The 72089-nt window shown below is 34.8% G+C and overlaps 1 pseudogene; it reads right to left on the bottom strand.

Annotated features, from left to right (window-relative positions):
- Positions 1-20722: 20722 nt before the first annotated feature.
- On the bottom strand, positions 20723-33476 carry LOC113928461 (annotated as a pseudogene).
- Between the last annotated feature and the right edge of the window lie 38613 nt (positions 33477-72089).

The following is a 72089-nucleotide window of genomic DNA, read 5'->3' as shown; positions in this document are numbered from 1 at the left end:
ACTTTCTCTGGGAAGTAGTCACTGACCTTTCCATTGTCCTTGACTTGGCTGGATCATCCTGTTACATTCTATTTAACCCATCATAGAACTTATTATAAGCCTCTGTAATTTCTTGCTTATTTTTCCCCCAAATGACTTCTGCTGAAGGCAGAGTTTATGTCCATCATATTTATCTTTGTATCTCCAGTGCCTAGAATAGCATACAAAACAAGACATATGAAAAATTATGCCTTACAGTTTAAAGCCTTAAATTAACAAAACAGAAAATATGCATTCAGTTATAAGAGATTTTTATGCTGGGTCATAGAATGAAGGAGAGAGAGAATTGAGAAGGCTAGTGAAAGGGTCAGCCGGATGATTTACCATGCACATAAAGTAATTGTGGCAGGAAGCAAAATTTGCTGTGAGCTGCTCAAAGACTCCAAGTTCTAACCAGCTCAAAAGCTAGTGAGAGTGCAGTGCAATTGAAAGACTCGTGACTATAGATGAAAGTGACATAGTAATAGCAATTCTGGAGTAGGTTCATGAGTTGGCCAGAGAGTTCAGCTACAGTTTACAAGTTTAATGAAATAGATATAAAGAAAACCAAGAACTATGAGACTAAAGAATTATAATTGTTATACACAGAGGCATTAAAATCTTTTTTTAATTTTTTATCTATTTTAAATAGTAAAAAAAATATTTATTTATTTGACAGAGAGAGAGAGTGAGCACAAGCAGGGGAAGGGGCAGAGGGAGAGGGAGAAACAGACTCCCCACTGAGCAGGGAGCCCAATGCGGGGCTGGACCCTGGGATCACTACCTGAGCCGAAGGCACATGCTTAACTGACTAAGCCACCCAGGAGCCCCCAAAGGCATTAAAATCTTCAATAAGACAACAGGAATTTTAAAATACAGCCTCCCAGTTTTCCAGAAATAGATATACAGGTTTAAATAGGTTAGATGGTATGATGAAAATCACTAGAATTGTTACATTTAATATGACACTTATTTTTATGCATCTAATTCATTGTCTAATTTTTCATGGACCAAGGATAGATTAATAGATTAAATTCTATTAATAGATTAAACTTTATTTTTTTGTCAAGGGCCTGAGAAAAAGATTTCAAATATTTTTTTAACGAATGAAATATGTAGTTTTATGAGTTTAAGCCAACTGCAAAGTTAGAGGAAATACATTCCTCAACAAAACAAGGTTATTTTTTCTGACACCAATTGCAACACCAGGGTACTTGATAGAGAGACTCACAGAACTCCCTGTAGTCTGGTTATGGTTATTACAGGATGGATGGGTACAAATTAAAATCAGGCAAGGAAAGAAGCACAGAGAGTGGGACCTGGAGAACGACTAAACATAGTTTCAATCATTCTTCCCTAGTGGAGTCCTGAGATGTTACTCTCCTGGTATCAGTGTGAAGCAATACACTAAAGTTTCAGCACTGCCAACTGGGGTAGCTCACCCCAGTCCTTGATTCTAGTCTCCACTTGTTACTGGGGGTTCCACTTGCTTCCTGGTTGATCTCAGTCTCCACTTCAAATGCTAACTGTAGGGGGGCCTGGGTGGCTCAGCTGGTTGAACATCCAACTCTTGATTTCAGCTCAGGTCATGATCTCAGGGTTGTAGGATGGAGCCTCATGTCAGTCTCTTTGCTGGGTGTGGAGCCTGCTTAAGATTCTCTCTCTTCTTCCTCTCCTTCTAATCCTCCTCCTCCTACACAAAAAAACACTCCTGTCAGGTATGTCATTTCAAAGGAAATTTTCTCCCAGAAGCCAAGGGCAAAGATCAAAACTCTTTTAGGGTAGGGCGCCTGGGTGGCTCAGTTGGTTAAGTGACTGCCTTCGGCTCAGGTCATGATCCTGGAGTCCCGGGATCGAGTCCCACATCAGGCTTCCTGCTCAGCGGGGAGTCTGCTTCTCCCTCTGACCCTCTTCCCTCTCGTGCTTGCTATCTCTCATTCTCTCTCTCTCTCTCTCTCAAATAAATAAAATCTTTAAAAAAAAAAAAGAACTCTTTCAGGGTAAAGTTAAGTGTCTTACAACCCAAGTGCATTTACCAAAGGTCACATTTATATTAACATTTTAAGGATTTGCAATAGCGATTCCTAAGTTTTCAGGCAATATTATTTATAAAGACTCTTGTTCTTTTTCTTCTGCTGAAATATTTGGGTACAATCCCACTTACATGCTAGCTCTAAGATGTGGCTTGCCTGTTCACTATCCTTGGCTTATCATAGAGTTAATTAAATTTTATGTTTTTCTTTATAATCATTTCTGCAACTTCTATGATTAACCTTTTACATTTTTTTCAGCAATAATTTAAAAAATTAGTGTAGTTAGCTCATTTTTATTGTGTGTTCTATGATATTAGAAAATGTCACTTAATTTGTAGAAATTAAATCTAAATATTTTTATTATCCATAAATCTTATATTTATTTAGTAGAGGCCTTGCCATGATGGGATGTTTTTCTATTAGAAACTTTGACAAATGTGTTGTAACCATAGAAATGATTTGTGAGACAGCAGGAGTAGCCACAATAGATTAAATTAATGTGTTTGGTTTAGTGTTCACACAGCATGCTTTATTTTAATTGATTACTCTATGGCCAAACTTAAATTACTAATATCAGTGGTGATAGAAGAAAATGAATATTTAATAAAACACCCTTTGTATCATAGTATCAGATTAATCTAAGTGAAAAAGCTATTATTTGTAATAAGCTTTTAAGGTTACTTTGATATCTTGAATACATGCAAGGTTAAGTCCTTATAAATACAAAAAGCAGGATAAGTTGAAATAATTTAATGAAAAGTCTCTGCAATTAACTTTGAATTATGATGCATTTGGATTTTTAAATTAAGTAATATACTTAAATTGAGAAGAAGTGGCAATAAATTGTTTCTATCCTTGAAATTAGAGAAGACTCATATATCAGTGGGTTATTTAAAATAAAATTACATCAACAAATATAGCAGAATGAGTAAATGGAAACATGATTAATTTATGAACTTTGTAACAAAGACTTAGAATCCACTTATTACATGTAAATAATCTCAATACAAATAATTCATAGGTGATGTAGATTTAGTCTCCAAATCATCAGTCATCATCATTATCATTAATACAACAGTTTTTGGAATAAAAATCGGTAACATTAAGGAGTAGTGCAACATGACTAAAATTAAAAAAAAATAATAATAATTATATAACCAAGGAAAAACCTTGTAATATTGAGAGTAAAAATAGAGTAATGTTACAGATAAGGGAAAAGAGGCAAATTTATGTATTCTTAAATAGTATTTTTGTGCAACTCCCAAAGATAATGTAATAGTGAATTTGTTTAAATTCCTTAACTTGGAGATGTACTACAAGAAGAATCCTGTGTACACTATAAGATTAAAGGTGTGTAATACCCTGATGGCTTACTAGGTTTTTTGAACTTCTACTGTGTCTTCAGCTGCATGGATTTTATTCCATTATATGTTGAATTGAAAGTCAATGATTGGGAAAAGAAACAAATTCCTGCTTTTTACCCCCATAATCCTCCCAAAGTAACTGAATTAGGAAATGGAGACATTACCATGAAACCGGAAGGTTCAAGCAAAGCCAGCTCAATGGGCATGCCCCCAGTGCAGCCATCCCAGGTCCCAGACTTAGAAAGAAAACACACTTGGTTTAATGATCTGTTATTGCTGTCTTGAAATTCTGAAGAATTTTGAACAAAGGGCACTCCACTTTCTTTTTGTCCTGTGCCTCTTGAATACTATAGTGAATCCTGAATACACATAGCAATAGATAGTATCAAACCTGTTACATCAGTGTGAAGAACTGTCATGTTTCTTCGGTCAAGAAGAAACCGGGCAGAGTTGCTGGCCATGGGGCTTAAATGAACCATTTACTTCAGGAATACTTGATAAGAACATGATTATTCTCTGAAACTCAGAATAAGCTCATGACCTTGTGTTTTATTCCTTTATAATATACAATTTCTAATTTAGGCTGGCTCTGCCAAGGATATTCTCACTGGCACAGTAGTGAAGAAAGCCTTCTGAACTTGATAAAAGCAAACAAATAAATAACAGCAATAAACAAAAAGAAAAAGAAAGAGATGTACTATCAATTAAATTGGAAAAACTAAGGGGGAAATTACCCTGAGTATAAGAGAAGCATTTTGTGAGGACAAATGCATTTTCTACAAAGAATATGTAATAGTATGAACAGTAAACACTTTTAGAATAATAAAAACATGATTAATACAGGTATTAAAAAATAAGTGGAAATCTTTAATTCACCTCTGAAAATTATATCAATAAAATCCATAGAAAAATCTGAAATAATATATATTTTTAAGGACACAATTAACTAGTCTAAGTTAATAAGCTTATGTGAATTTTTAAATGAGGCCAAACAGACATGTAAAGGGTTCCCAGATATCTGGGAAATATTCAAAATTTAAGTTTTCAAAGCAATAAATGAACTTTAATCAATTGTTAAGAGTAGAAAAAGATGGGCGCCTGGGTGGCTCAGTCATTAAGCATCTGCCTTCAGCTCAGGTCCTGATCCCAGGGTCCTGGGATCGAGCCCCACATCGGGCTCCCTGCTCCATGGGAAGCCTGCTTCTCCCTCTCCCACTCACCCCTGCTTGTGTTCCATCTCTTTCTGTCTCTCTCTCTCTCTGTCAAATAAATAAATAAAATCTTTAAAAAAAAGAGTAGAAAAAGACCACAGTTTCTGACCTCAGTGCAATAATTTATGAATATAATAAGCTAAATACCACAATAACCAGTAGGAAACTATAATGCATAACTCAGAATCTAAATAGCTCTAATTGCTCTGAAAGGAAATGAAAATTACAATGAATACTTAGAAATTAAGAACTTGCAGAACGCAACATAACAACATATATAAAATACTTAATTAACTTAAAAATTTACTCAAAGAAAACATGAAAAGCCATGCATTCTCTCATTTTAAAAATTTTTATTATTTTTTATTGAGGTATAACTGACATACAACATTGTATTAGTTTCAGGGGTACAATATAATGATGGGATATTTGTATATATTTGGAAATGATTGTCACAGTAAGTCAAGTTAGCTTCCATCATCATATGTAGACGTTTGTTTTCCTTGTAGTAAGAACTTTTAATATCTATTCTCTTAGCAACTTTCAAATATAAAACAGTATCATTAAGTATGCTTGTGAGGCTACACATTACATCTCCATGACTTACTCTATAACTGGAAGTTTGTACCTTTTGACCCATTTCACCCACACTCTACCCACTTCTTTCATTATTAATAAAAGGCAATGAATATCATGTAATTATTACATTTCAATTCATTTATTTGAGAAAAATGGAGATAAAATTATTTGAAGCTAGAAATAGATAAAATTTAATGAGACCTTATTATATGCCAATGCTGACCAACAAATATTACATGAATTATCAATTTCAGTCTTGAGTGATATTATTGTTAGCCTTATTTCACCTAGGAAGGAACTCAAACACAGAGATGTTAAGTAACTTGCCCAAGGTCACGCAGCTATGTACAAGGAAGAGCTGGTTTATGAATAAAGTCAATGTAGGTCCATAACCTGGGCTCTTAATATCTATGCTGTACCCCTGATATATAATAAAATAGGTCATACTGATAATACTCATCAAACTTTGTTCTGAATGCTTTACATATTTTAATGAAAGACTGAAGGGATTAAAAAAAAGTAAAGAAATTAAAGCACATCAGGACTGTTGTGCTATGTACACATGAAAAGAAATTCTATTCTTTTGATCATAATTTCACTCTTTTGGGACATAAACTATTGTTCCATAAATTATATTTTAAGCGTTGATGGTCATTTTAACTGATCTTCTCACCCTAGCTATGTTTTTTGAGGGGTCGGGTGGGGAGAGTGTAGGGCATTGGAAGTCGATGCAAATGAAAGCTCATAGAATCCATGGGACACAGCAATCCAGGAATTATAAAAGGCACATGTCAATGGACACTAGAAAGTGAAAATTATGGGTAAGGACACACAATAGCTTTAATCTTTTCAAGATGTCACCCTCGGCACCTCTGCCAAGAGCACCATCAGAGCTGGTATGACGAGAGCTTACCAGGGTGATTACACCTGCCACCACTGTGATGACCCAGCACCTCCAAACTCTCCCAACTCTTCCATCAAATGCCCCATTTGGAAAGGCCACCCTGAATGGGTGAATGTGCTATTGGTGAAGGTGAGAAATCTAAAATTGGCATAGGAATCCTCCTTTGTTGGTTCCACACACATGGTATTAGAGGAGTATTTAGCAAGCAGGCTGTCCAGGCAACACACATATACAAAAACAAAATTTAATCATACATGATTGCTTGTTTGTTTCTCTTGCTTTCTCATGACATTCATAGGGGCAGAAACCATGACAGAGTTTTCAACATGTTACCTAAATGAGTTTTTCAATTCATTAAGCATTTGATATCAGCATGTTCACAGGATTGGTGAATATTTAAATGAACGATGAATGATGAAAAATGTTCATTTCTAGAAGTTTATAGAACACCTCTACCAAATAAGAAAGGCATATCAATTAGAGACATCACAGAGTAATAGCACCATATACAGATTAATAGAGATCTTCTTTTTATACAATCCATAATAGATCAGAATATTTTATAGTTTGCCTTGACTGTCATCAAAATTGAAAAGAAAAATCAATTCATACTGAAAGATAGAAGAAAAAGTAAATATATAGCTTATGTGTTGTTGACATCATGTACCATTTCTTGCAAAATGAAGAATGACAAATTGAAAATTACATGACCTGTGAAATACACCATCATTTACCACAAGCCTTCCTGCGAGGATTTGATGTAGTAGGATAAATAGGCTGTCAAAAAAAAAGAAAGAAATGACTTATAAAACTGTCATCCAGTTGAGTGGCAGGTTTTTGTAAGAATATTTTTTAATAAGAATGTTGAGTTATATAAATATATAATATAATATATATTTAATGATCATGGGTGCTAACTCTAAATCCTTAAAAAGAAAAAAGCATGCAGAAAAGAATATCCATTTTGAAAATGTGAAGTTAGTTCATATCTTGCATCATGTAGTAAATATATGTGGACTTGAATTTGCATAAGGAGTGGATTTGAAAGGAAAAGTTTAAAATTATTATTCTACTTCTTGGAATCATATGAAGAGAAAAAAATGTTTTTATACAATAGGAAGTGGGAGATGTGTAAGTGGATTCTTTCTAAACTACTTTTAAAATAAGATTTCAATAAAATTTATATAGCATTTATATTTCCACAGTCAGAAAAAAAGGTAAAACTGTGTAGACAGATAAAATAACACAAGGGAAATATAGAAGTTACAATTTCAAATTTCTTTTATTACATTATATGTAAAGTGTATACAAACAAATGAAATATAATGCATCATACTAGCATATAGCTCCAGGAGTGTTTTGTCTCAAAAAACTTCCTTATCTCATAGATATCCATGGCTTTTTTACATTTGAGTTCTGTTTTAAAGACTTTACAGTGAAAATCTTCAAATTGCCTTTAGGATGCATTAAATTAATTTATTACGTCAAAGTCCCTGGGGAAAAGATTTCATAAGTGAAACAGGAGAATTCAGTTTGTTTATTTTACTGACTCAGGACAACATGCACATCAATTTTGAAAATTTGAATTACAAGTAAAATTGTTTGAGAGCTCACTTGCCCTCCTCTTTCTTTTTTATTACTTTGAGACCTAATAAACTCACAGACACATGATTAATTTGTATATTAAAATTTCATGTGTGGAGAGGTGATTTTGGCACCCTATAGGACAGCAGGATTGGTTCTTCAGTAGACTTTGGAATGGGTAGTGGCAAGGAAGGTGGCACTACCTAGTGAGGATGTTTAGGGATGACCTTGGAAGCTGTGGATTGTCAAGAAAATGCACACGTGGTCTCACTGTCAGAACATCAAGCACATTGGTGATCCATGATGTCTGGAACTGGAACTGGCAGGCATTTCAACCATTTTATTCTAATCCTATATTTATTTATTTTTGCTTCTGTTAATTCCATTTTTATAAAGTTGAGTTTTTTTCCACACAGGACTGATCTATCAACTATGGATTATAGCTTTCAAAACTGCCTTCAAGTTTACTGTTGCAATGATTTATATTATTAGTTCAATCACAGAGTTTTTTTTCCTCTTCAAAAGATTAGCCATTAGATCTATAGTCACATTTGTTTTCTTTTTTCTTCTTCAATGAGAAAGGTTTTATTACAAACAGTATTTTTAAGTTGCAGCATGTCTTACATTTGACCTAAATGTTGCCCTTGTATTTTGTCAATTGGATTCTTACAATCTGTTTCCTCTAAATAGTGACAATTTTTCTATCAGAGGCCAGTCAGGAGTTAAACCATGTTGTAATTGGAATGGGGGCAATTTACCAAACGAATAAATACCTAAAACAGGTGAATGGAGTAAAGAATGCTATAATACCAAACATAGAAAACAGCCACTATTCCTGGGGTGGAGACAGTACAGAATTTCCTCCCCTACCCCTACCCTCAAATCCAACCCTGCTCCTGTTTGCCACTGAGCATATGCACTTCCTATGATCTAGTTATCTCATTTCTAAGTTCACATACATCAGATATATGTACATATATGCCTCAAGACACAAGTGTAAGAGTATTCTTTGCAGAAAAATATGAAATCATCCCAAATTCCCATCTAAAGTGGAGTTGGTAAATATTATGATATATTCACACTATATAATAGCATGATATATAGCAATAAAGAAGAATAAATTGTATCTACATAGCAACATGATGAGACTCAAAAAGATAATAAGATACAGAGAACAAAATAAAGTAAAGAGAAATTAACTCATAATGCACAATTCCATTAATATAAGATCAAAAAGTGGGTAAACTTAGAGGGGAGGGGGTGGGGGGATGGGTTAGCCTGGTGATGGGTATTAAAGAGGGCATGTACTGAATGGAGTACTGGGTGTTATGCACAAACAATGAATCATGGAACACTACATAAAAAACTGATGATGTAATGTATGGTGATCAACATAGCAATAAAAAAATTTAAAGAAAAAAGTGGCTAAACTAATATACAGTATGAAAAGCCAAGAGAGTGATTAATTTTAGAGTAAGGAATTGTGGTGCCTAGGTGAAAGACCAGAGAAAATTTCTGGAATGCTGATAATAGTCTATTTATTGACATATGTGTGCTCATTTTTGTATATTTTTGCACATACATGACACTTCAATTTATTTTTTAATTTATAGATATGAGGAAATAAATACAAGTACAGTCTGTAGCACTTGCATTTGGATTTTTTGGACCACATAGGGAAAGCTTTCCATACCCATCTTCTGTCACTCCTGAAGCAGTGATATATACAGAATAACTCCTTCATTTAGGTATCAAGATAAGCCATGTCTCCAGCGATTGCAGAGGGGAAGGTAAATGTTGAGATAATGCAGAGGCAGAGACAGAGGTGAGCAAATGCAAAAAGATCCATTCTAAAAATTCTGAGTGTTGTACTGGTAGGGACTGTGGTGGAAGCATGAGTGTACTACCCTGGCTGTCAGTAGAGCAGCTAAATCATTTCTATGGGTCACTGATTATTTTATAAGTTTATTTCGAACTACAAATGTAACAGAGGCCCAATATTAGAAAAATTCGAATGAGAATAGGGTAAAATAAGGATAATCAAAGCTCTCAAAAACATAGAAAATTAACTTTTATAAGGTGCATATATATGTGTGTGTGTGTGTGTGTGTGTGTGTGTGTGTGTATAAGATACTATATTCTAGAATGTATAGATTGTACAAAAATTATATTTTAGAGGATAATACCACAATATGTTTTTATATCCAGTGATGTTAAATCCTTCTAGTTTTTAGTTTAATACGATAGTCTTGCTTACATTTAGTTCTTTGACTTTTTTTAAAGATTTTATTTATTTATTTGAGAGAGAAAAAGCACACACAAAAGTGGGGTGGGGGTGGGGAGAGATAGAGGGAGAGGGAGAAGCAGATGCCCCGCTGAGCAGGGACCCTGACCAGGACCCAGGAGCCAGGAGCCTGAGATCATGACCTTAGCTGAACACAGTGCTTAACCGACTGAGCCACCCAGGTGCCCCTAGTTCTTTGACTTTTAATGTAAATTTTAGATTCAGCTTGTTAATTTTCACACACACACACACACACACACAGACACACACACATACACTTGGATTTTGAAGCTTCTGACAATTTTTGGTTGTTTAACATTAAAGGAAACATATTTGATGGCCTTTTTTTTACATATTCCATATGTATTATTTTAATATCATTAGAATAATATACTTTATAAGAAACATTATTATTTCCTAGTTTTGAATTTGTTTTTAGTTTTTCATTTTGTGGAGCCATGATACACAGCTCCATGCATAAAGGTGATGCAAATTGTTTGAATTTTTCAGTATAGTGTTAGAAAATATTAAAAATCAAAATCCAACTGCATAAATTTGAAAGATCTTACTAGCTCTATTCAGTGATTCATGAATCAGGGAGCATCCCATCTAGCAAAAAGAAAGCAGCTCTGAGGAGCAGTACAAAATGAAAGACTTTTATAGGCAGAAGGGAGTGGGGACAAGGAAGTCATAAAAGCAAAAAGTGAATCTGTTGTATTAAGGTCACTGTCTTGTGGGCTTTGCAGGGGTCTCTTCTATCTCATTGAACTTCTATCTGTTCACTAGTCTGAACAGATAATTCCTGATTGACTTTTCTAAGATTCCATTTTTGGGATTGACAAAACTGAAATTAAATATTTGTCTCACTTTGGCGAGTTGGGGTCTAGCATAAATGACCCCATTGTGGGCCTATTGTCTTGTTTTTAAGAAAAGTGAACCAAGTCAAAGCTCTTGGAAAACTGTTGTCTTGTGTATCACTTAGAAATATTTTCCATTTTAACCATCAGCATATTTGATTATATTACAGACTATTACTAGGAAAGTATGTCATAGCATGAATTTTTCTTTGTTTTGTTCCAGAATATCATTACGTTTTTGTTTTTTTATTTTATTATGTTCTGTTCATCACCATATATTACATCATTAATTTTTGATGTAGTGTTCCATGATTCATGGTTTGTGTATAACACCCAGTGTTCCATGCAATACGTGCCCTCTTTAATACCCATCACCGGGCTAACCCATCTCCCCACCCCCTCCCCTCTAGAACTCTCAGTTTGTCTCTCATGGTTCGTCTCCCCTCCAATTTCCCCCCCCCCTCATTTTTCCCTTCCTACTATCTTCTTTTTTTTTGACATATAATGTATTATTTGTTTCAGAGGTACAGGTCTGTGATCCATCAGTCTTACACAATTCACAGCACTCACCATAGCACATACCCTCCCCAATGTCTATCGCCCAGCCACACCATCCCTCCCACCCCACCACTCCAGCAACCCTCAGTTTGTTTCCTGAGATTAAGAATTCCTCATATCAGTGAGATCATATGATACGTGTCTTTCTCTGATTAACTTATTTCGCTCAGCATAATACCCTCCAGTTCCATCCATGTCATTGTAAATGGCAAGATTTCATTCCTTTTGATGGCTGCATAGTATTCCATTGTATATATATACACCGCATCTTCTCCATCCGTTCATCTGTTGATGTATATCTAGGCTTTTTCCATAGTTTGACTATCGTGGACACTGCTGCTATAAACATCGAGGTGCACATACCCTTTCGGATCTCTACATTTGTATCTTTGGGGTAAATACCCAGTAGTGCAATTGCTGGGTCGTATGGTAGCTCTATTTTCAACTTTCTGAGGAATCTCCATACTGTTTTCCAGAGTGGCTGCACCAGCTTGCATTCCCACCACCAGTGTAGGGAACCCTTTCTCCGAATCCCTGCCAACATCTGTAACAGGTTTCCTGACTTGTTAATTTTAGCCATTCTGACTGGTGGGAGGTGGTATCTCATTGAGGTTTTGATTTGGATTTCCCTGATGCCAAGCGATGTTGAGCACTTTTTCATGTGTCTGTTGGCCATTTGGATGTCCTCTTTGGAAAAATGTCTGTTCATGTCTTCTGCCCATTTCTTGATTGGATCATTTGTTCTTTGGGTGTTGAGTTTGATAAGTTCTTTATAGATTTTGGATACTAGCCCTTTATCTGATATGTCATTTGCAAATATCTTCTCCCATTCTGTCGGTTGTCTTTTGGTGTTGTTGACTGTTTCCTTTGCTGTGCAAAAGCTTTTTATCTTGATGAAGTCCCAATAGTTCATTTTTGCCCCTGCTTCCCTTGCCTTTGGCGATGTTTCTAGGAAGAAGTTGCTGCGGCTGAGGTCATCATTAAGTTTTATCTTTCAGACGTTGAAAAGATACTGTGTGTGTGTGTGTGTGTGTGTGTGTGTGTGTGTGTGTGTGGTGCTTGTGAGAGCAAAAGAAAGACAAAGACAGAGATACTAAGAATTGTAGAGACAGCATGACTATAATTTTTATTTTTTGGCTATGTAAAGAATCAAAATACTAATTATTTTCTGGAAAATCTAAATATCCTAAATGATACATATTATAATTTCATAAATTTAATATAATTCATTATTTTTGTTATTTTCAATTAATTTAGGTAATGCACACATAATTAAAGGACAAAGATGCAAGCTTCTTTCCAGAACTGCATGGACTGGGTTATTTCATAGCAATTAATTGTAATGCACTAATTCAGGAAGTTTCTCTAAAAGCACAAATTTGAGTATATTAAAATAGTTTCAAATTTCTTTTCCTTGGATGAAAGCTTCTTTTATAGTGCGAATGTATTTTAATTAGAAATCTACATTTAAAAATCATATTAAAGGAAGACTCTTTTTACTGAGATATGCCAGGGGGTAAATAATATTAATGCTAAATACATATCTTTAAAAAAAAAGAATAAAATGAACTGTGATATGTCTTTGTTTAAGCACAAGCTTCCAATACCGTGCAATTGTCCTTTGAATGAAAGTTGAATCACGTTTTCTTTATTCTAGCATCAAATCTCAGCATTACAAGAGCTAAACAGTGATTCTTTGATGCTTTACTTCAAAGCTTCCAGAGGAAATTAATCAAATTAATCCATTCTCCTTTCTACTGGCAACAAAAATTATTCACTGCTTTGGACTTGGGGCATTTCACAAGACCCTAATGAGTATTGGGAAGGGGGAGAAAACGTATTAAACGGTGGCATTAAGGAGGAGAGTGTAAACTACCCCCATTTTTTTTTTTTTTAAGCCCGATTGGAAATGTAAGTAAGTGCTGCAGGCCCCTGGAAGTTTGGAAACCTTGCAAAGTGCATGGCCTGCCTAAAGGTGGCAGCAACTATCCCCGCCCCCCCACAACGATGGGTCGTTGCTGCGTGGGAGTTGGTACCAACTTCGGCAGCTCTTCAATGTCTGTGGAAAAGACAGAAATTCATATTTTGATGTGAACTCTCTCCATTTTTGAATGTTTGTGTTAACAACAACAAAAAGTCCTTGTAAGCAGAACAAAATTTGGGAAGCTCCTCCTAATCAAGTGAACAGAAAAATCATTACTTAACTTTGGACCTGCCCTATCCCCAACTAGTTCAAAGCCCCTGAGAGCACTTAAAAAATATTTAAGTGACAACTGTTTCTGAAGGCAGTTTTTCCTTGGGGCTAATCAAGAGAAAAATGTATTTCTTGCCAGAAGCCATTGGTTAAATACCAAGCAACTTCTAATTGTATAGTTAGTGTGAGATTGTTTACATATTTTCCAGTAATCAAATGATTGTTATTTATAAGAATATTTTCAAAAGTCACTGTAGGACAAGTATTCTCCAAAACAAAGAAAGGTTTCTCTCAAAACTTTTTTTTTTTTTTTTTTTTTTTTGCTGAAACTATATGGTCTTTTCTCTATCTCTTCCAAACCTCTAAAGGAATTCTCATATTTTTTCCCAAATTGTAGCTGTAGGCATAGCTAACTTATATCAGCTCAGTAGGCAGACTCAGATTCTGAGTCTAGTCCTGGTGATTTCACCTCATCCATCCTCCCCAAACTCTCTGAGTCCCAGTCCCTCATCCAGAAAATCATGGTCATTATGGAACCTACCTCATAGGCTTGTTATGAAAATTTTGTAAGGAAACCTTTAAAGCCATCAACATAATAACTGGAAAATAGGTAGTGTTCCATACATCTTAGTTATTATTACGTCCTTTCAAGTTACTCTCTTTTGTGTGGTTTACATGAAAATATTGCTGCTGTAGGTGTCAGAAGACACATTTTTCTCCCAATTGAAACTCCACGCATTTCTAGTAATCATCTTCTTGGGGAAAAATAGTCTTTTTGTTCACTGCTGCTCATATCTAATGCATGTTTCAGATTACCCCCTTTCTGATCTTTTTAAAATTACCATAAAATTATAAGTGACTTTGACAATTATCTAGTTATTAGATACAAATGGATACACAGGAACTCATAGAAATTGAGTGATTTGCCTGGGACAAAAAAAAAAAAGTGGCAGAACTGAGACTAAACCAAGTTTTGTTTGCTTGTTTGTTTTGTTTCTATTATACATTTCTATCTGAACACATTTCAGTTGAAAATACAAATTTAAAAAAACTTCGAATGTCTTAATTCATAGACTTTATCCACTAAATTGGAAATGAAGGGTACATTGACAAGAGAAGACCCCCATTTTTATAAAAAAACACATTTTTCAGGTTAGCTATCATGTGCCAAACATCTGGGCACCTGCCAACCAATTTTACCTGATTGGCATGGTTTGCATTCACATCCAGATGTTTCTGCATTTTGAGATCTAGTTCCACACATTGACAATTAATATAGATGATCAATAGAAAATCGTATTTCACGGGCATTATGAATAAACTTCAACAAATTTATTTCAGTTTCCTCTAAATAAATATTTCTTAAATGTCGCATTTGCACAGCATTAAAAGTTTTCAGCAAATGCTTATGAGGAGCACCCCTGTGACACTGATGGTTGAATATATTATCTTGTGTTTTTCTAATGAAGAAAGTAGTATTGCCAACTTTATTTGAACTAAGGGAAGCTCTCCGACCACTTCAGATGTCCAAAGTGGATTTTATTTTGAAGGATGATATTATGCTAAAATAATGTGAGATTTGGGTGCCTGGGTGGCTCAGTTGGCTAAGCAACTGCCTTCGGCTTAGGTCATGATCCTGGAGTCCTGGAATCGAGTCCTGCATCGGGCTCCCTGTTCAGCAGGAAGTCTGCTTCTCCCTCTGACCCTTTTCCCTCTCGTGCTCTCTATCTCTCATTCCCTCTCTCTCAAATAAATAAATAAAATCTTAAAAAAAATAAAATAAAATAATATGAGATTTATCTTTATTGTCCACTAAAGAAATAAGGAAAATATACCACCAGGGGAAATATTATTTTAATGCTGTATTCAAAAGAATAAAGGTTAAATATAGAACTTTGAATTGCTTTCCTCTTTTCTCCTCAGCTGGTAGAATATGTTAGTATTCTGGAGATTGGGAAATTCAACTTCACACAATACATCCAACTAATGAGATTGCAGAAACACTGTGCTCTCCATCATTTCCTTATCAGTGACAGTCAGTCCATTAAAAGCTCTAACCCCAAGAAGTGAATTTCAGTTTTAAACTTTTGCATTCTGAAAACACTCTTCCCAAGACTGTTAATAGATAAGATGGATGCCACATTTGGTGACAGTTCAAGACACTTACCCTCCTAGAACTGTTTTGAAACCAACAACAGGCCTATTATCTTCTTTTACAAAGACATTTTATAGGCCATTTAGTGAATTGTGAAATTCTGAAGGAAGTTTCACTTTTATTTACGTGTGTTTTTGTTTCCTCACACAGTGCAGTATTGTATTTTACAATACATGTTTGTGATCTGTATTTTAATTGTGTCTTTTCAGGAAAATTGAATTGATCTACTAAAACCAATCTTCCTCTGGATAGTGGCACTATTTGTCCTTCTGAGGACAGAAAGATGATGATTCATTTCCGGATCCTTAATAGTTTTGGTCTCAATAAGTTAGGCATGCTCAAGACTGAAAGTCAGAATTGTAGAATAATCTCCACAACATTTCCAAACTTAGTGTGGTTCAATTAAAGAGGAGAAATTTAACAAACTCAAGCATAAAGATATGACTTCACTTCCTGACAAGGAATTCCCAGTCACCCTAAGGCTCCAAGGAAATAACCATGATTATAGGGCTTGGCATACAGGAAGAGTTAAAGTCTTACTGTTTGAAGCAATTTTGTAAATCTGAACATTTGTAAGTTCCTTTCTATGGATGTGGTCAGAATAAGCCAAAAGAAGAACTGAATTCAACTCCAAGATTCAGTCCCAGAGGTTTCAGAAAAGAGTAGGGAAAATTATCTGAAGCAATTAGGCTTTTGAAAAGACTGGCATATAGGCCACTGCTCTACCTGCTCCTTTCTGGGGGTGGGAAGTAAGGTTACAAATCTATGTCTCTGGAGCTGTTCAATCGAAAACTGGTGGTTTTGAGATATTAAATAACCAAGGAACTAATCAATCTATACTGAGGATCATTTGGTGACACAAAAAGTGCATAAATAGATATCCCTAGAAATGTTGATGCAGGAGCTGATTTATAATACACATAAAACACGATGCACTGAGCAATGTTGTGAGTACAGTGACAAACACACGGTGTACTGAAGAGATGAGTGTTGTCCTGTCGGTATGGAGATTAAAATCTGTTTACAAAATGCAGCCAAAGACAGTTGGCTCCCTTTGGAAAATTCCATGTACATCAGAGGATGCTAAATAGAATCAGGATCAAACATATATTTGAATGAAGTATGCTGCATTTGAAGTGGAATCATCTACTTTTAGGGAAAATGGCTCTCATAACACCTCAGAAGCTAGGAGCACTGTAGAGAGATTGTCAGAGTGAAATTATCAAATATATATACTTACATTAAGATTAATATCAAGAATAGTAGGAAGGGAAAAATGAAGGGGGGAAATCGGAGGGGGAGATGAGCCATGAGAAACTATGGACTCTGAGAAACAAACTGAGGGTTCTAGGTGGGAGGGGGGTGGGGAGATGGGTTAGCCTGGTGATGGGTATTAAAGAGGGCATGTATTGAATGGAGCACTGGGTGTTATATGCAAACAATGAATCATGGAACACTACATCAAAAACTAATGATGTAATGTATGGTGATTAACATAACATAATAAAATGTAAAAAAATAAAAGAATAGCCAACATGTACTGATCACTTATTCTGTGTGCAAAAGATGTTTTATGTGGCATTTTTATTTAACCTCTGTGATTAATCTATAAGGAGACACTATGTATGTCAACTTCATAGATGAATAAATTGAGTTCAATACAAATTACATATCTTTTCTCAAGATTATGAAATTAGAAAGCATCAGAATGAGGGTTTGAAACAAGGCAGTATATTTCACAATCCATGTGGTTAAGAAATAAATTATTCTAGATTTTAGGTATATATTATTTGATGCTAAGAGACTCAATCAATTCCTCTAGTAAGAGTAAAAACATTTTTTTTCAATCAAACTTTTGCAAAAAAAATGTTTTTAGAGGTTTTTTTTTTTTTTTTTAGAGAAGAGTGTACACATGAGGGGGTATTGAGGTGGGTGGGGCAGAGGAAGAAGGAGAGACAGAATCTTAAGCAAATTCTATGCCCAGTGCAGAGCCTAACACGGGGCTCAACCCCATGACCCTGGGATCATGACCTCACGACCCTGAGACAATGACCTGAGCTAAAATCAAGAGTCAGGTGCTTAACTGACTGGTCCACCCAAGTGCCACAAGAAAAAATGTTTTTAAATAAATCTACTCCAAAAACAATTTTTTCACCTTCACAATGTACTAGAAAGATAGTTTAAAATGTTTTTCATAATTCAAGATGGTTTAAATTTATACAATATTTACATAACTGGGATATATGTATAGATAATTAGAGTAAGTTTGTCAGTTAAGTTTCCTGTGTCTAACATAAATTGTGAATTTCAGTGAGCAAGAAAAATATGTTGTAATGCCCATTTGAACAACAGAAACTTCCTATTATAAACATCATGTTTAATATAACAATTCATAGGCATAACTGTAAAGCACTTGCTTATTACAGCTTTACATTTTGCCTTTTTTGGTAAACAAAAGATATATTAAATTTCAGAATGATGATGTATGGCTAAATCTTCTTATTCTGTGTGTCATTAGGATAAGTGGTATATAAATACTCTCTAAGTTCATTCTATATATTTACAACAAAGTGTAACGATTAAACTAATGCTTTGAAATCTGAAAATCACATTTGCCACTTTTTTTCTCTCTAAAGATGTCAGATTAAAAAACCATTATGACTTATGATCTGTGCTTCAATCACAGTTAAAATCAAGACTACATGAAAGAAATTGGTGCTGACAATATTCAATTTTTGCATATTCGGCTTTCCAAAATACCACTGCTGTCTGCTCCTCGTTCTTACTTGTCTTTCCTCTTGCTTCCTAGATTGAACTTTTCAACAAATATGCTTATTTTAAAAGGACATTGAGTTTTACTGTTATTATTTTCCCATTTACTCTTTAAACATTCATAAACTGCTGTTCCCCACGCCTGTACCTTGCTACAAAGACTCCATTGTGAAATACATAAATGTATTCTGATATCTGAATTTGATGTGGCTGTGACTTCTAACATAGAATTTACAGATAAATCCAAACACCTCAAGTATAGATAGGTGTAGAAAAATCTAGTTAACAAAAACTGACACTTGTAATATGAGAAAAACTAAAGCAAAATGCAGTGTTTGGCAAATAATATCTCTTGACATACTATAAAGAGTATGACTATTACAGAGTCTGTATTTGTTGTCACTCACATAGAAGTGGTGAATTCATCGGTCCTTTAATTGGCCTAGCCAGATTTTGATGGCTAAGGACACGCTCCAAATAGGCATCTTGATTATTTCCACTGATACGGGACTGGGTGCATCAACTAAGTGATGTCCCATCTTATCAACCCAATTTAACATAATTGAGACATTTTCAACACAGTGTTATTGTCTAATCTTTCCTCACTAGTATTCAGAAATTTTGTATATACTCAGATTTAATTAGATTATTCACTCTTTTGAAGTTGGATCTCTATTCCAAGACAAAAAATATATTGTTTTATGGTACACTATGGTAACTGCTAGGTCAAATACTTCAATTTTAGCTTCCTTCCACCTTTACAATATTAAATTAAAATAACTTCCAGAATATTTTGGCGTATATATGGATTGAGGTATGTATTCTTAGTCATGTTTAGATATGTCTATTGCTATTTGTACTTCTCTTTGATTTTTTTTTAAGATTTTATTTATTTATTGGACAGAGAGACACAGCGAGAGAGGAAACACAAGCAGGGGGAGTGGGAGAGGGAGAAGCAGGCTTCCCGCCGAGCAGGGAGCCCGATGCGGGGCTCGATCCCAGGACCCTGGGATCATGACCTGTGCCGAAGGCAGATGCTTAACGACTGAGCCACCCAGGTGCCCCGTTTTCTTTGAATTTTATTAAACACTGCATTACATTTCATCAAGCATAAAAGTATTTCTTCCTGAAAAAAAAAGAGAGACAAACCTAGAACAGATTCTTAATTATAGAGAACAAACTGATGGTTACCAGAGGGGAGGCGGGAGGGAGGATGGGTTCAATAGGTGAGGAGCATCAGTATGGAAATGTTGAATCACTCTATTAAACACCTAAAACTAATGTAGCACTGTATGTTAACTAACTGGAATTAAAATAAAAAACTGGAAACTAAAATAAATAAATAAATAAACAAACAAATAAAATAAATAAAAACTTAAAAAAATATTTTTTCTTAAGATTTAATTGCCATTTACTGGTGAGATTTGAGATTTGCTTTTCTAAAAATGCCATTCAGGGGCACCTGGGTGGCTCAGTCAGTTGAGCTTCTGCCTTTGGCTCAGGACATGATCTTAGGGTCCTGGGATCGAGCCCCTCATCAGGCTCCCTGCTCAGTGGAGACCCTGCTTCTCCCTCTCCAGCTCCCCCTGCTTGTGCTCTCAATCTCTCTTTCTCTCTATCTGGCAAATAAATAAATAAAAAATTTTAAAAAGTAAATAAAAATAAAAATGCCATTCAATCTGTGGTTCAACACGTGCAACGTTCATTTCAACCTGTATCCTAGAACTGTTTACATACTATGAGAGTTACCTGGTTTTACATATATGAAAAATTCCTCTGTAAAGCCATATGCTCTCTCTACCTTTTCAAAATAGTAGTTTTTGTAGATTTCAAAAAAATTCTTCATTATTTTTGTACTGTTCAGTATTCTCCTTATTCATTAATTAATTTTGCTAATGTATTTTAATAAGAATAATAAATTTTATTTAATAAATATATTAGCATGGAATTATCAACAATGACATATCATTTTGCAATTTCAATATGAGAAGACATGAAATCCTTATTTTTTCATGAAGGTATCTGACAAGATTCTATATAAATTTTGAATAAATGCTTTTTTCCCTTTTCCTCCACTTTATTTTATAGTCCCACCAAAATAATGATCTCTTTAATTAAACAAAAAACTAAGAGAGGTTCCTAAAAGAGTGGCAAAAAAGGAATTAAGATGTCAATGACTGACGGACAGGTTAAGTGAGGAATCAGCGAATCATCTTGACTGGGCTCTTGGAGTTGTTGGTGGTATGGAATTGTAAGCCATTGGATGGATCTTCCAACTGTAGAGCCTGGGCACACACTAGTTGGTAAGCTGCTTGAGCTCTCATTTGGGATGCGCTATGGAAAGTGTGAGAGAAACATATGCCAACATAGGTGCAGTCTGTGTGATGGTGCCTTGATGGTACCTTGGGTGTGTATATGTTCATGCACTTGGAACAGTACAGCTTCATCGTGGCCTCTCTGAAAAGCTGATGGAAACATTGGTTGGTGTTCAAAGTACAAATGAGGCAGTAGCCAAAGTCTCCTTGCTGGTACTCTTCCAATATCTGGGTGATGCAAAAGTTGGCAAAGACATAGCAGGAGTAGGTCAATCCATAAAGCATCTGGGCTGCCCGCTCAATCAGGTCATCCTGGTTGTGGTTTTCGTACAGTTCTTCATCAGACTCCAGGTCCAAGGTCATGTCTAGACTTTGTGGATAGTGAGGCATCTGCTCACTGAGTCCAGTGAGATTGAATTTGTGCTGGATGTAGTCAGTCTTCATGAAATTCACAGAAGGATTCATTGCCACAGAGCTCATAGGCATCAATAGCGCTATTTTCCAGATGTTTAAATCATTTATTTTTAATTAATTAATTTTTCTGTACCAATTTCCTGATGCTTCTTGGTCTCTATAATTTTATTTTCTTGAGTAATCTTAGAGGTCTTTCAAAGTTAGGTTACTTTTTTTTTCTTTTGATTTACAAAGCATATAATAAAGTTTTTCTACTTGTTTTAAATAAATTATTTATAAAATGCAATACATGGGAATGACATTTTCAATTTCTATGTACTTTAAAGTTTTTGTTGAGTATAGTATTTATAGAGAATAGTGCCCATTTCAGAAGGGTTCAGCTCAGTGTATTGATTTCACAATGAGAAGACAGCAGTTTAGTTGGAGTCAGATCAAAAACTCCATCAGCCTAGAACATTGTCATCCCAGTCACTACTCCAGTTAACTACTCTCCTGACTTCTAAAACCAAAGATTAGTGTTGCCCTTGTTATACTAATATTAATAAATTATGCATTATGCACATTATCAATAATTGATTCTCCTTTTGTGAATATTCCTTAATTTTTTATGGCCTCTCATGTGACTGGACAGTTATTTGGTAGTTTTCAGTTTGGTCTTACAAATAATGCTATTATGAATATTCTAGTGCATGCTTTTTTGTGAAAATATGAATGCACTGTTGTTGGATTCATGTATATAAATAGGGTAGAATTGATGATCTTTGAAAACCTGTGTGTTTAGCTTTTGTAAATACTACAAACGGTTTTCAGAAGTGGCCTCATGCTTAAGTTTGAGGACATAATGGACTTTGATATTTATAAGGAATCTAAAAACTTAGGTTTTCTTATTTACACAAACATTCAGAAATGTGTGTATTTAACTTTATGATGTTTGTTTTATCAATTTTATTATTTCTTCGGAACCTGAATCAGCAATCCAGGGTTGAATAGGCTCTCCCGGTGATTCTCATTGCCTGCTAAAGTTTGAGAATCGTGGCCACAATGACATCTTTTTTTTTTTTTTTTTAAAGATTTTATTTATTTATTTGACAGAGAGAGACAGCGAGAGCAGGAACACAAGCAGGGGGAGTGGGAGAGGGAGAAGCAGGCTTCCTGCTGAGCAGGGAGCCCGATGCGGGGCTCGATCCCAGGACCCCGGGATCATGACCTGAGCCGAAGGCAGACGCTTAACGACTGAGCCACCCAGGTGCCCCCACAATGACATCTTTACCTACGCGGTAGAGTTAGGGATGTTTACTAATGAACTTATTCTTCATAGTTTACAACACTGATATGACAGGTACTAAGATTTTCATTTTAAAATGATGGTTTTTAAGTGTTCATTGTGGATGAATTAAAATGGAAAGTTTAGGGGCACATGGCTGGCTCAGTCAGTAGAGTATGTGACCCTTCATCTCAGGGTTGTCAGTTTAAGCTCCACATTGGGTGTAGAGATTACTTAAAAATAAAATCTTTAAAGTAAATAAAATGGAAAGTTTACTGAGTCTGGGACATTTATAGTGCAGACACCCCCCAAAAAATGCTAAAGACCTAATAAAGGGGTAATTGGGAAGTCTGCACTTTCCACTTAATTTTTTGATAACCTTAACTGTCTAAAAAAATAGTCTATTAATTTAAAAAATATACTGCATTTTAATCTGCCTGTGCAATGCCTTTGGCAATTTGGACAGATACTTAATAAGGAAAAGTCATTTTCATCATTTATTAGTTTTAAAAATATATATGTATGTGAAAGAGTTTTATAATCTAAAATATATCTTTTTGTTCTAGAGCAAGGGCCAAGCTATATAACTTTGGCAATTTTTTGTGGGTTATGTCTGAGTTACTAATTCTAATACTGAATTTTCACAAGACCTTTTAGTATCACATTTGTTTTTCCTTTTTTTTTAATTTTGTTTTATTATGTTATGTTAGTCACCATACAATACATCATTGGTTTTTGATGTGGTGATCCACGATCCATTGTTTTCCTATAACACCCGGTGCCCCATGCAGTAAGGGCCCTCCTTAATACCCATCACCAGGCTAACCCATCCCCCACCCCCCTCCCCTCTAAAACTCTGTTTGTTTCTCAGAGTCCATAGTCTCTCATGGTTCATCTCTCCCTCCGCTTTCCCTCTCTTCATTTTTCCCTTTCTTCTCCTAATGTCCTCCATGCATTTGTTTTTCTTTTGCTACATTTTATTTTTTGCATATGCCTTTATTTGCAGAAAATATTCTGGTGATTATCTGGCTAATTTTATCAGAAGAAAAATATAATTGTTATAGGTTTAACAATAGAAGAGACAATTGCATATGCTCAAAATAAATACAGTCTAGTGGGCAGAACAGTGAAATTTCCATTTTAATTAAAATATTAGATTAGCTATTAGCTCAACTATAAGTATGGTACCTGTCAAAAAAGGGACATGAGAACTATTCCAAAGCAACAGTAACAGAAACAAAAGTGTTATTTTTATTTCACTAAAAAAAGATTAGTTGAGTTTATTAATCCCAGTCTGTCAAAGTCATCAATATGCTGTATGAGACACAAAAAATAAATTTGCAGACCTTGGCAAACAAATTTTATTTTGCTCATATACTGGTGAATTAGACCAACTGAATTTTGTTTCCATACTTAAATTCATCCGTAGTATATAAACACAACTCAGGACCTAATTGGTATTGCAGATGATAGGTGGGGTTATTTTTTGATATATTTATCAAAGTACTCCTTGTACTCCTTGTCATATTTTAAAGCAAAGTTCATATGGTCTTATGTGTTTTGTTTTTTTTCTGGACCTACAAGACTGTCATTTCATACCTAGTAGATCAAATCACACTGATTACATAATAAAACAAGTCAGTGTGTATTTTAAGAAAAAGGTTTTGATTTACATGAAAGGTGATGACAGGAATGTCCATGAGGTTATGAGGTCAAGTGATAGTGACTGTCAGGAATGTTGGTAGATATGACAGGGTTTTACACAGTGAGGATTCTGAGGATAAGGAACCTGAGCTTATCTGGACATGATAGTGGGAAGAACTGGACTTCTTTCCCATTAGACAGCTCTGCTGTCTGAGACCCTGGTGTGATGTCACCCTACTAGCTGACCACAGTTGGGGTACTAATGGATTCCTGTTATGACTCAGGAGTAACATGATGGTATTTACAGACATCCTGAGGCTGGGCCAATTGTCACAAGATTGGATCATGGATAACATGCAAATGAATTGTCAGAATAGGTTGGAGAATTGTTCCAATGAATGTATGGGCTAAGGAATGGGGACTGAACTGAGATTCCTCAGGACAGAACATCTTTCACAGCCTTGGGTGGAGGAAGTGAGAGAGGACCTCCAAACTAAGGATAGGGGTTGGCGGAAGACAGAGGGTACTTTTTCCAAGGATAAGCCACTTCCTTTATGAATACTCAGGTTGCTATTTGTCTCTAGGTCTTGCATCTTTGTGATCCCAGCTTCTCTTTGCATCAAGGTAAGCCTTTGCAAATAGATCCTATTTAGTTTTAAAGGCTGTAATCTCTGATTCCGCCTCCCCCTTCATTTTTCCCCTTCCTACTATCTTCTTTTTTTTTTTTTTAACATATAATGTATTATTTGTTTCAGAGGTACAGGTCTGTGATTCAAATCGAAGGGGGAGGTGAACCATGAGAGACTATGGACTCTGAGAAACAAACTGAGGGTTCCAGAGGGGAGGGTGGGGGGATGGGTTAGCCTGGTGATGGGTATTAAAGAGGGCACGTTCTGCATGGAGCACTGGGTGTTATCCGCAAACAATGAATCATGGAACACTACATCAAAAACTAATGATGTAATGTATGGTGATTAACATAACATAAAAAATAAAATAAAAAAAAAGAACTGTAATCTCCTTCTTCTAACAAGCCTTCATAGCCATGCACTGAGTCTTGGGAGTGAAATGGCTCAAAATCATCCCCTGCAGACTCTAAACTGTTACTATGTGAATTTGAAGTTTATATGTATATAAGGAGTTCAGTACGATCGAGACCCTCATTGATGAGTTTAACTTTGCTGAAGGTTACAGGCACACTCAGTGAGCTCACAAATTCAGGGAGCTGGGGTGGATGCAGACATAGCTGGGTGCCTGTAACTTGGTCTGAACCCCAGATACCCACTCTCTGTTCACATTCTTCTAGAGTTGCTTGTCTACCACCATGAAGTCCAGGAGGAAAGAACACACAACATTGGTGTCCACATCGGATATATTCAACTTCTGCAATGGGAACATCCTCCTGGTGATCATCATCTGGTTGGTGAGCTCTTTAAAGTGCAGCTACATCTAGCATTTTTAGGGTGATACTTTCTCCTGGCCAGCCTGAAGCTCTCTAAAGAATTCAGCTGGTTGTCCAGTAGGTACTGCAGGCTCTTATACAAGTGCCAAGGGGGCTTGTCCTCCTGGCAACCCCGCACAGCCCTCCAACTCTAACTTGCCACCTGAGAGCATTCTTTAACACCTTTTAAGGGCCATTCTTCCAAGAAAAGAAACAGCAGTTCCTAGGCATGGACCTGGGACAAGGGTGAAGACTGGGTTTAGAAAGGAGCTAGAGGGGCAGGAAGGTAAAGCTAGAGTTGGTCCACTTGAAGTCTGCAAGGCATGATTAAAATAGGTCTTTGTGGTACTGGATTTGCTTTAAACAGTTAAAAATTTGACTATTGACCAGCATATTCATGAAGTGTACTAAGACTATTGATATGTTTGAAGCTCTTCTTTAATCAAAAGGAATATTTTTTTAATGTGTCAAGATATAAATTATGTGTACATCAGGATTATATCATGCAAATTTCTACAATATTTTATTGGATTTTTATGCTATTTTTAAATATGTTGGCCACTGATATTTGAAGTTTGATTTATATTTATAAAGTTTCCTTAAAGTTTTCTTATGAGAGCTGCAATTTTTGACAATTTAGAAGCTATGGACACTTTTGGATGGCAACTAGGTAAAGTACCACATGCTGTGAACATTATATTTTGTGCTTTCCAAGCAGCATGGGGATGCCTGTGAACCTGACCTACACAAAGCAGTTATTTTGGTTCTTTAAGCTGCCTGCCAAACTGTTGTAGTAGCTTTTTGATTTGGGCAGATGCCCACTTCAAAACAAATCAAAATACAGTATTTGGTCTCTGAACTTACCTGCATTCAATTCTTTGAATGTGAATGCTAGCTCAGATTGAATTTCAGGTCTGACTAATTGTTTTTGATGTTCCTAGGCAGTTTGCATGAAACATATTCGATCAAACAGCTAACACAGGCTTCAGTTCTTATTACTTTGCTGTGCAGTATCCCTTCTGGTGGTGTATTATATGCAATAAAAAATTAGAGGATAAAATATTAATCTGTAGTTCCTATCCAGAGTAAGATGGTCAAGATATGTATTAACAAGAGACATTGATCTATTTCTGAGGCTATGCAGCTGAAATCTAGTAAAACTTTAAAATGTGTTATTTCCAGGCAAAGTCTATGAGAAATGTGAATATGAGCAAAATGCATAAACTTGCTGGTTTTTAATACAGTAGCTATGGCACAGACTTCACACTCTGACACAGATTTCAAGCAAACAAAGGTAATTACATTGATTTAAGCAGTTCTTCCCAATTTATTCATATTCTCTATTGTATTGATTTAGAGCTAGCTTACATTCCTTCCTTCTTTCCTTCCTCCCTTCCTTCCCTTCCCTTCCCTTCCCTTCCCTTCCCTTCCTTCCCTTCCCTTCCCTTCCCTTCCCTTCCTTTCCTTTCCTTTCCTTTCCTCCTTTCCTTCCCCTCTCCCTCTCTCTTTGTCTCTTTCTTTCCTTCTCCTAGCTACCTCTTTAAACTGAAGTAGTGAGTAAAGTAGATAGATGATTTAAAATTTCTGTCAAATAAATAAATAAAATCTTTAAAAAATAAAAAATAAAATTACCTTAATTACAATTACAGGTACTTGTTTCATTAACACGGGATACTCCCCTGGGTTACTCAGATCTAAAGAGTGCAGATTTCATATTTCAGATGAAATAGTATTTGTTGTAAAATATATGTTCCATTGTATTATAAATGTCATCATGAGAAAAATGTAAATTAAAACCACAACTATTATTCACCTGTAAAATTAAAAAAATATGAATGGTTTGATAACACACTCTGTTAGTGAGGCTAAGGAGGAAGGAAGCAGTCTTATATTTTGTTTTTCAGAATGTAAAATGGGATGACATCTGTGGAGGGGCTTTTGGCAATATCTAACAAAATTACATATGCATCTAGCTTTTAACCTTGCAGCCCCTCTTTGGATTGGAATCTGTCGCAAAGACTCCAAAATACACTAACATTAATTTGAAATGACATGTGCCAAGTGACCTTCAATGTAACATTATTGGTACTAGTTCAAAATTGGAATCAACATCAACATCCAAGAATTCAACCTCAAAATTCAACAATTGAATAAACTACAATATACTACACAATGGAGTATTATGTACCTGTGAAAAGCATTTGGGAAAATCTCTATGTAATGAGATTATACATCATATATTTTGGAATACAATTTGTTAAGTGATAAAAGCAAGTTGCATTAAAATGGGCATAGTATGTGACTTTTTGTGTATGAGTAGGAGAGGGAACTTCCTTCCTTCCTTCCTTCCTCCTTTCCTCCCTCCCTCCCTCCGTCCCTTCATTCCTTTCCTGAGTTTGTGTGCATTTCCTTATATCTGTAAAGAAAAAACTAGAAACAGAGAAGAAAAACTCATAAAAATGGTTATATATAAGGGAGGGCATGGTTGAGAAGCACACCTGAAAATCTAGCTCACAAAATATAAATTTTATGTAGTCTTGGTTCTGGAATCCCTTTTTTTTTTTTTAAAGATTTTATCTATTTATTTGACAGAGATAGACATAGCAAGAGAGGGAACACAAGCAGGGGGAGTGGTAGAGGGAGAAGCAGGCTTCCTGTGGAGCCAGGAGCCCGATGTGAGGCTCGATCCCAGGACCCTGGGATCATGACCTGAGCCAAAGGCAGACATTTAACGACTGAGCCACCCAGCCACCCCTGGTTCTGGAATCTTGTAGGTTCTTTACATAATTAAAAATACAATAAAAAGCAAGTTTCAGATAGTGCAGGAAACTGAAACTGATATTTATTATACAAGTGAATTAACCAAACAGAAAATAATTAACTGAAGTTAAATAAAGTAATTTGACAATACTCAGTAGTTTATAATCTTATGAACACAAAAACTGCCAATAATCTTAAACCACACTGTTATACTTTGATAGTTAATATTATTATTATGCCTTTGAAGCTATTGTGAATAAATTATAAGATAATTGAAGTAATTCACTGTATCACTGTATCACTGTTCTTAATATCCAAAATTTCTCAACAATAGTTAAAAGAGATACAAATATGAAATTTTAAAAAATTAGCAAAACTGTGATTTTCAATTTAAAGTAAATATATCAAGGTAAATATATCAAGTTGAATTTATTATTTTTCTTCTTATTTTAATTCCTATCTCTCTTCCTGAAAATCTCTGAAGCAATAACAAGTAATAGCAATGAATACTCTTTGTAATAAGATATTGATATCTAAATGCCATTCTTTAAAAAATGTTTAAATTTGTTTTATTTTATTGTGACAAGAACATTTAACATGAGATTTCTCCTGTTGATATATTTTTAACTGTACAGAACATTGCTGTTAACTAAAGAGACAATGTTGTATAGCAGAACTCTAGAACTTTTTCATCTTGCTTGAGTGCAAGTTCACTCCTGTTGACTAGTAACTCCCCATTTCCTACCCCTCAACCAATCCCTGGCAACTACTATTCTACACTTTGATTCTGTGAATTTGACTATTTTAGGTACCTCCTAGAAATAGAATCATGTAATATTTGTCTATCTCTGGCTTACTTTACTTATAATACTCTCTAGATTCACCTATATTGTCACAGATAGCGGGTTTTTCCTCTTTTTTTCAGGCTGAATAATAATCCATTATAGGTATATACCACATTTTCTTTATTAGTTTATCTGTCAATGGACATTTAAGTTGTTTCTTGACTATTGCAAATAGCACTGTAATAAACATGGGACAGGTGGTATCTCTTCAAGATTCTGATTTCAGTTATTTTGGAATAATGCCCAGAGTGGGAAAGCTGGATTACATGGTAGTCTGTTTTGAATTTTTTAAGGAGCCTCCATGCTGTTTTCCATACTGACCATACCATTTTGTATTCCTACTAATAGTGTGTAAGGGTTCTAATTTCTCCACATCCTCAACAAAAATTGCTGTCTTTTTTTTTTAAAGATTTATTTATTTATTTGAGAGAGAGAATGAGAGAGAGCATTAGATGGGGGGAGGGTCAGAGGGAGAAACAGACTCCCCGCCGAGCAGGGACCCCAATGTGGGACCCGATCCCGGGACTCCGGGATCATAACCCAAGTGGAAGGCAGTCGCCTAACCAACTGAGTCACCCAGGCACCATGTCCATTTTTTTTTTTTTTAATATAAGAGCCATCCAAATAGGTAAGGTGATATCTCATTATAGTTTGGATTTGCATTTCCCTAATGATTAGTAACACTGAAAAAAATTTTATAAGTCTATTTGCCATGTGTATGTCTTTCATGGAGAAATATCTATTCAAGTCCTTAGGCCATTTTTAAATTGTGTCATTATTTTTTGTTTGTTTGTTTGTTTTAATTGAAATATAGTTGTTCCTTGTGTGTTTTTGAGATCATCCCCTTATCAGATATATGGTTTGCAAGTATTTTCTCCAGTTCATAGGTTGCCTTTTATTTTTGTTGACTGTTCCCTTGGCTGCGCAGAAGCTTTAAAGTTTGATGTAGTCCCACTTGTTTATTCTTGCTTTTGTTGCCTATGCTTCTGGTGTCATATTCAAAAAAAAATAATTTACAAGACACATATGAAACTTTCTTCCTGTTTTCTTCTAGAAGTTTTATAGTTTCTGGTCTTACATTTAAGTCATTGATCCATTTTGAGTTGACTTTGTATATGATGTGATATAAGGTTCTAATTTCATTCTTTTTCATGTGGCTATCCACATTTCCCAACACCATTTGTTGAAGAGACTCTCTCCATTGTGTATTATTGGCAAACTTGTTGAAGATCAGATGATTGTATGAGTGCAAACTTATTTCTGGGTTCTCTACTCTGGTTTGTAGGTCTGTCTTTGTGCCAGTACCATGCTGTTGTGGCTACTATAAATTTGTAATATATTTTGAAATCAGGAAATGTGATACCTTTAACTTTGTTCTTCTCAAGATTGTTTAATTTCCACATAATTATGAATTTTCCAGTTGTCTTTCTGCTGTTGATTTCTAGTTTATTCCAATGTGGTTGAAGAAGATACTTGGTAGGATTTTAAACTTCTTAAATTTTTAAAACTTGTTTTGTAATCTAACATGTGATCTTTCCTGGAGAAAAACAAGTACAGTTGAAAAGAACGTGTATTTTGCTGCTGTTGGGTAGAGTGTTCTATCTATATCTCTTAGGCCCATTTGGTCAATAGTGTTATTCAAATCCTCTTTTTCCTTATTAATCTGTTGGGATATTCTCTCCTTTATTAAAAGTGGGATGTTGAAGTCACCTACTATTATTGCATTGCTACTTTTCCCATCAGTTTGGTCAATGTTTGCTTTGTATACTTCTATGGGCTGATGTTGTATGCATATATATTTGTAACCATGTGAATTTTTAATTCATAGGTATTATAATAAATTGAGTATAACTTAAAGTATTGAATAAGAATAATTAAAGAATGAAAGAAACATGATGATAAGAATAAGTACTTTATTATTATTAATGTTAAATTCTCTTGATTCTTATTTTAGTTAAAAACCTTTAAAATACATTAATATATGTATATTTGCATTACAAATTTATAGCTAAGACTTGTGACTATTGATAGAACTGTTATCCTATTAGATAATGGAATATACTCTCTCATCCTGTTATTTAATTTCCTTAATCCTTGTGAGATAACAAAACTAATTAATTATTTGAAAACTTGCTATTTTTCTGTATGTGTTTTACAAAAAGAAAGTTATATTCAGTCGTAGCTTAAATGATTACATTCAGAAAGAAAAATATTTCAAGAATTTTATTATCTTGATCATTTTGACCATTTAAAAAAATCATCTGTTTTTTCTTAAACTATTTTTTATTATGTTAATCACCATACATTACATCATTAATTTTTGATGTAGTGTTCCATGATTCATTGTTTGCGTATAACACCCGGTGCTCCATAGTTATCCTTATTAGGAAATTATAATTGTTATTGACAAGTTAAAACAAGTAAGTGATTCATGATAACTTTTGATTATATTTGTTATTGAGAGAATAGTATAAAATTAATCAAAGAAGAAAAATTACATCTTTTAATCTGTAATACATTTATTTGTAAAGGAGTATAATATGATGCTGCCCAGCTATAAAAATAACATCACAGGTAAATAATAAGTCTGTAAAAATGAACTAAAAAATACCTGGATAATTATTTCAGACAATGTAATTGTGCATTTCTGGGATAAGATTGAAAGTACCAGCCACTATCTATTGGAGAGGAAAAAATCTATGGTGACTTACGCTCTATTGCCAGAAGAACTGCAGGATTTAAATAGAATAATTGGATGACTTATTCCACAAGCACACATTTTTAAATATTGGTGATGACTTTAATAAAGCCAGAAAGATCTTGATTCTTAACTTTAAATATTAAAAATGAGCATTATTTTACTTTGCGTGCTAAAATTATTTAAATCTTACTTTTTAATTGTATATTCTCAATGAAAGGTAATTCTTTTTTATTGTAGCTATTTTAATGAAATCATATTTTAGACAAAACAAAATTTTCTTAACTAAAAAGTATAATTAGTTAAAGGCACATTTGAGTTGTGACTGTGACTAGTTAAACTATGAAGTCAAAATAAGGGTACAATAATCCCCTTGGTGGAAATTTAGTCTAATTGAGGCCAATTATTTTATTTATTTGTACTTCACATGATGTATGCTTGCAAACAGAAGCAGCTGCTAGCCAAATAACTAGGAAGAAACAAAGAGCTTTGGGTGGGTGATATTTCAAATTCAGCAGTAAAATCCAAGGAAAAATAACACAGTTTTACACAAAAAAGATTCTGGAAAAAATGTTTATATGCATGATTCCAATTTGGTAAATTGTTGGCATTCTAAACTTTTTTTATAATAATTGAGCAATAAGCATCCTTAAACCATAAGTGGCTAACACTTTTAAGTAAATAAAGTTATCTTTTAAAAATATTTGTTTTTATTAATTGATATGTGCACAGCAAGGAAAGCCCATTAAAGAATGTCATAATAAAAATTAACAGTCTTATATCACTCCTTCACCTCTAAGTTTCCTCTCCAGGGTGACTTTTAAAATTGTTTATATTTTGGTTATTTCCTTTACAAAATAATATTTAATTTCTGAACTTATTAATATCACATAACATTTATTATTCCCCTAATATGAAATATAAACATTTAAATTGCTCAAGTCCTCTCCTTCATCTCTGTGTTTGACAATTTTTTTTATTATTTGGGATTTTCTAACAATTATCTTTCATATAAATAATATAACTAAACCTCAATTGATATTTCTATCATCTTTCTATTTGGTTTCTGTACTTTTTTATTATGATATTAATGCCCTTCCTTTTCTACCAATTTTTCTTCACAATCTGCTTTGTATTAATTTCATCATTATATTTCACAGCTCTTGGTGTTTCATTCTATCCTTTAAACATAACATCTTCTCCAGGCCTAAAAATTAACTCTTAAAGTGAAAGCCAATAAACAATATTTATATTATTATGGTTGCAAACATAGAGAGTAATGAAATACCACTTAGCTTTCCATCCCTAAAAAAAAAAAAAAAAAATTCAGTCATAGTCCAAATACTGCTTGAGGAACAATGTCCGGCTAAAAGTATTTCCTCAATTGCTAAATTGTATTTGGAAAATAATGTTCTTCCTCGGTTTCTGTTATTTTTGGAATTTATATTGACCATTTAAAAAATTACATGTACTACTTTTATCCTCAATATTTTTCAGTTTCAATTATGTGTCTCATTGTGTTCCACTACCATTTTTTCTCAAAAGTACCTGTAACGGTGTGCAATTCCAGTGCAACACCCATTGTTGGGTTTTTCTATCTCTCTTATCTTTTTTATTATAACTTTCTTTTGTTTAATTTATATGTCAGCTATTTTTCCTTCCCTTAAACTCACAATGAAAGATTTTCCTAGGCTGTGAAATTAACATGTAACATTTCTGGATCCTAAACTTTATGTATATATGTATATAGTTTTGTACACACACACAAACACACAAACACATATGTAATTAGATAGTACGTGTTCTCCCAGATGATTGGCAAATAGGTCTATCTTCTAGTTAGCTCTATGGAGATGTGGATTCTTGCTGGATGAGAGGATGCATAGAGTAATTTTTTCTTTTGACCTGGTGATAGCAGTTGGCTTAGCTTTTGACAACACAAACACCAAACTGACAAAGGCTTTATTCTATGATATCAACATTAGGCTACTAATCTCATTTAGAATTTTTAAATGTTATTAATTTTAAATAAAGTGGTCATTTTTAGGAAATTGCAGATTTACTAGCAATTATAAGAAATAATACAGAGGGATCTTGTGTACCCATTACCTGGCTTGTCTCAATGCCAGGATATTGGCATTGTTACTGTCAAGACAGAGGACAATTCCACCACCTCAAAGATCCCTCGTCATCTTTTGTAGACACATGTACTTCTGTGTCCTTTTATAGACACATGTCCTTCTTCATTAACCATCAATAAACACTAATCTGTTCTCCATATTTATAATTGTGGCATTTCAAGAACATTATAAAAATGGAATCCTATAGTATGTAAACATTGAGAACTTCACATACTGTAAGATTTTTTCACTCAGTTTCAACACTTTGGGTTTTTTTCCAAAATAATTCTCTGGAGAGTCAACCAAGTTTGTTCATCAATGTGCCTCTCCTATTTATTGTTGAGTAGTATTTCATGAATTAACCATTCACCCATTGAGGAACATCTGGGTTATTTTGAGTTTTGACTTCCAAATAAAAATGCTATAAACATACATATATGGATTTTTGTATGGACAGGAATTTTCATTTCTCTGAGATAAAAGTTTAGGAGTGCAATTTCTGGATTATGTTGTAATTGCATGGTTTTTTCATAAGGGACTACCAAACTAATTTCCATAGTGGCTGAAGCATTTTGAATTCCACCAGCAATATTTGAGAGATTTGTTTGTCTTTGCCAGCCTCTGTTGTTCCCATATAGTGACATTACTTTGCCTATTATTATTAGTGTACAATCCCAGGACTCTGAGATCATGACTGAGCTGAAGGCAGACACTTAACTGACTGAGCCACCCATGTGCCTTTTAGCCATTATTTTTTCAAGTACTTTTTCAGTATGCCCTTTTTCTCTTCTCCTTCAGTGGAAGAAATGAGGCCACCATTTTTTCTATATCAGTTTTCTGGAGTAAAATATTTATTGTCTAAGAATTTTCTATGTTGGTAGGCTGCTCTTTCTTGTCTGTTAGCTAAAGAGAACAGGCATTTGTCAGGGCTTTTGTCTGCCCCTGTGGCAATTTGCTGGTTTCTGGTTTTTTTTTTAACTACAAGCTTGGGATATATAAAGGAAAAAAACAAACCCAGGAAACTCATCAATATGTCATTCTTTCTGTGTACTCCTTTTCTTTGTCTTTCAGAGACTCTTTGTGTTGTTTTATATATAATACCCAGAGTTTTTAGTTATATTTAACAGTGAGAGGAATAGGAAAAAGTACATCTGCTCCATCCTGCTAGAAGCCCAAATTTAAAATGTGAATTCATTAAAACATTAACATTAAATGATATTAAAATATACATTTAAATAAAATTAAAAAGTTAAACCCATAGCCACATTAATTACACTTAAACACATTTGTGGGTGGTTACTGTATTGGAAAGAACAAATGATAGGACATTTACATCTTCTCTAAAATATCTAATTGACAGTGCTGCTTTAAAGGTAATCATTTTAATGTTTCGCTTTAGGGAAAATGCCTGATGCATCCATCAGTAGGTTGGGGGGAAATGTACTAATTAGATGACTAGTACAGTTGTCTCATTAAAAATAAAATCTTCATTGTGGACATTGCTGCTATAAACATTGGGGTGCACGTACCCCTTCGGATCCCTACATTTGTATCTTTGTGGTAAATACCCAGTAGTGCAGGGGCGCCTGGGTGGCTCAGTTGGTTAAGCGACTGCCTTCGGCTCAGGTCATGATCCTGGAGTCCCGGGATCGAGTCCCACATCGGGCTTCCTGCTCGGCAGGGAGTCTGCTTCTCCCTCTGACCCTCTTCCCTCTCGTGCTCTCTGTCTCTCATTCTCTCTCTCTCTGAAATAAATAAATAAAATCTTAAAAAAAAAAAAAAAAAAAAAAAGTTTATAAAATACCCAGTAGTGCAATTGCTGGATCATATGGTAGCTCTATTTTCAACTGTTTGAGGAACCTCCATACTGTTTTCCAGGAAACAAACTGAGTGTTGCTGGAGTGGTGGGGGTGGGAGGGATGGGGTGGCTGGGTGATAGACATTGGGGAGGGTATGTGCTATGGTGAGCACTGTGAATTGTGCAAGACTTTTGAATCACAGATCTGTACTTCCGAAAGAAATAATGCAACATATGTTAAGAAAAAAGAAAAAGAAGAAGATAGCAGGAGGGGAAGAATGAAGGGGAGTAAGTCAGAGGGGGAGACAAACCATGAGAGACGCTGGACTCTGAATAACAAACTGAGGGTTCTAGAGGGGAGGAGGGTGGGGGATGGGTTAGTCTGGTGATGGGTATTAAAGAGGGCACATTCTGCGTGGAGCACTGGGTGTTATGCACAAACAATGAATCATGGAACACTACATAAAGAACTAATGATGCAATGTGTGGTGATTAACATAACAATAAAAAATTAAAAAAATAAAAATAAATAAAAATAAAAACAAAATCTTTAGTAAGTTCATCTGTTTCATCCATACTTCTCCATCTGACCCTGTTCCTCTTGTCTATGAGCACAAAGACTTCCCGAGGTAACAACAAGTAGACGGGCTCCCACTTACTTTACCCTTGAGGATCAGGTTGTCACTCTTCTTCTTTATTAATCACTATCAAATAACGTCTAACTTCTTGAAACCTTATTTTTTTAAATAATTCTACACTTTTATCAAAATATAAGTGCTTCTTAGGAACGCAGGAAGAAACCTAATTCTAGTATGACTTCTTTAATGACAAATACCAATATTTTACTTCTAGAAGGTAGGCGATAGATTCACTTTCTTTTAGGGGTCCCCAATATAAATATACATTGTACATACTATTCTGCTTATTTTTTATAAAAAAATTATATTCTATTAAAAAGGTACAGAGAAGCAACTTAAAAATCCACAAAATAGGAATTCATTATTGAATAAATGCATTGAATGCATAATTTCTATACATTTTTGTTTTTCTTTTTGTTGTAACATATACTACTTTAACAGAACTACAATGCGATGGATGATTTCAAGTAACCTACTCAGAAAAATACATAATTTTAATCTGATATTTTATGTTTTTGAAATAATTTTCTGCCTTGGATTAATAACTCCATTTATAAGAACAAAAATAAGATTAAAAAAGTGAAAACTATATAACATTAGAATGAAAATAATATTATAATGAAACTAAATTACAAGAAATATGAATTATCAATTGAAATGTGGAGAAAACCTGTTTATCATAGCAATTTCCTTGGGTATAATATATTAAATGCTATATATAGGTTTTTACATAAAAATTTGAGTGAAATTATAGTTACTAATAAGCTCATGAATTTATTTGCCAGTTTCCTACACACTGTTCTTGATTTTTGTATTCTTCATACCTGTTCTTTTTATTCATCTTATGTAGATTTGCACATATGACTTTATTTTATGATATTTAATGAAATTCCCAAATGTGATTTCTCTTTATACTTCTCTAAGGTAATATAATTCCATTGGTAGGAAATAAAAATGTATAAAGGAAAATAATTATATTGGGGAAATCAAATGAAATAATATGAATAACATTTGCAGGAAAATAGATTTGCTCAGTGTGAAATTTGCATCCTTCTATCTGTGTATGTCTATGTCTGGGTGGGGGAGGGGAGGAGGGAAAGGAAGAAGGTGTGGCCTGGGGATAAATGGGATTTCTGTTTCCAACATCTTATCCTTAAAGAAGAATGTGGACTAGATTTTGGTGGGTTTGACTGGAAAACCCCAATCCAAGTTGTTTAAAGTTCTTTTTGAATGGTATTGGGCGACTTGATTCTGAAAAAGCTTTAAGCATAGAATTGAGCTTTTCCTATGGATAAGACTCCTTATATGGGTCAAAGTTAGGGACTCTAGACCAAAAGAAGTTGGCTGAATATTCTTGCTGCTTTAACTCTGATCATTGTGGCCACCTCACTTACATTTCTTTGATTCTCATTAAATAAAAATTAATCTTAGTGTATTTTGGCAGGAGTGGGGGGTGGGTGGAAATGGATGTCTACTTCTGTCTATTCAAAAAACATCCCTTAGTTCTCATTATCCAATCAATTGATTTCAGCTCCCTTCTCCCTCTTTTCTTTATCATCATCTAGCCTTCTCTCCCAGGAGTTTCAGACCTTGTTATTCATGAATGGCATAACTTTGTGCATGCTTTATCTTTATACTCAAAAGTTTTCTTTATAATCAAAAGATAGCTTGACTGATTTTAAAATTATCGCATCACATTTTCTTCCTCTCAGCATATTTTAGATACTGATCAAACTGTCTTCTTGCATTGAATACTACTGTGAAGAAGTCAAATCCAACTTGATATTTCACACTAGTAGGAAGCATGATTTTTTTCCCCCTTGTCTACTCCTAGGATTCTTTCTTGTATTTGAATTCTAATGTCTTTACCAGAATAAGCTTTAATTTAAAATGTTAGGTATGAATGTTAGGTATCATTATTTCTTGGAAATCTATGAGCCCCTTCAGTCTGCACATTCAATTTGTCTTTTTTTTTTTCAGAAAAGTTTTTAAAAATGATACTTTTGACTCTACATTTTTAATGTTTCATTTGCTTAATTCTTTAAAATACTAATAATTCATGTTAAATATACTTTTTTTTAAGATTTTATTTATTTATTTGACAGAGAGAGACACAGCGAGAGAAGGAATGCAAGCAGCAGGGGTGGGAAAGGGAGAAGCAGGCTTCCCGCGGAGCAGGGAGCCCGATGCGGGGCTCGATCCCAGGACCCTGGGACCATGACCTGAGCCGAAGGCAGATGCTTAAGGACTGAGCCACCCAGATATACTTTGCTTTTTAAGTCTATCATTCCTTTTATCATATTTACATTCCTCTTTCTCTTCTTACCCCTCCCCCTTACTCTCTCTCTGATTATCATTCTCATAACTACTTATGACTAACTTTTTCCACTTATAATGGGCATTTATTCTCTTCAGTGAATTCTTACTTTTTTTGTCCTGTTGTGACATTTTCAACTCACTTCCATATTCTTTGAGCGTCCTATTAAGTCTTCTTGGCATATTTGTTTCTCACTTTTCAAATTTCACTTATTATATATAAAGATATCTATAAATTCTGTGAGAATATAGACAATCATTTTCATTTTCCCTTATTTTTCTGTGATCATCCTTCATTAGAAATCTCCTTTTATTGATTTAAAGGGAAAAAAAGTTTTATGCATAGAACCCATGCCATTTTCTTTATAATTATGACCCATCTTTGAATTATTTTTATTGTTTGTCAGAGATTTGGCAATTGTGGTAACTAGAACTATCTGAGGATTGGATTCAAAGATGTTTCCATACTCTTCCTCAACAAATTTTTTGGTTGACAGAAAATTTTTTTTTAGTAGTTGCATATATTTGGTCATTGTGATTCATCACACAAAACCCTGTGCTTGATTCAGTCCATTCCAATAAAGGGAAATAATTCAGTATTTAAGTACAGTGAAATTTATACCTGACTCTTGGTTACAAGAGTGATGGATGGCCAAAGGTGTTAATGGAAGAAGAGAGTTGTTTCTTTATAGATCAAGAAATTGTCATTACCTTTAGGCTGCAACTCACGTGACCACTTTGGTCCTAGAGCTGCTGACGGTGAGGTGCAAGCATTCTCTCTGCTTCTGCTACTGTTAGAAATGTATTTTGTTGTTAAGCAAAAAACTGGGAGCCCATTTTCCCATGACCGCTAAACTACTCTCAAAGTTACTGACATCCATTGTTGTCTGAAATCATCTTTTAAAAAAATCAGCTTTATGAAATATAGGTTACATATTATAAAATTCACCAATTTTAAGCATAAAAGTCAATGAATTTTAGTATATTTGCAGAACTTGTCTGCCTTTCTTTGCCCCCATCGCACCCTGCACATTCCTCTCCTAGGAGAGGAGTTCCATGCCAAAACACCATAGGTAGAATATTTGCTCTTAAACGTTGCTACTATTACAAACTGAGGTGCTGGCAGAAGCCAAAAGAGGCAGCAAAATAATATTCTTTTCCTTTTTACTGCCTTCTAAATTCTATTCAGCACTTCTCATTTACAGAAACTAAGAGAAATCTGGCTAACCATACTGTCTAAATAATGTAATTTGCTCATTTTCAGCCCAGAGGTACAAAAGAGTACACACAAAGAAAAGTGTAGTTTTGAGAACCCACAGACAGTAATCAGCCCACCCTTCAACTAATAAAGTCATGGGTTGACTCTCTCTATTCCAGTCTTTTTTTTTTTTTTTTTTTTAAGATTTTATTTATTCATTTGAGACAGAGAGATACAGAGAGAGAAAGCATGAGCAGGGAGAGAGGCAGAGGGAGAAGCAGGCTCCTCACTGAGCCAGGAGCCCGATGTGGGGCTTGATCTCATGACCCCGGGATCATGACCTGAGCCGAAGGCAGATGCTTAACCATCTGAGCCACCCAGGCGCCCCTCTTTATTCCAGTCTTAATCTCTTTGGGCTACTATAACAAAATACCATACACTGGGTGGAATATAAACAGAAACTTATTTTCTCATATTTCTGGAAGCTGGGAAATTCAAGGTAAAAGTGGCAACAAGTTTAGTATTCGGGGTGGGCCTGTTTCTGGTTCAGAGACAGAGGGGTGATTTTATTGTGTCCTCATATGGTGGAAGGGAAGAGGGAGTATAGATTTCTCTGTGGCTTCTTTCTAAGGCATTATTCATTCACAAGGGCTCCACACTTTTGACCTAATCACATCCCAAAGGCCCCACCTCCAAATAACCAACACACTGGAAATTAAGTTTTGACATATGAATTTTGGGGGGACACTACATTTAGTTTATGGCAACATCATTCTCTATCCAGCTTTCCCTGAAGCAAATTATCAGGCTATGATAGAAAATCTGCAAGTGGTTTTTTACCTTGTTTTTATTTTCCAGCTATCTCCTTTTCCATTGTAAGTGGCTGGGTCCCAGCAGGTTATATTCTACTGTACCCATAGCCTTCTTATAATTTTTGATATTTTAGTTCTAATTTGTAGAGATTATGCAGGATACAACAATTTTATATAAATATACAAATATCTTGGGGGATGAGGAAACTTATAAAAATAAACATGTGCACTCTTGTTTAGGTTAATAGTTCACATTTCTTGGTTAGTGCACTTCAGTTTGTATTTTGAAATTATGATTTTTTCTATTGTATTAAAGCTCAAATTTTCTATTATTATTTGCCATGGGTTAAAAAAAAGATGAGATTAAAGTGAAGTGGTTTTAGTCCATTATATTAGTCCGTTATATTTTTACAGAAATTTTGCATTCTCCATGTCTAACCCTGTCCAAGACCAGTTTTCTAATTGTCTTTCATGAGAAACAGTGCTGTTCCTTCATCTAATACTTTTTTGTTGTTGCTATTTTAAAGTTCATACAACATGTCTGGTCACAGAAGCGAAACCATAAATCACAGATCATAAAGGTATGACAAATTCCCTTATATGTAAGTACACATCAAAGAAATGTTTGTCCAATTGGAACATCACTTGCAAATACACTGCATATACCGTTTGTATTAGTATTCTAGAACTGCTATAATAAAGTACCACAGTATACGGCTTAAAGCAATGGTAATTTATTTTGTCCCGGTTGTTGTGGCTGAAAGTCTGAATCTGAGGTGTCAGCAGGGCCATGCTCTCCTAGAGACTCTAGGGGAGGATCCTTGCTTGCCTCTTCCTAGTTTTGGTGGTTGCTGGCAAATCCTTGGCAGCGGTTCTGTTATTCCAATCTCTGACTCCATCCACATATGATCCTTTCCCCTGTGTGTCCATTTTTCTGTGTCCCTCTCTCCTTATAACGATGCAAGTTATTGGATTTAGAGCACACCCTATCCAATGGGACCTCACCTTAACTTGATTAAATATGCAGAGACCGCCATTTCCAAATAAGATAACAGTCACAGGTGTCAGGTTTTAGGACTTCAATATAACTTTTTTGATAAACACAATTCAGCCCATGACAGAACTTGCTATTCTTAGTAGTATGGAGGTGTCAGATATGGTAGATTTAAAGGTCAATGGCAACTGACATATAGTATATAGATTTTCATATCAAATTAGAAAAAAAATGATCTCAAACAAAATTTCCCATAATGAATAAATCCTCAACTTTGAAACTACTCACCTGCTTATTCCATTTTCCATGTAAGATAAATGTACAAAGAATGTTATGTTTCTGTGCTGTTTCTACATGGATTTTATATGCAGGGCTTTTCAAAATACTCTTTTTTTTTTTTAAAGTAATCTCTATACGCAACATGGGGCTTGAACTCACAACCTCAAGGTTAAGAGTCAGTCACTCTACTGACTGAGCCAGACAGGTGCCCCTAAAATATCTTTTAAATTTACTCTTGTAAAATTGAGTTCTGGAACTTAAACTAGAAGAAAGCCAGGGCTTGATGCTGAACTGGTAAAATGACACATGTATCAGTTCTGATAACCAAATTAATTCAACCAATTACCTTTTACTTCTTTAATTGAGTTATAATTGACATATAACATTGTGTAAGTGCAAGGTGTACAATGTTTTGATTTGATGCATTTATATATTGCAATATTATTACCACCATAGTACCATCTAATATCTTTATCATGTCACATAATTGTCATTTCTTTTAATGGTGAAAATAATTAAGATCTAGTCTCTTAGCAACTTTGAAGTTTATAATACAGTATTGTTGACTATAATCACAATGCAATGCATTAGATCTCCAAGACTTATTTATCTACTAGTTGTAAATTTGTACTCTCAAATAACTGCTGCCCAACCCCCCACCGCCTAGTCATTGGTAACTAACATTCTACTCTGCTTTTACACATTTTTTTAAAAAAATTCTACACATAAGTGATATCATACATTATTTAGTCTTTATTTCACTTAGCAATATGCCCTCAAGGACCATCCATGTTGTCATGAATGGCAGAATTTCCTTTTCATGATTGAGTAATATTCCATTGTATATACATGTTACATTTTCTTTATCCATTTATCCGTTGTCAGACAGTTCAGGTTTTCCACATTTTGAATAGTACAAATAATGCCACAATAAACAAGAGAGTACAGGTATCTTTTTGATATTCTTTTTTTTAAAGGATTTTATTTATTTATTTGAGAGAGAGAGAGCATGAGCAGGCAGAGGGAGAAGGAGAAGCAGACTCCTCACTGAGCAGGGAACCCAATGCTCAATCCCAGGACCCTGAGATCACAGCCTGAGCCAAATTTAGACACTTAATCGGCTGAGCCACCCAGGCTCCCCTCTTTTTGATATTCTATTTTCAATGGGGAAAGAATAATCTCTTCAATAAATGGTGTTGAGAAAACTGAATAACTACATAGAAAAAAATAAAATTGGACTCTTGTCTTCCAACACTCAAAGATTAACTTGAAATGGATTACACTTATTAAACATATGACCTGATATCATAAAATTCCTAGAAGAAAACATAGGGAAGAAGCTCCTTGACATTGGCCTAGTAATGATTTTTTGGATTTGACACCAAAGACACAAGCAACAAAGCAAAAATCAAGTGGAACCATATCAAACTAAGAAACTTCTGCATAGCAAAAGAAATAATCAACAAAATAAAAGCAACCTATGGAATGGGAGAAAATATTTCCAAACTATATATGGGATAAGGGGTTAATGTCCAACGTATACAAAGAACTTACACTACTAAATCCAAAACTACAAAGAATCCAATTTTAAAAATGGTCAAGGGAACTAAACAGATAGTTTTCCAGAGAAGACATCCAAATAACCAATCAGCTCATGAAAAGTTGCTCAATATTCAATCTGAAACAGTTATTCAATGTATAAATCTTTCACCTCCTTGGTTAATTTTATTCTTTTTGATGTAATTGTAAATGGGATCTTTTTCAAAATTTCTCTTTTTATAGTTTTTATTAGTGTATAGAAACACAGCTGATCTTTGAATATTGATTCTACATCCTGCAACTTTATTGGAATTATTTACTACTTCTAACAATATTTTGGTAAAGTCTTACAGACTTTATATATACAATATCATGTCATCTGCAAAGACATTTTTACCTCTTCCTTTCTGATTTGGATGCCTTTTATTTCTTTTTCTTGCCTAATTTCTGGCTACGACTTCCAGTAGTATGTTAAATAAAATTGGCAAGAGTGGGCATCCTTGTCTTGTTCCTGATCATAGAGGCATAGTTTCAGCTTTTCACCATTGAGTACGATGTTAGCTGTGAGCTTGTCATATATGACCTTTATTATGTTGAGGTATGATCCCTCCATATCCATTTTGTTGAGAGTTTTTATCATAAATGGATATTGAATTTTGTCAAATGCTTTTTAGCTGCATTTACTGAGATGATTATATGATTTTATCCTCCATTTTGTTATTGTGGTGTATCAAATTGATTGATTTGCAGATGTCAATCTATCCTTGCATCTCAGATATAAACTCCACTTGTTCATGATGTGTGATCCCTTTAATGTACTGTTGAATATGGCTTGATAATATTTTATTGAGGATTTCTGCATGCATATCAGTTAGGGATATAGGCCTGTAATGTTCTTTTCTTTTAGTGTCCTTGTCTGGCTTTGGTATCAGATAATTCTGGCCTTGTAAAATGAGTCTGGAAGTATTCCCTCTTCATCTATGTTTTGGAAGTGTTTGAAGAGGATTGTTATTCTTATAATGTTTGATTGAATTCACCAGTGAAGCCATCTGGTCCTATGAACAAGGTAGGGAATCTGAGAAAAATGAAACACTTATTATGTCCTAATTAGAAAGTCGAACTGAAGAATCTTATGGTTGGAGGAAGAGGTCTTGGTTTCTGTGGCAATAAATTACTCTTAGTTTGAATGACAGCTCTTCACATGCCACTAGGTTCTAATTAAGCATGACTTTGGGACATCAAGTGATTGTCAGACCACAGCTGCCCATCATCAGCTGGGCATTATCAGATCACTGAGACAAAAAAGAAAGTAGGCATAGTATAAGTTGACTGTATAATAAAAATGGTTCATTCAGGATTAGGCCAAATAGCTATGAAAGGTATGTGCAAATTACATGTAAAATCATGCAGACTTCCCAGTCACCTACAAGTGTGAACTGTTGCTTTTTCACTAACTGTCTTGCATTGAGTCATTCAGGAATTGTGGCTGCCTGGCTGGCTCGGTTGGAAGAGCATGAGACTCTTGATCTTGGGGTCATGAGTTTGAGCCCCATGTTGGGCATAGAGATAAGTTAAATAAATAAAACTTAAAAAAATTGTGGTTGGATACTACCTTTAAGGGTATCTGTGACAGACAGTACTCATACTTCCAAGAAGTAAAGGCAATTTTTCTCCTAACAATGCAGGACTCATTTGTAACATGAGAGCTAGAACTACTGAAAGAGTAAGATATCTTAGTGTTACAAATGGTGGACTATTTCTATATACCACTACAGGTGCTCTCTATTTTACTTTCTCTTATTCCAGCCACCACTTAAGGGACTTGGTAACATAAAGAATCTTACCTCAGTGCACATGATATGACTTTTGCCTTCACCATGTGGCTTCTCTGTTGACACTAAAGCATGGGGTACGATATAACTAAGATAAACAGACCAACTAATTTCAGTATTCACTAGCGTTTCCTGTGTTTAGCACCAAAAGTCTCTCAGGAACCGTTCAGTCCCAGGAAAACCAGTACAGATAATCACTCTAAGTACAACCTGGCTGTCTTATATTTACAAAGTGCAGGGGAATTAATGCATTATAGAGTAAATCTTTAAAAAATACGGAATGGTTGCTGATGGGTCAATGAATTCTTTAGTTCCCTGGTCTTGAGACATACTTCAAGCCACTTCTCAGTCCCCTGGGATGATGAAATCAATAGTCCATAGTGGTGGAAATAATATCTCTTTGTTTTGACCTTCCTTCGAGTTTTGTTTTTCTCCTACTTTTATTCACCATTGTTCCCTGAGGTCACCTGCCCAATGATGTATTCACATGTATCTTTATTTAAGTTGTGCTTTCTTAGGGAGTAATTATAAGAAGCATGCCATATTAATAAAATATATTTTTACTTGGATTTGAAGTATAAAAGAAACTGAAGTAATACTGAAAGGCACAGTGAATATCAGACACAAATTTATATTATTCAGATACAAGTTTTTTCTTAGACATTTCTCTAAAGTTAAAAGAAAGTAGATTATGAAAGAAAAAAAAGCTAAGAGCTTGGAACATTATCTTTTTTCAATATAAAAAGCTACGTAATTTGAATTAGGATTGAATTCCTCTTTGAAAGATCAGAGAATTAGCTCACCTAAATTTCCTCCCACATTTCCACCCATTATCTTCCAATTTTCATCATTTCTGTTAAATTTTTCTGCTACAACTTTAATTTCCACAGTTGTTTAATATAAATTATATTTTAAAATAGATATAAAAAGTTCTTTCACCATATAAAGCCAAATAGAGATTGCTTCAGGATCTACACCACTTCATCCACACTTGTTTGAAAATTATTCCCATATATATAAGTAGAGAAAATGCCAGAATATTTCTGGTAGTTCCGATTACTTCAGTCATAGCAATTCTAATGTATCAAAGTCTTCATGTTTCTTAGTTTTCCTTGGTAGTGCACGTTTGACCTCTTACAATAATTCAGCACATCCATCAGTCTCTTTGCTAAAGTTTCTCTAGTCACAAGTTATTTTGTCATATTCATTTCCTTAGTTTATTGCATTTTATTGTCTAAATTATTTGTTGTTTTGCTTTGTTTTAATATTTGTGAAAGCATGGACACCTGCATGGCTCAGTTGCTTAACTGTCCAGCTCCTGGTTTAAGTTCAGGTCATGATCTCAGGGTGGTGAGATGGAGCCGCACAATGGGCTCCCATCTCGGTGGGGAGTCAGCCTGAAATTCTCTCTCTCCCTCTCCCTCTGCCCTTCCCCACCACTCTCTTTTTCTCTCTAAAATAAATAAATCTTTAAAAAAATATTTGTGAAAGCAGTTTACTGGTGTTTTTCTGCATGTTTGTGAATGCTTGAGTGTTGCCTTTATTCAGTTAAAAAAATACTAGGTAGAAAAATTTTATTTCACACTTTGTTTCAGAACTTTTCAGACATGACCCCTTTGTCTTCAATGAAGAAATCTCACTTAGTCTTTTGCTTGCTTCTCTGTAAGTATTTTGTTTGGCTGGATTTTGTCTGCAAGAAAGACCAATGGGTGTTAGACTTTGTTTTCAAATTTTCAGGTTTGACAATGTATGTATTTTGTTTTTATAGTTGAACAACACCTTAGTTAAAATGAAGTCATATTTTATTTATCTGAGAAATGTGCTGATGGCTCATTTATCTTCTGGCACTGATTGGCGCTCAGAAGAGATCTGGGCCCAGCTTGAATTTCACCCACAAAAGTGATTTTTTCCTTCTGACTGGTTGCCTAAGTTCTTTTTTTATCTGATGTTCTGCAACTTAAAATGGATATGTTTCAGTGTCAATTATCTGCATCACTTCCCAGTGTGCTCTTGTAGGCTTCAAATTCAGTTATTCCTTCTTTTATGAATTTCCTTTCAGAAAAATGTTATTTTAAAATCGTTTCCTTCTCACTGTTAAGGTGTACAGAAATACCAATTATCTTTAAATGGGATGTTTTTTTTTTCTGTCCTCATTATTTTTTATCCTATTCTTAATTTTTTTTTAAACTACATCATTTTGGAAGTTTTTACTTTTCTTTTTGTCAGTGAATCCATTTTCAGCTATATCAATTCATTTCCTCGCATGTCTAATCATTTATCAGTTCTGTGTGAGGTCTGCTTTATTCCCTATAGGCTTTTATAATTTTTCTTTTCAACTTTGAGTTCCTGTTTATTGGATGTATTTTATTAATAAATCTCTATGGGGAAATTTCTTCTGTAACTTGAATTAAGTTTTCTTTAAAATTTGGTTCTTTTCTGTCTTTTTTATGTTAGTTTTCTAAAAAAATATGAAGTATTTTTCTATTGTTGTCTGGCAATTTCTTTTCTCCTTGGACATACTTGTGGAGAGATCTGCCCATATGTTCCATTTTTTATCATATTACTACTAATTTTCCTTGAATTCCCCTTTCTGCTTAGCTGAGATTTGTTTTTTGCTCTGTTTTGGATTCATTTTGAGACTTACTTGGAGAAGCTGGGCATTCCATCTTTTATGATACTGTTAATTCTAGCATTGTGAGTAGATTCATTTCATGGGTTATTAAATCTCCTATATTGTGGTTGCATGGGGTCCCCAAGGTTCATGCCTCTATAAGAGAGATCCTTCTAGTGGCCTAGTCAAACTCTCCTGCTTATGATCACTGAGGCCACATCCATTTGCACTCCCCCTCACCCACCCAGGTAACTGATGGTAAAGATAACCATGGGTATAGCAAATTTTTTAATCAACTACAGAGGAAGTGGGGAATTTTGGTACTTTCCTCATGCCTCTAACCCCACACAATGTCCTTTCTGCTCAAAGGAGTCCTTTAGATTAGAAATGATCTCACTGTCCCCTTTCCTTTACTCCTAGCCCAGAAAAAATCATGACGATGTACCCTGGTACTTTTTATGCTGAAAGCTAAATTTGTTAGTATTCTCTAGTTGTCTGTACTTCTCTTGAGAAATAATATATGTTAAGCCTGGCATCTTAAGTTTTATCTTGGAGTATTTGAATAACTGAACATCAATAGACTGAAAAATGATAAATTAGAAATATTTTAATATAGCAAATCTATAAGTGTTGAAGTTCATCAGAACCAAATATTCTGAGTTAAAAACTCATAAAAGAATGTCAAATTTATTATGATTTATAGAGAGAAACACGGTTAATAACATGAGGCAAACATGGTCATTTGAGTACCAAAGGGCAATAGTTTTAAATATTAATTGATACACAGTATGAACAAGTAAATGTTAGTCAAATAACAAAAGTATTTATGAATGAGTAGTCTGATGAATTAGTAGCAGATTGTATTTTTTGGTTCAGATAAAACCAGTGCTTACATATGTCATCTCATTGAAGCCTGCATTGCCTCTCAGACATATTTTACATATACAGAAACTTAGGTGGAGGCAAATAAGCAATTTGGCCAAGGGCATCCAAGTAATTAAGACATCAAGTTTCCAACTAGGCAGGTTAACTCCAGAGTCTGCACCCAGCCTTGCACCCTCCCTTCAGGAATGGATGGTTCATCCCCAGCCTATAGCTCCATGCCTCACCTCATTATTCTTTTCCTCAGACATTAATGTAATTACATAAAATCATTGCCATATAACCTTGCCTTATATACCTGCAAGCTAATGCTTCATATTTTAACCTTCAGATAATTATTGAGCCAATGTCAAAATAAGTTAGCAAATGCTTTGTTCGTTGTCTTATTGAAAACTATAGCCCAGAAGACAATCTTTCAGATTGCTCTGAAGAACTGTTCCAAAGCTGTTAGCTTATAGGGGATTGCAAAAAGGGATTGGGGTATATGGGCTTGCAAGCAGTTCTCCAAGGTGCAATCGTGTGTCATAAGGTATAATTTGTTTGGTTGTAAAAATGAAGGTTTACTGATTTCCACGTGGACACATGAAAGACTCTTAAGTCATTTTAATACATTGTTTCTATCATGTCTGATTATTCAAAAATTTTGCCTGCAAGCCTCTGCCTAAATAGTTTTCTGGGTCTTATTTTTGATACCTCCTTGAGGTCACTTGAAATGGTCACAGAAGGCTAACACCCATCACCTACTTTAGTGCAGTGCAATTTTAGTGCACATATTTATTTATATTATTAATTTTTACTCATATTTACTATACAGTGAAGGTGTACACTCCTAGAAAACAAAAGGGAGACAAACACACTCATTTTAAGCTTTCAAAGCATAACTTAGTAAAAATTTATACTTTAGCATTTATTTTTTCTTACACAAAACCATTTGTTTATATGAATAATCCATCATTTAACTCTTATTACCTTGAAGATATAGAAGATTTCCTAATCCTTGTAGTATTCCAAACCCAGCACTTTGTTTGTCACTTAGGAAGAATTCTCAATGTTCACTGGATTTAACTGAATAACGATGAGAAGATTCTAGATAACAAATAAATAACATTCTATGACAAAAGAACTCTTTAAGGTGAAGGGCACTAGCATAAAATGAGCCTAATAGTTAACAGTTGAAGAGGAAAAAGCATATACTTCTCTAACAGGGACTTGAAGATTTATGTTCTTTCCACACACTTACTCCCTCCCTTCCTAGTCACCAATAAGTCAGGGATTTTAAGTTACTTGGTTCTGATTATGACTCAATATAACAGATTTTCTCTTTCTCAGCAAAGGTTTAAGCCCAGCTTCACAAATAATAAAACATTCCTAGTTGTTTAATGTAATATATCAAATAAGGGATCAAGACAAACTTTATTAGAACTCATTATAAAATTGACGGGTTGGTGCCACACTCACCTTGAATTTCAGTCATTCTTGAAACTGATATGAAATGTGCCATCATTTTCCAAAAATAGCAATATACATGAGAGTAGGATATGTCCTAAATCCATATTCATCTAAAAATATACTAAAAATGAGTGCCTGGGTGGCTCAGTCAGTTAAGCGTCTGCCTTCGGCTCAGGTCATGATCCCAGGGTCCTGGGATTGAGCCCCGCATCGGGCTCCCTGCTCGGCGGGAAGCCTGCTTCTCCCTCTCCCACTCCCCCTGCTTGTGTTCCCTCTCTCGCTGTGTTTCTCTCTGTCAAATAAATAAATACAATCTTTTAAAAATTTTAAAAAGTAAATAAAAATACACTGAAAAAAGTGTGTTAAACGATCATGTATGTTGATCTCACAAGAGTGCTTTGAATCTGACTTCCTATCTTCTGACGGCATCTTTTTTCTTCTTTTCTATCATGACCTAAGATAATTTTCTTTCTCATTAGTTCTCTTCAATTGTTTCTTTATAAATCTATCATGGTAGTTTCAGCGGTAATTTTGAGGATGGAAATAGTTTATTGTTACTATTTCCATCCCTAAAATAAAGCTATGTAGGGCATCCCAGGAATTTCTGGAGAGTCATGATCACCTTACCTGAAAGGCAAAGGAGGAGCGAGAAAGGACAGAACTCTGTGTCTTTTATGTTTTCTGGTAAACGCACGGTTACCATAAAAATTCAATGCAGAATCATTTTAAAAGATTAAAATTTATAAGCAGATCATTTTTAACATTCTACATGAGGGAAAAAACCTGAATTTTATGATACTATCCAGTATAACACATTTAAATTAACATTCAGGGCGCCTGGGTGGCTCAGATGGTTAAGTGCCTGCCTTTGGCTCAGGTCATGATCCCAGAGTCCTGGGATCAAGTCCTGCACCGGGCTCCCTGCCCCTTGGGGAGCGTGCTTCTCCCTCTGCCTCCCTCTCTCTTTCTCCCTCTCACTCTCTCTCTCTGTCTGCCTGTCTCTCATGAATAAATAAATAAAATCTTTTAAAAAAATAAATTAACATTCATATAAAACTCTCAATATTTGGCATGAATTCTCTCAAAAGCAACATTCTCATAGACTTAAAATAAGTTTTTCAAAGCTTAAACACAAACAAACAAATAATAAATGAAGTCTTAGGTTAAGATTCAACATCGTTTTTCTCAGTTTTGAAAAACTTATCAGTTAAATAGGAGTAATGAAGAGGAAGGGCTGGGAAAGATGCTGCCAAAGGGTGTGGAATTTCTTTATGAGGTGATGAAAATATTCCAAAATTAGGTAGTGGTGATGCTTGCAGAACTCTGTGATTATACTAAACAATGAATGTTTTCCCACTACTAACAGACATTGTATACTCTGAAGTGGTGAAATTCACAGTATATAAATTATATCTCAATAAAGTTATTATTTAAAACAAAACAAACAAAAATGAACAACTTACGATAGGCAGCCTTTTCCCGGTGCTGGCATTTTACATAAACTTAGAGTATCTACTTCCTGAAAGGTGGACACTCTCCTCTCTAATCAAACATACCAGTATAATTCTCTTTTTGAGTATAATTTTAATAAAAATTTAGGATTAAGCAATTCAAAACAATTTAATTTATAGCAACACATTAATTTTCTAATCTGTAATTAATCTTAAAGATTAAAATGTTAAATTTTCACATAAATTTATTCATTCTGTTTTCTCATCCATGAAATGGGGGCATGTATATTAGGATGAGTAAATATATGCAAGGCAATTTGAATTTTTCCTTGTGCCTAGAAGGTGCTTTGTAAAAACTTATTATTTTTACTGGACAGAGCATATTCATTTTCATAAAAGAATGTTTTTATTCTTAAGCAAATAAGTTTCATATTTTCCATTAAGTTTTTTCAATTTTTTTCTTCACAAACTGTCAACTCTTCTAAGAACGTAAGACCTTTAAACACCAATTTTCAACTCAATGAGTTTATAATATGTGTAATCACAAAACTTCAATATATATATATATGTATTTTTTTTTTCAGAAATCATAGGTCTTTTCAGGAAATAGGAGAATCCAATTTGAAATGAAAAGAAAGTAATTTATAGTTAAAAGAATACAATTCAGGGGCTCTTGGGCGGCTCATTCAGTTGAGCATACAACTCTTGATTTCAGCTTGGGTTATGATCTTGGTATCGTGAGATCAAACCCTATATGGGTCTCCACACTGGGCATGGGAGCCTGCTTAAAATTCTCTCTTCTCCCTCTCCCTCTGCTCCTCCCTTCCTCACCCCTACATGCCCGCTCCACACGCTCTGTCTCAAAAAAAAAAAAAAAAAAAAGGATACAGTTCAACTGGCATAGATGTTGAAACTTTTTTTAAAGATCAATTTCCTCATTTTTATAATTTAGGGAATTCTAAGCTCCACTTTACCATCTACAATCTCAGTATTAATCCAAATCTTCATGCTCAATTCATAAATGAGTAATTTATTATGCATTTTCATGATAAAATTTGGTGATTACTCAAATGTAACTGTGAATGGATGAATGTGGCAACCCCAGCCAGAGAAAGGAATGATTACCAAGGTCTCAATCCCTTTAGAAATTTAGGTTTAAAGGGCCACAACAAGGCCAGCTTCATGGGTATTTGACCTGGGAAGTGATGAAGGGTCCTGTACATAGAAAGGACCCCATGTTTGGCTTATTTCTCTGCTGTACATGTCTTGAAATTCTCAGTAATTTTTGAACAAGGAATACTACATTTACAAACAAACTATGATTACATGAAAAGTAAAGTTACTGCTGTTGAGTGCTAGAAAGGAAAATAGAAGTAAGCAAATTTATAGGCAAACTTCATTAGGAAATATTTAGGTTAATTCTGAAAATCTAAGTATAAATAAGATTTTTTCATCTCAGTTCATATTTATTACAAGTATATGTGATGAGTTAAGTTTCGGTGGCCAGCAAATTGGTGTGGTTCTTGAATCTTTTTTTGCTGTCCCTTCCCTTCATTTCAAATCAATCAGAAAGTCTTGCCAACTTTATGTCTTACATCTTTTTTGAAGCTCTCTCCTTCACCCAATTTCCACTGGCATTGGGCTAATGCTGGTGCTCATTATCTCTTTGTTGCGTACTCAAATTCTGGCCTTCCTTTGTGACCATCCTCTATGTTGTTGCCAGTGTGATTATTCTGAAATGGAAATATGGTCATTCCTCTGCAATTTACATCTGTCATTGGCTTCCCACAGTCTAGTTTTAAATAAAATCCTTTTTGGCAATATGTTTCAGACCATTTGTGATCTTGCTCCTGTTTGCTTTTCAAACTCATCCCTTGTCACTACTCTGTACAAAAACTCTCTGCTCTGGCTGTACTGAACTACTTGTCTTTGTTCAAAGGTTCCATGAGTTTTCACAACCCTGCAAATTGCATCTTCAGCGGCTACTGCCTAAAACATATTTCCCCTGTTCAATAACAAAAAATACAACTCACTCTACTTTTGTCATTTATATTTTTTCTCTAAAGTTCATAATTAACATGGATACATTGTCATTAGTAAGAAAAGTGGGTGGAGGATGGGCTAAATGGGTGATGGGTATTAAGGAGGGCACTTGCGACGAGCACTGGGTGTTATATGTAAGTGGTGAATCACTAAATTCTACTCCAGAAACCAGTATTACACATATGTCAACTAACTAGAATTTAAATAAAAACTCGAAACAAACAAAAAAATTCAATAAATACTCAAATGCCTTCAAAAAAATAAAATTTAAATTTCACTTCAAAAAAATTTTTAAAAAATAAAAATAAAAAAAATTCAATGCAAAAACATTTAATTTGCTTATCATAAAATGATTTAATGTGTCCATATTAAATGTTTCATTTTCCATTTAAGAATAATTAAACAATAATACCACATTACATTTCCCTTAAGCCAATTTCACTGATTTTTCTCCCTGGCAATCGGACAAATCAGAAAAATAACAGATGACTTATCTTGAATTAAGCACTTCCTCTTCTGCCCTTTGCTGGATGCTGAATAAATTTCTAATAGGCATCTTCAGGTACTATACTTGCAAAACGTTCTAATGTGTCCAGGAAACTCTTAAAGTTAAAGGCACCATCTGTTCATTTCTATATCTATAAATCTTGAACAATACTTGTTGCATGGTAAGTGCTCATGTAATATTTGCTTAGAGAATGAAAGATGTCAAGTAATTAGGAATTAAATGTAATTTTGACTTTTCAGTGTTATTTTGAAAATTTCATCAAAATGGCAAAACGTAACTATTCAGATATACAAATATCCTTGGCCATGTTCTCACTTAAATTTTATAAATATTAAGATACAGTTCATTCCAACAGCATTTTCATTTGCCTAAGTATTAGGTACTTTGTTAGTTGCTTGAGGAACTCAGATAAATAAAGTACTGACTATTCAGTATATTTTCAGACTATGAGTGGGTGATGAAATGATGGCTGGTACTATTAATTATATTCTGTATTACTACTATTTAATCACTTACTAAGATATTTAGAGGTGAAATTTAATAATCATGCTGTAGTCTTAATTTATGTGTGTGTGTGTATAAAACAATTTGATACATTCAAAATATGCATTGTCTTATGGCAATATAGGTTAATTTATGCATAAAAATCATAGGACATAATGGTTATTTAGTTAATATTTGTGGATTGATTGAACACATCATCCCTATAAATCAATAATTCATAAACTATAATTCTTTCATTTCAATTGCACTCCACACTTTTTAAAAAAAGAGAACAACACTTCAACACAACAACAAAAAGAGTGAATAGATGGGATTATATAGACTTGATCAATCTATTTCTTTTTTTAAGTAGGCTCCACATCCAACATGGAGCTTGAACTCATGATCCTGAGATCAAGAGTCACTTGATCTACTGAATGAGCCAGCCAGTGCCTAAGTGCAAAAGCATTAGTGCATGCCCCTGGAATCTGGACATTCCTTAAAATATTCCCAACAGCTCCACTCAGTGACTTATTTTCATCTCATTGTTGGAACCATACTACATTGCTTTCCCTAGATGAAAAATTACTCAGAAAATAATGGGGCTGAAGAGACTGGATTGGTGAACACCACTGTGTCTGACATATTACCATCAGGCAGAAGAACACATAGTTTATATCTGAGTATTTTTTGTCTCCTACTTAGTAGAGAAAATAAGGGAAATTGAACTTACTTAACTGTGCCTTGGTGTCCTGAAATTTTCATTTTGTTTGGATCAAAGGAATCAACAGTCACTAAGCTTCAGAGAGGGAATTCAGCTTTAATTTGTAAATTCCAGGTCATATACTAATAGTTTATGTTGTTTTAAACTGTTAAGCATTCTGAAAAATTACTGAAATTCTTAATGGTAACTTTATGTGATTAAGCCAAATATCTCAAAAGTGTTGACAATTCTAGGCCCTACATATTATGAAATGTAGAATGGTGTGAATGCATAATTTTTTGCCTTATCTCAAATCATATGTTTGCATATCTCAAATCAAGATTTTAACTTGACTTTCTGTTCCCGTTATGTTCAGTATCTTTCCTAAAATTAGGATTAAATTAAATTTGAACTAATATATCATTATCTATATAATATTTATACATCTGACTTATGTGGCATTTTGTGACTATCATTCAAAAATAGCAATTCTATAACAGAAGCCATCTAAAAACAACAACAGTTAAAAGCACACTATTTTCTACTTTCGAAGTTCTTAGTCCATGAACTTAAAAAAATTCAAGCATATCAATGAATGTTAATAAAAAGACTTTGTAATGTAAACAGAAAATCAACAATGTGCTTTTACTTCACTATTCTCTTTTCTGGATGGCATAGTGTAGATGATGGGTAATTAAAAAAAAAAAATAAGATTCAAAGCAATTATTTCCCAAACTGTTTGGTACTGGAATTATTGTAGTCACTTGAAAATATTTCAGTCTGAACCAAATGAACTTACTATTATATAAAATATGAAAGTCAAAATACATAACAGTAATCCTTGAATCTCAAGGGTAAATCACTTAGCTATCGTGGTTTGAAGTCCTTGAGTATTTATTATAAGGTATACTGCACAATATGAAAATACAACTGTCTATATATCCCCCAATAACACACTGAAATATTCAGCTATTTCAGTAATGAAATAGATCTCAGCATAGGACTGTTCTATGATAGAAACAATCATTCTTAGTGAGGTATGTATCTAAGTTGGCATATCAACTTGTGAGAAACTTACTAAATACTTTGGTTTAAAATCTTCCGTTTAATACGTTAAAACATTTTTTGCAGTATTCCAAGGCCATTTCATTCCAAAGGCTTTCCAGCATAAAATATTTTCAGTGTAACATTTGTTATCGTGTGAAAATTCTAGCATTGATACACTTAAGAATTTAAAATTTGTCGGAGTCAGATGTGAAATTGTCTTTTAGAAAGTGACATCTAAGAGACAGACTAATGTTCCAAATAATAAAATAGTACTTTTATATAGAGATAAAACACTATTTTTAAAACAACACAAAACAAAACAAAATTGGTAGACACAGCAGGACATTGGTAAGAAGAATTTAGCTAGTGTAGCTGATAAATTGGAGAAGGATAATTATAGGCTGGCAAGACCAAGTGAAACATCTGTGCACTGAGAAAATTGGAAGAGTTTGTCTACCCTGGAAATTTATTTCTTCAGGAACCCCCCTGGCCTCTCACAACAGAGGTGTAAAGGTCACGAGGATGTGCCCATTCTAATGCAGACTAGGGGAAGGAAACAATACCCATGTGGAAGAGGCAGGTATCTGCACCCAGATTGTTGGTTAATAAACTCCTGGGGTGCTTCCGGGTTGTAATCTGAACCGGGGTCCCTTAAAGCAGAGGGCCAGGAGAAACGGAAAAAAGATGGAGGCCACTCCAGGTTGGTAGGTGGCAGTTTTAATAACCAAAGGGAACTTACACAGGAGTCTTGTCTTGGGTGGCAAGATTAACAGATCCCAGCACCTTCTCCCTCTCACAAATCTTAAAAGTTTATATAGAGGTCATAACTGGGTTCAGTAACATATACCATGCCGGTGTTCTCAACACCACATCTATATCTCAAGACTATATACTTGGAGCACCCCTGGGTGCAGAAAAGGCAAGGAGAACCCCCATTCCAAGGACGAGGAAAGGGGTAGGGAGCCTCAGATTGCCCCATATCCAGCTCACAGCTCAGTGGGCACCCACATCTTCTCAATGGTGTCCTTCAACATAGACCGTCCTCCTTTATCTCCACCACAAAACAGAAGCCTAGATCTCAATGAAGAGTAATACTGTTGGACTTAATGACATTTGAAGGCCAGTTTTACGGTCCCCATATAGTGGGTGAAGCAGCATGTCATTTGAAGGTAGAACCTGCTTGACTAAAAGATATAAAGTTGTGTATTTTAAAATCTAATGAAATCTAATGACTAAAAATGCATGAAAGATGTATAAGTAATAAGCCAATGGAGGAGGTAAATGATATAATAGATAACGTTCATTTAACACCAAAGAAGGCAGAGCAAGAGTATGCAAAGATTAGATGAAATGAGTAGAAAGCAGCTAGCAAACTGGTATATTTTTAATCCGGCTACATTCATAGTCACATTAACTATGAACAGCTTAAATACAACTTTCTTAGGACTGCAATTATCAGATTGGATCAAATAGCAAAATCCAATTTTATATTGTCTATAAGAAATTCACAATCAAGTCCATAATCAGGATCAAAAGATGCAACATTACATCATGATTAAGTGTCATTTCTTCAAGAAGAAGAAGGCATCCTGACCCTGAATACCTATGTTCTTAATAACAGAGCATCAAGAGAAAGATGCTAGTAACTAGCAAAAATGGATGCTTAGTAAAATGAACAAGGAAATATAAATTTAAAATTGGAGACTCCAACAGTCCTTTCTCGGCAATTGGTAGAACAAATAGAAAAATCAGTAAGAGTTTAGAAGATTTGAATATTACCAACTAAACAGTCTTGGTTGACATTTATTGAACGATCCACCCAATAACAACAGAACAAACATTCTTTTCAAAGACAAACCGAACATCCATCAAGATATACCATATAATAGGCCATTAAAGCAAACAAACAAATAAACACTTGCTCAATTTAAAAGAATAGAAATCATAGCAATTATATTCTAATAACATAATGGAATTTAATTATAAATCAATAAAAATATATCTGAAAAATCCTCAAATATTTGGAAATTACCCCAATTTTTAAATTTAATACAAATAAAAATACAACATATAACAATATGTGGGATAGAGATACAGTGTGCTTTCAGGATAATCTACAGTATTAAACACATTAGAAAAAAAAAAAGGGCATCTGGGTGGCTTAGTCAATTAAGCTTCTAACTCAGGTGATGATCTCAAGGTTGTGAGATTGAGCCCTGCATTGGGCTCCGTGTTGGGCATGGAGTCTGCCTAAAAGGAAAGAAAAGAAAAGAAAGTCTTGGATTAATAATCTAATGTTCTATCTTAAGAAATTTAAAGAAAAGTAAGCAAATTAAATCCAAAGCAAGTAAAATAAGGAAAGAAGAAAGGATAGAGAAGAAATTAAAGAAATTGAAAACAGAAAAAAATAGACAAAATCAATGCAAGTAACAGGTTAGTTTTTGAAAAGTTCAATAAAATTGATAAAGCTACAGTTACAGTGACAACAACAACAACAACAGAATTTCTCATAGAAAGAATGAAACCTTGCCAATATCAAGAATGGGAAGTACAAGGACTGCAGTACTGACAACATCAGCTCTAAACTGAATCCTTCATCCTCCAGGTATCTGCCCTACAGACAGCCTGTGACCTCTGTGCCGTCACAGAGATGGATTTCAGAGTGATGGATCTGAAGCCTTCAGACAAGTCCATTCCCAGGACTTGGAGGTAAGTGAAGAAAATCCTCATGGTCACAACTTCAAAAGCCTCCATGTTAGACAAGCAAAAGGACGATGGGGTTGTTCTAGAGTAGAGGGGCTAAGAGAGACATAACTACCAAATCCAATCTGTGGTGTTTTATGAGATCTTGGATCAAAAACAAGCAAGTGCAAATATCTATGAAGATACCCAGCTGGATATTTGGGGTAAATAGGTATACTGACTACATGACATACATAAGAAAGAACATCTTTGTGTATCATGTGAAGTTTCCTAAGTGTAAACATTTTACTACAGTTGGATACAATGACTTTTATAAAAAGGAAATGCCTGCTAAAATATTTAAGTGTGAAGTATCAGGAACTTAGTTTCAAATAATAAGTGTGTAATTCAAAAGGTGTATTGTTGTATGCAGATATGTTTAGGCAGACAGAGATAAGGGAGATATATATATATATATAGCAAATAATGAAATCTGGACGCTAGGTAAAGGCTATATGAATGTAAACTTTTAATTTCTGAAAGTCATATATTTTTACACTAAAATTTGACTTAAAAATAACAGCTGTATACAATACTTTCTTATAGGCCACAGTTTTTAAAAAGCCAACCTACTTCACAATCCTTTTAATTATTTTTGATTGTCATAGAGCTCAAGTGCCTTAGCCACTGTATATTTCAACTCTTCACCTTCCATCCTAATCTCATCCAAATTACAGGTAAAAGTCTTGGTAATTGTGCCACTACATGATATTCTTATTGCTTCTAGTTGGGGGTAAAACCCAGTTCCAAAATTCCACCCTGAATATTAGCATTCTAACTATCAACTGGTAGCATAATCTTTCCAGAAAGCGGACCCTGAGTCTCAGAAAGTAGTGTTCAATTCTAGGGAACAGAAGTGAGGGGGAAAGTGGGGGAAGGCAGGGAAGAAGGGAGAACCAAAACAAATGTGGATTATTGAAAAATAGCAGAATACTATTGTTATTCTCAAAAATTCATAGTGACTTCATTTCTGGTCCTTCTATTAGAAGGGAGAAATAAGAATGAATTCACCACAACTCACCGAATCTTATTGTTATGGTTTACCTCATGGAGACTTAACACACACACACTTTCAGGTTGTGTAAGCGAATGGGTCAAATGAGGCCCTATACCAGCTTTAACAGACAAGTGCTCCTGAGGTCGGGGGGGCACAACATGGGCATTTTGCAAAGCACTGTCAGGCTGTGCACACATGAAAATTCTTGTGGTCAATCAGAGTTTATGGTCACCCTGGAAACAGGAACAAGAGATAGCAAGGTGGAGAAGATCTGAATGATCGAGTGTGTCCACATGTATGGGGGAATCTGTGGGTTGTGGGGACTGGACTTAACAGAGCCTTTTCTAACATTCAGAACACAGCAGAAGGGGTGGGTTGTTATTTCCAAGATTAGGCTGTAAAGAGATTGATTTCCATTTTGGATGCTGTCTTTCACACTCTTGTATTTGCTCACCATATCATGACACATTATGGAGCAGCCCTGTAGGGGCTCACATGGGAGTGGGGGGCCTGAAGCCCGCCAACAACCATCTGGATGGGCTTATAAGATGATTCACCCCAGCTTTTCACCTTGAGTCTTTAAGTGTGACCATAACCCCAGCTAGCCAATGGCTTGACTTGAGACAGAAGCATTCAACTAAGTCACACTCTGATTTCTGACTCCTAAAAACTGTTAGAAAGCACAGAGTTCTCATTTTTTTAAGATTTTATTTATTTATTTGAGAGAGAGAATGAGAGAGAGACAGAGCAGGAGAGGGGGGAAGGTCAAAGGGAGAAGCAGACTCCCCGCTGAGCAGGGAGCCCATGCAGGACTCAATCCTGAGACTCCAGGATCATGACCTGAGCCGAAGGTAGTCGCTTAACCAACTGAGCCACCCAGGCACCCCAGAGTTCTCATTTGAAGCCATTAAATTTGAGGATAATTTCTTACATAGCAACAGATAGTACACTATCCTATCTCATTCTCCTTTGTGGGCTGTGCATTGTTTTCCCTCATGTCTGGAGCTTGCAAATAGTGCTGCCTGTATAAAGTGCTCTTCTTTTAGGCTTCCTCTAGGAACAGCAGCTCCTTCCTAAAACCTAAACTGTTAATCACATCACCCTTGTGATACTTTGTCAAAACTTCCTACATATCTCCTTAACTTACCACAGTCTGGAATTATATTTTTGTATGATTTTTTGACAAATGCCTGAGAATTCCATTAAATTGCAAGCTTCATGAGGCAGTTTTTATTTTGTTTTGTTTTGTTTGGTTTTGTTTTTCACTCCAGCCTTGGTCATAGTGCCAGACACAGTTTTTGATTCGTATGTATTCAAATAACATATGATTATATGAGAGGCATAACTACTAGATGAGGGTGCAAATTTTTCAAAGTTTACAGGTGCTTCACCTGGACAATTCTAGTAATAGACAACAGAAATAAAAATAAGAAGAAATTTGTTTGATCGTCTGGAGATTTAATTTCACACAAAAAAATACTTTTCCTGATGAGAGTTAATAGGAAGGTAAGAAACATAATAACCAAAAAAGAATCTCTATTGTAGTAGAACAAAAATAAAATATTTAGAAATAGAAATTTTTAGATAATCTACAGATAAAGCATTATTGAAAGTCTTAAAAGAAAACTAAAATAAATGAAAGTAAATACCTTGTTTTTTCATAGGAAAAATCAATATTGTGAAGGTGTCCATTAGCCATGTGATACACTAACATGATACATAGTAATTATATGATATATACATGTGTTTTTAATTAACTGATTATGATTTTAGACAGAAGTGTCTAGTAGGAAGGACTATGAGAGAAATCTCTGGTGTCAGAGAGCATTACCACTTGCTACCTACAGGACATCAAACATGAGGTTCCTCTTTCTTAAAGTCTATCAGAAATGTGAATTTAATTAGTAGAAATTTTGATGTTTTAAAATAAAGATTAAGAGAAATCATTAAAGTTTGTAGCAGATCACCTGATAACTATAAAACAATTTGCATTTCCTCTTATTATTGTTATTATTACTATTACTGTTATCATAGTTAGTAATGCTGCAGCATTATCAAATCTGATTATTTCTGTTGAGGCTTTGAGTGGTAAAATGAATACATACTGTCTTTGAATAGTCTCTTGTCAGAATCCACCTGGGGATTCTTGTTAGAAACTTAGTTTTTTGGGCACCACATTAGCATTCTGGGTGACAGGGACCTGGAATGCACATTTTAAAAAGAAACCCAAATGATTTTTCATTCACTCTCAAGTTATGAGTTGAAAAATTGCCATGTTAGCTTATGAATTAAAGTTACATTCTCTACGGGGGATTTCTATTCTACGTTCAATTTAAATTCTAGGAAATTTCTAATTGTAATTTATGGGAAACCAATTGACTTTATTTACTAATAAAATCCACATTTAACTTATTAGTGAATTTTCCTTGCTTAATTTTTTAAAAGCACTTTTCATGTGGCTACATTAATCATATCTTTGATTTTGGTTACTGGAAAGCTGGATTTCAGAAAACTGGTATGTAATTTTATTAAAATTAATCATAATAAAGTTTAAAATAATCACATTTAAGAATGTGCAACCCATTCAAATAGGGATTAAATTTCAATTGCTCTTTATATAAATGCAAATATAATTCAGAGAACTGTAGTCATACCCTAAACCCTGACTACTATTAACTCTTTCTCCCTTACTATGATATTACATAAAACGGATGTAAGATTTTGGGGTTTCAAAGTGGCTGACAACGTGTTAATTTCTTCTTTCTGAAATCACATTGAAATTATAGAATGACCACAAAATAAAGTAAATAAATCAATTACAGACTGGGAGCTCATGAAAAACCAAGGGGATTCCTTTGGAAGAGTAAACTATTGAGATATTTCTGGAGGATATAAAGCCAACGAGATCAGATTGCCTTTACAGGACAAACTTAATATGAAACTTACACAACCCAATATAGACAAAATGAAGAAACTTCAAAATAGTGAGATTCAAATGTTCCCAAATGCATAGATCAAGAAACATGTTCTAGGAAACTAGAGGAGGGTGTCTTGAAGTCAAGTATGAATATCATTAATGCTGTGTCAGTTACCTTCTATCATTTTTTGTAACTATAGTGTTTATCCCAGAATAAATTAGCAAGGATACCTCTCCAAGGAGATGGAAGAAAGTAGGTTCTCAGAAAGGGTTTTGCATCTGCAGAAAGAAGCTGAGAGGTGCCCAGGATGAATTCCAAACATTACTGGAAGAAGGTCTCTTCCTTCTTATTCAGCAGGAAAGCTGCACCTGAATCAAATGCATAATTATAACTACAGCTAGAAATCAGTACACTAAAAGTGAATTCACTGTTTGAAAAAAAAAAATTAATGTTGCAGTGAGGGATCTTTTTAAAAAAGCCAGTTAAACTATTCATATTGCCCTATGTTAACTACTATTAAGAATTTATACAGAAAATCCATAATCACCAAATATTTGAGGGGAACATAGAAGAACACAGACTGAAACAAATGAACTAACCATTAGGAAAGAAAATTAATGCAAACACAAATACAATTAGCTTAAAAAAATCTTCATTAAAGCTTGAGATGCTAGCATTCCCACAAAATATGAATATGAAACTTAGTTATCAAGGAGCTTAGGAATTTAGGATAAATGCAAACACAGGCTTAACAACATAGACCCTAGAGAGGAATATAGAAAAAATATGAAAGAAAAAAAATTCAGATAAATAAATAGAACAGTTTACTTAATTAAAAATAGACAAACTTTTTAGATTGAATGTTTCATTGGAAACATTCAGAGGAAATTAACACCCAAAATAATAATAAAATTCTACAAACTTCTAGAAAGAAGGAATATTTATACTTAAAAAAGATCACATTTTCCTTATTATGTGATGAGGTGATAAAATATTATTGATGGACAATCCCACCCTCCAAAAACCATAGCAAATTGTATAAATGTTATAATAAAATATTATAAAAACAATTCTATATCTAATTATAATTATAAAAACCAAAATGCTAATATTGAAGAAAATTTAAAAATAAACTACATATCCTTTTTTTGTAGTTTCAAGTTTTTATTTAAATACCAGTTAGCTTTTCATTGAGGGTCCATATCTGGGTTCTCTATTCTGTTCCCAGATATGTCTCTTCAATAAATGGTGCTGGGAAAATTGGACAGCCACATGCAGAAGAATGAAACTCGACCATTCTCTAGCACCATTCACAAAGATAAACTCAAATTGGATGAAAGACCTCAATGTGAGGCAGGAATCCATCAAAATCCTAGAGGAGAACATAGGCAGTAACCTCTTTGACATCGCCCACAGCAACTTCTTTCAAGAGACGTCTCCAAAAATGAACTTTTGGGACTTCATCAAGATAAAAAGCTTCTGCACAGCAAAGGAAACAGTCAACAAAACAAAGAAGGAACCCACAGAATGGGAGAAGATATTTGCAAATGACACTACAGATAAAGGGCTGGTATCCAAGACCTATAGAAAACTTCTCAAACTCAACACATAAAAAACAAATAATCAAGTCAAAAAGTGGGCAGAAGATATGAAAAGACACTTCTCTGAAGAAGACATACAAATGGCTAACAGACACATGAAAAAATGTTCATCATCATTAGCCATCAAGGAAATTCAAATCAAAACCACATTGAGATACCACCTTAAACCAGTTAGAATGGCCAAAATGGACAGGGAAAGAAACAACAAATGTTGGAGAGGTTGTGGAGAAAGGGGAACCCTCTTACACTGTTGGTGGGAATGCAAGGTGGTACAGCCACTTTGGAAAACAGTGTGGATGTTCCTCAAAAATTTAAAAATAGAGCTACCCTATGACCCAGCAATTGCACTCCTTGGGTATTTACCCCAAAGACACAGATGTAGTGAAAAGAAGGGCCATATGCACCCCAATGTTCATAGCAGAAATGTCCACGATAGCCAAACTGTGGAAAGAGCCGAGATGCCCTTCAACAGATGAATGGATGAAGAAGATGTGGTCCATATATACAATGGAATATTAGTCAGCCATCAGAAAGGATGAATACCCAACTTTTACATCAGCATGGATGGGACTGGAGGAGACTATGCTAAGTGAAATAAGTCAAGCAGAGAAAGTCAATTATCATATGGTTTCACGTATTTGTGGAACATAAAGAATAGCATGGAGGACATTAGGAGAAGGAAGGGAAAAATGAGGGGGGGGGAATTGGAGGGAGACATGAACCATGAGAGACTATGGACTCTGAGAAACAAACAGGGTTTTAGAGGGAGGGGGAATGGGAGGATTGGTTACCCCGGTGATGGGTACTAAGGAGGGCACGTACTGCACGGAGCACAGAGTGTTATACGAAAACAATGGATCGTGGATCACCACATCAAAATCTAATGATGTATTGTATGGTGACTAACATAACATAATAAAATTAAAAAAAAATGCCAGTTAGTTAACATACAGTGTAATATTAGTTTTAGGAGTAGAACATAGTGATTCATCACTTACATATAACACCCAGTGCTCATCACAAGTGCCCTCCTTAATACCCATTTTTTTTTAAAGATTTTATTTATTAAGTTGACACAGAGAGACACAGCGAGAGAGGGAACACAATCTGGGAGAGTGGGAGAGGGAGAAGCAGGCTTCCTGCAGAGCAGGAACCTGATGTGGGCTTGATCCCAGGACCCTGGGATCATGACCTGAGCTGAAGGCAGATGCTTAATGACTGAGCCACCCAGGCCCCCAATACCCATGTTTTGTTTAAAGAAAATTGATCATATAGATACTCCCAATAAAAATGAAAATGAATTCACATAATAGCAACAAAAATAGACACATAGAATAAATATTAAAAATAGCAAGACATAACTAAGGTTAAATTGTGATGACTAATTTTATGTGTCAACTTGACTGGGTAAGAGATACCTGGATAGCTGGTAAAATATTATTTCTGTTTCTGTGAGGGTGTTTCAGAAAGAGATTAGCATTTGAATCAGTACACAAGTAAGGAAGACTGCTTTCACCATTGTGGATGGGCATTATCTAATCCACTGAGGGTCTGAATGGAAGAAAAAGGTGGAGGAAGACTAAATGTACTCTCTGCTTGAATTGCAAAATAACACGTTTAACTCAACAGCAGAAATAAAATGTTTTCTAGCTTCTTCAAGTAACAAATATTAATTGTCCATTTTGTAATTTACTATGGCTTTCCTCATGACTTTTTTTTAAATTTTATTTATTTATTTGACAGAGAGAGACACAGCAAGAGAGGGAACACAAGCAGAGGGAGTGGGAGAGGGAGAAGCAGTCTTCTGCGGAGCAGGGAGCCCAATGCGGGGCTCGATCCCAGGACCCTGGGATCATGACTTGAGCCGAAGGCAGACGCTTAATGACTGAGACACCCAGGTGCCCCTTTCCTCATGAGTTTAAAAAGATACCATGCACCCATACAAAAATATACACATATGTAGATGTGTTTATTGTTTCTATGAAAGCTGGAATCAAAGGATGGACAGCAGTCTAAAACTTGCTTTTCTCACTTAAACAACAATCATGGATCTCATGCCAGGAAGAACATAGAAATCACATCTAAAAACTGTAACATTTCTTTATTATTTCTTTAAGTATATATATTGTAATTTAATTAGCATTTTTACCACTTAACAACTTTTCAGGTTGCTTGAAATATTTGTTTGTATATGTATGAGTTTACAGATAAGAAGAGATATTTTATTTTATTTTTCTTTAAAGATTTATCTTAGAGAATGCAAGTAGGGCAAGGGCAGGGCGGGAAGGAGCAGGAGAGGGGCAAAGAGATTCCCAAGCAGACTCCCCAGAACTTGGAGCCTGACCCAGGGCCAGATCCCGGGACCCAAGATCATGACCTGAGCTGAAACCAAGAGCCAGCTGTTCCAACCAACTGAGCTACCCAGGTAAGAAGAGATATTTTATTTCATTTTATTTACTTATTTTAAATGGAAGGTTTTTTTCTTGAATATAAGATTTTATTTATTAGAGAGAGAGAGAGAGAGAGAGATCATGCACACAAGCGGGGGGGGGGGGGGAGGAGGGGAGGGAGAAGCATATTCCCCTTTGAGCAGGGAGCCCAGACATAGGGGTCTGATCCCAGGACCCGGAGATCATGACGTGAGCTGAAGGCAGCTGCTTCACCCATTGAACCACCCAGGCTCCCGAAGAAGAGATACTTTAGATGATATGATTGAACCTTGGGTTTAGAGCTATGGTAGAGAGAGGGATCAAGAAAATCCATGCAAAATGCATTGCCATGTTATAGGAGAAGTTATGCATACTGATATTTTTGTTGCTGTTTTTTTTTTTTAACCAAGAACAAATGCATAAATATATGCCTATGCTGCTGTTAAAGTTTTGTTTTTTTTTTTTAAGATTTACTTATTTTAGAGAGAGAGAGAGAGAAAACACATGTGTGTGTGCACGAGAGGGAGAAGGAAAGAAACTCAAGCAGACTCCCTGCATAGTGCAGAGCCTGAAGAAGGTGGGGAAGGGGAGGGCTCAATCTTATGACCCTGGGATCAGGACCTGAACTGAAATCAAGGGTTGGTAGCTTAACCGACTGAGACACCCAGGTGCCCCTAAAGTTGTTTTTGATTTAGATATGGTTACTTAAATTAGATCTATAATTTGTAAAAAAAAAAAAAAAGGACAGACATTTTTAAGAACTAGGGAAAACAGGAATCATAAATCTAAAATACATATATTCTAAAAATGTTTTTAAGATGGAATAAAGGAAAATGCAGAGACCTGAGTAGATGCCTAAATGCCTGAGCCACCCAGGTGCCCCATGATGGGAGCTGTTTTTAAAGGGGGAAGATGAGGAAGTATGACAACCTATGGAATCTTCCCTTTTTTGGTAACTGTGCCTGGTTGTAAGTAGCACATTGGTCACTTAGGGCCTATAGATATTTTGAGGTGGGTGGCCTGATGGGCCTGTGTCCAGCCAGGGCTTTGGCATCACTTTGGGCCCTTCTGTCTTGATCAAGTTTCCATTGGGCAAGTGTGTAGTCTAAAAGCTGCCTCTACAAAGGAGTTTGTTTTATGTCAATAAAAATTATGATAAACAAGTTTAGAAGAACATCAGAAATGTGTAAGCCTAAAATAATATACAAATGCATAAGGAAAGTATTCTAAAAAGTGGAAGAAAAAATAGAAAATAAACAATTTCAAATTTGGAACAATTTTGTCCAAACACAGCAAAACAACAACTAATAGGAGAAAATGAGACATTTATATCAAAATAAAAACTTGATTTTACTTGATGTTAAAAATTACCAGGGCACCTGGGTGGCTCAGTCAGTTAAGCATCCAACTCTTGATTTTAGCTCAACTCACGGTCTCAGGGTTGTGGGATCGAGTCCCTCGTATGGCTCTGGGTTGTGCGTGGAGACTGCTTGAGAATCTCTCTCTCCTTCTCCCTCTGCCCCTCCTCTCTCTCATTCTCTCTTTCTCAAAAAAGGAAAAAAAAAATTACCAATCTCTCTTCTGTATTTTAATCTGTAATATACATACCCAATGTATGAATAACAATCTATTTAAACATCTATGATATTTTACACACAGAGAATAAGAGCACAAAGAAAAATGTCAATAAACTCAGATAAATGGAAATCATATAGACTACGATCCAATAAATATATAATATGATAAAAACTGTTCCCAGGACATCCATGTCTAAAGAAGTAACTAAAAACTAAGAAATAAATGAGCTATGCAATCAAACAAGAAGATAACATAAGTAATTCTTTTCCAGATTTTGTATGGTAATCATTCCTTCTTTGTCATTGTTATCACACATTGTCTACCAAGATTTAAATGCACATACCATTTCTCAAATACAAATTTGTGTAGAACTACGCCAAAATAATATGCACAAGTATGTTTACTATAGCATTATTTATGACAAGAAGAAACTTATTAGTGCATTGATATCTAAAATAGGAAATGTGTAATTAAATCATTTTAAAAACAAATAAGTCATAACTCATAAAGAATGTTATACAAGTATATTTTGTAAAATAATATTTTGTTATAGAAAAATGAATAATATAGTGTAGAAGATATTTTTTCAAAGTTAATTAAAATGCTATAATATGTTCATTGATAGGTATGGATAGATACCAAGGAGTTTTCTAAGTATAACTTTTGAATTAAGAGATTGATACGTGGTGGTTCTTACTTACCATTTCATTTCTCCTTGTGTTATTTATTGTTTGACTTATACACATTGAATTTTGTATAAAAACAGTACACATAAGAAGAATAAAAAGAAAAGAATTAAAACAATAAAATGAGTCAGGGGTCATAAAAGGAAGAATCAACCAATTATCAAAAGGCATATGTATAAAAAATTATACAAATTATTGGCAAATTCTATCAACTTAAAAGAAAACATAACATAAATACATGATATTATATAAAAAAAAAGAGGCTACAATACCAATCCAGAAGAAATTATAATACCTGGGAAAATTATTAAAATTTATACCAAATTATTTTGAAAATTAAAAAGTTAGATTATTTTAAACAGAAATATAAATTCTCAAGATTGATTCTAGAAAAAGAAACCTTAAGTATACTAATATTCATTAAAAATGAAAAGAGACAGAGGATCATAGGGGAAGGGAGAGAAAAATGAAACAAGACAAAACCAGAGAGGGAGACAAACCATAAGAGACTCTCAATCTCAGGAAACAAACTGAGGGATGCTGGAGTGGAGGGAGGGACAGGGTGGCTGGGTGATGGACACTGGGGAGGGTGTGTGCTATGGTGAGTGCTGTGAATTGTGTAAGACTGTTGAATCACAGATCTGTAGCCCTGAAACAAATAATACATTATATGTTAATAAAAAAATATTTGTTTTTAATTTAAAAAATGAATACATAATAATATACATTCATAAAGAGCAGGTACACATGGTCCTTCCTACTGGTTAATTATAATAAATTTTCAAAAATTGTAAGTTTCAAGTATTTCAGAACATAAAAATAGAACAGACAGTTGCTTTGTTCTTTAACTTGCTGTAGAGCATAGAAGTAGCTAAAAATGGCAATATTCATTCTTTGATTCTATAATAAGCCTTATAACAAATGAAAAGATTACAGAAAAAAATATTATAGATAAAATTCGCTTATACATTAGTAAGTTGAAGGCAGAAGTATATTTTAAGAAACACCACTACTGCAAATGTTTTAAGTCAGAACACTTCAATGGAAAAGAAAGTATTGTTACAGACTGAATTAGTTCTCCCAAAATTCGCATGTTGAAGTACTAACCCCAGTACCTTAGAACGCTACTATATTTGAAGATACAGCCTTTAAAGAGGTAATTAAGTTAAAATGAAGTCCTGAGGCTGGGTCCTCCTCTCTGACCAGTATCCTTGTAAGAAGAGACTGGGACATAGAAAACAAAACACTAGGGATGTGCACACAGAGAAAAGAAGGGCACATCAAGTAGGTGGTCATCTGCAAAGCAATGAACGAGGCCACAGGAGAAACCAAATGTGGGCCACCTTAATCTTGGACTTCCAGCTTCCATAACTATAAGGAAATAAATTTCTATTGTTTAAACCACCCAATCTGTAGTATTTTGTTATGGCAACCCTAGCAAACTATACACGCTATTTATTTATTTATTTATTTATTTATTTATTTAAAAAGGGTTTATTTATTTATTTATTTATTTATTTATTTGAGAGAGAGTGAGAGATAGCACAAGAGCAGGGTGGGGGCAGTGGGGAGAAGCAGACTCCCCACTGAGCAGGGAGCCTGAAGCAGGGGCTCCATCCCTGGGCTCAGGGATCCTGACCTGAACCGAAGGCAGATGCTTAACTGACCAAGCCACCCAGGCGCCCCTGCGTGAATTTTTTAACACATGTGTTAATTTTCTATGTTAACCTGGCTAGGCTATACTCATCAGTTGTTCAAACACTCGTCTGTAAGGTATTTTGTAGATGTGGTGTTTTTCTGTTTATTATTTATTTATTTATTTAGTAATCTCTACACTCAATGTGGGGCTCAAACTCCCAACTCCCAGATCCAGAGTCACATGCTCTACTGACTGAGCCAGCCGGGCACAATGATGACCCTTAATTAGGAATGATATTCTTTAATCAGTTCCCTTTAGGGTATTATCCTAGACAATGTGTATGGGCTGGTTTCAATCAGCAGAAAAGCCTTAAGAGACTTGAGGTTTTTTGGAAGGAAGAAGGCATGGTGCCTGTGGACTGCAGCTATAGCTCATGCCCCAGAGTTCCAGCTTGCCCTTCCTGACAGCCTGCCCCAGGGACTTTAGACTTGCCTAGCTCTCCCCCAACTGCCGAGTAAGCCAGCACCTCGCAATAAAGGTATCTTTCTGTATTTTCCCATCTCTCTCATTCTCTCTCTCTCTGTATATCTATGTATGTCTTTCTCTTCCTATCTCTATCTTCATCTTTATATATATATACTTAAGACTGAAATTGCTGAAACTTTGGATAGGTGTGTATATAGTATATAGTAGTAGACCAGTTTTCCAAAGTGTGGTTATACCAGTTTGTGTGTGTGTGTGTGTGTGTGTGTGTGTGTGTACGTGTATATATATCTCCTACTGGTTCTGTTTTTTTGGTGGAAAAAATTGGATTTTGGGAGGAAGAACTGGATTTTAAATAAATATTAGTTCCCTTAGTTTCCTGGGGCTGCTGCAACAATTTACCAGAAACTTGGCTTGAA

This window comes from Zalophus californianus, chromosome 5, assembly GCF_009762305.2.
Source record: "Zalophus californianus isolate mZalCal1 chromosome 5, mZalCal1.pri.v2, whole genome shotgun sequence".
Classification (NCBI taxonomy): domain Eukaryota; kingdom Metazoa; phylum Chordata; class Mammalia; order Carnivora; family Otariidae; genus Zalophus; species Zalophus californianus.
Note: the sequence above shows the minus strand (reverse complement) of the source record. Positions and strands in the feature narration are given on the sequence as shown.